Source organism: Chenopodium album, chromosome 6, assembly GCF_948465745.1.
Source record: "Chenopodium album chromosome 6, dcCheAlbu1.1, whole genome shotgun sequence".
Classification (NCBI taxonomy): domain Eukaryota; kingdom Viridiplantae; phylum Streptophyta; class Magnoliopsida; order Caryophyllales; family Amaranthaceae; genus Chenopodium; species Chenopodium album.
In genome coordinates, this window is record NC_137839.1 from 53,068,527 (window position 1) to 53,139,313 (window position 70,787).

At 36.4% G+C, this 70,787-nt stretch overlaps 1 protein-coding gene and 1 long non-coding RNA gene across 4 annotated transcripts; both read left to right on the forward strand.

The window, feature by feature from the left end:
• Window positions 1-21,199: 21,199 nt before the first annotated feature.
• Window positions 21,200-25,713, forward strand: LOC145636088 (uncharacterized). Of its 3 annotated transcripts, none has more exons than XR_014114013.1 (3): window positions 21,200-22,847; window positions 23,361-23,502; window positions 24,198-25,713. It is a non-coding gene; the product is annotated as an uncharacterized LOC145636088 (long non-coding RNA). The 3 variants fall into 3 exon arrangements; XR_014114014.1 differs by having other exon boundaries at window positions 21,200-21,443; window positions 23,344-23,502; XR_014114012.1 differs by having other exon boundaries at window positions 21,200-21,443; window positions 24,198-25,712.
• Window positions 25,714-28,552: 2,839 nt separating this feature from the next.
• On the forward strand, window positions 28,553-47,313 carry LOC145636089 (phosphoglucan phosphatase DSP4, amyloplastic-like). Its single transcript, XM_081687542.1, has 14 exons — window positions 28,553-28,916; window positions 29,023-29,092; window positions 29,193-29,243; window positions 34,366-34,465; window positions 34,644-34,720; window positions 34,796-34,872; window positions 35,018-35,098; window positions 36,008-36,140; window positions 38,175-38,234; window positions 40,326-40,382; window positions 44,120-44,215; window positions 45,875-45,934; window positions 46,212-46,319; window positions 46,939-47,313. The coding sequence occupies exons 1-14, from the start codon at window positions 28,891-28,893 to the stop codon at window positions 47,068-47,070; spliced, it is 1,128 nt and encodes a 375-aa protein (XP_081543668.1). The 5' UTR covers window positions 28,553-28,890; the 3' UTR covers window positions 47,071-47,313.
• The last annotated feature ends 23,474 nt before the right edge of the window (window positions 47,314-70,787 follow it).

Genomic DNA, 70,787 nt, shown 5'->3' on the forward strand with positions numbered 1-70,787 from the left:
CAGCCAACAAACGCGGGTGACTGGGCAGTTTTGCCTGGTTGCGGCTGCGGCTGGGCTCCGGCCTGGCTGCGGTAGGAGTAGCGCGTGGCTGGGCGGAAAGCTCGATCAAGGTGGTCAGGCTTCGGTCTGGCCGCTACAGTGGCAGGGACGTGACTGGCAGCAAGCCAAGTCACGGTGTTTCCTAGTCTTTTCAGAAAAAAAAAAAACAAAAAAAATTTTTAAAATTATTTTATTTTAAAATATTTTCAAAATAAATCTGCTTTTATTTTGGGGATAAAAATCAAATTTCAAAAGTGGTTTTTGATAATGATCCTTAATTAAAGTTGTTAATTTTGAACAAAATTTGTTAAGATAATTTCAAATGTTAAAATTTGTTTTAAATCTTTGAAAATTTTAAGGATTGTTGAGCAAGATTCCAAAAAGATAAAGATTGATTTAAATAATGAGATTATCCCATAATTATTTTTGGATAATAATTGATTTAAAATTATGTGATTGGCTAGCAATTAGGATAGAATCTTCTAAATTAGTTAGGATAATCATGGAAAATAAATATGATTTATCTTCCATAATTAAAATATGATTTGATTCTATCTCTTACCTGAAATAAAATATACGATTTTTTATTGATGGCCATAAATAATATATGATATTATCTAATTGCAGTAGTTAATTAATAAAATATGAGGTATTTTGTGCCATATTTCCTTAATTATGATCATTCGATGTTGTAGTTTAGGAAAACATGATGAGTGATTTATTAAGTGACACTTTATAATATATGATGTTGTTTATTGCTATATAATGACTAGTATGGCCCAGTAGATTGCTAAATACGATCTACGCATCGTGATGTATTTTTGTAATCTAAGTACGGTCTACGTACTGGTAAAGTATTTTTGTAATTTTATTTCATTTTATTTAAGTAGTAGATAGAATAGAGTAAAATTACAGGTTGCAGTTAATCTAAGAAGCCCATGAAGTGAAGGACCAAAGGAGCAAGGTGGATGAGATCCATGATGATTCAAGTGGGAGCATTTACTTTATTAGTTTTCTTAGGATTAGGGGCCATGCTATGTCTTGTTTATGCATTCAGTATTTTATGCATGTTAGATTTTATTGATCTTTTGTGATGATGCGCTAAAGTTCACTAAATAATCCCAACATAATGAATCTAGGTCCCAATAATGTTGAGATTGCTTTTCCAATTAGATACCCAACAATCCTTTAATCGTGAGTGATGGGTCAGCCTCAGCAGAGTGTCACTTGTTATTTTAGGTATTGTGGGGTAGATCACGTTCTACACATTTAATTGGTTATACTCAACAAGGTTACCTAAAGGGTTTAGACACTTGAAGCAAAGGGTAATAATTAAACATGTGATGATTAATTATTCAATAAAGAATTACAAGAGTTGTAATCAGTAAAGAGTTTACTCACCTTGAAAATGTAATGCTTGATGATAGGGCCTCAGTCTGGTCAACTATTACACAAATAAAGGATCTTGGAATCATTTAATTCAATAGGGATCATTTTAATATTGAATAAATTCTTTAAAGTTACCAATTTAAATCGTTTATGGTACTTTAAAAATTATTAAATATAATTGAATTTTGCGTTTACTTACAAGTAACATGTCGTTCTAATTTTATTATTATATATAATCTCCTCGATTGAAAATAAAGTTGAGAAACGTTCTCAAAAGGTTAAAAGATAATCCATAAACCTATATTCCAATTTTGCTAAGATGTTTCTAAAAGGCAAGTTTTAGAAACACATGTCACATGTCTAAGGTTGGCACTACAAGAAAAATATCTTTTCGTAGCGATTGTACATTCACTACAACATGCAAGTATGTTTGTGAAATAATTAAGGAAGTCGTATCACTTTACAATCGCCATGATTTTCCCATATAAAATCGATACGGAAAACAAATTAATACATATCCACTCTATTTTTACACATTTATATAATTTTGAGAAATTGTATCATTTACAATCGCCACGAAATCCTAAAAATCGATACGAAAAGCCTTTTCAACACTAGATATATAAATATTGTTTGACAAATAATACATAAAATATGTCATAGCTTATTGGTGAAACATTTAATGTACGAGTTTGAGGTTGCATGTTCGAATCTTGTAAAGATCATACGCATGTTTTTTTTTTTTTTAAAGAAAATGAGTTAAACATTTATAGCAATTATAATCGCTACAATAATCACCACGATTGGATGTAGTTTTTCATATCAATTATTGAGGCCAACCCCAGCGATATTGAAAAACACTACTAAAGGCTAAGGCAACAAGGGATATTGTATCGAATGACCATTCGTTGGGAAAGCTTTTTGTTGCAATTACAATCGATACTAAAGGCTAAATTAATCGCTACGAAAATGATATTTTCTTGTAGTGTGGTATTATTTAAAATGTTTGAGTAAAATGCCAACGCATCTTCATTTTGAAAATGTTTCAAGGGATATAATGAGATGGGAGGTACAAATCCTCTAAAAGACAAGTATAGAAATCCAATAAAATTTCTTATCTTCAATATGATTGAATATAAGAAAGTGATTGGAAATCTCTATGATCAAAAGTTGATCAAATGACGTTATTCTTCATCCATTTTATATAAGAGTTAAATAGTTGATTAAACATTAATATGAATAATGATTGAATAGACTAAGAAAAATCATTAAATGTGCTTAAAGTAGTCAAGCAAAGCATCATTTTGAATCTAAGAGAAATGTTCTAAGTGGCTCAAATGGGAAAGGTTTAAGAATATACGAGGATTGCATAGGCCAAGAAATGCAAACAAGTTGCTAGTTCTCAAACCTAAACTGCTTACATGCTAAAAGTTGTTATGAACAACAAATGTTTCAAATTAAATGGAACAATTCCAATTGATTAGAAACTACCTCATATAGTTGGAAGGTAAAAGAATGGAAATGTTCCAAATTTAAAAAGTAAATTATAGAAATTGATTTAGCATATTGCTACATCTTGGACATACGATGTCTTGTTTAGTTCACTAATTAAACAATGTGGTTGAACTAAAGGAAGAAGTTATGGCTAAAGGAGAAATAAATCTACAAGTTTAGAAGCAAATGTTGCTACTTCACAAGTAGAATCTACAAGTTTGGAAGCAAAAGTTGCAACTTTACAAGTAGAACCAATATTTCATTCTTGCCATTATCAAAACAACATTCAATATTAATAATGACTAAGCCTCGAAGATTCAAAAAATGTAGAATAAATGTTATTCCATGCTTCATTGAGTCATAATGTGTTTTGAATTGCTAAATAGGTTTAAAGTTCTATATGATAGAAATAATTAAACCATTTATATATATATAAATTGTCTCTAATATGTCAATCAATTCGAATGAAAATGAACATTGCATGCAGAAGATCCAAAGGGATGGACTTTCAATATTTTTAGATTATGAATCTATTTATATATGTAAACATCATTCTAATTTGAAAATTTTAACAAAGTCACCATTTAGAGAAATGATGATGTGAACTCAAGGTCGAATACATATCGATGTAAGAAAACCAAAGGTTCAAAAGGCTAGAGACAAACAATGAAACTTCATTTGTGATACGATCACTACTTGTGCTTAGTTGAAGCATAAGTATGAAAATTTTGAAAAGTTCAAAAGGTTTAGTATGAAGTTCAGAATCAACTTGACAAAATAATGATTTTATTACAATATGATTGTAATTGTGAAAATTAAAGTCAAGACATTTACTTGGAAATATATTCAAAGTATTGTGATATGATCGTAATAAGGAGAATTAAGCCAAGATCTTGATAAACATCCAAGAGTTATGATATCGTTTTACAACAAACTCCGAAAGAAAACCTTATGAAATGTTCATAAAAGGGAGATATCAATCTATATGAGATATATTTTGATAATGGATGTAAATTACCTATCTTCCAACCATTGTTCAAGGGATATACTTTTAAGATAAGCTACAAAACTAAACAAAACTACATACATCAAATCACAAATGTAGCAAAGGCTTCATACGTGATATGGATAAGAAACGTTCTTATAAAGTCTTTCTACAAAGCAAGGAATAAAAGTTGTATTAAATCGTTTAATGCATGATCAATTCCTATACGGAGCACAGGGTACTACTACAAAAACCATACTTAGCACAAAATGTTTGTTGCTCAAGTAGGTGCCCTTAAGGAAATTGTTCCAAAAGGTCAAGTGGGAGTAGTATAAATCTCGAAAGAGTTCGAGAAAAGAAACAAACAAACATGGTTCAAACCATGGTTGGATGTGCCTCCTCAAAAGGCAAGTAGGAATATAAGAATCTCGAAAAGTTTGAGAGCCTTGAAAGAGTTCAAGAAAAGCTAATTCGAAAATCTTGAAGAAATTCGAGAAGTATTTGAATAAAAGCAACAATATGAGCATGATTCACCTCATGTTACAAATGACAACGCGTGGTCTCATTAAGTGTAATGGGAATAATAACCATGTGTCGAAGGTAGAACATTCCAAGTGCACATCCTCAAATTGTCGTTTCTCATTGAAAGCTAAACAAAGTTCTTGTATGAGTTTCAATTGTTGCATAAAAACCCACAATGATGACTAGCATATGTAAAACTTAGTCAAAGAAATATGATTTCATATTGATTAAGAGTTCTAAAATATTCATTTTGGAACATGATGATTATGCAAGTAATAAAGATGATTTGACAAGTTATAACTCCAAGTGGTTTAAAAATCAGGAAATCTGAAATAGATTCTAAGTCTGTAAGCAAAGTGTATGACACTAGAATAATTTGCCTAATTGGGTGAGACCCATTATAAGCAAAACAGACAAGAAAGAAAAATATTTTCTAACTAAAGCAAAGACTTGTTACAGGATTCAACTAATTCATAGTATGACTATGACTACGATGAAAACTTTACATTAGTCATGTTGCAAAGATCTATTAAAGATATTTTAGTGATTTCTACCTTATAAGATTTGGTAGATGGATTTCAAAACGCTTTCTTGAAATTGTTCATGAAATAAGATTTGTATATCATAAAATCAAAAGTTTGAAGATCCAATAATCCTAGGGATGCATAGCATCATGGAGTTAGTGTTCTTAATTTTGTGAGTTAATCAAATCGTTTGATGTTCTCGTAAAATGAAGAAAAGGTCGTGTGTGTACAAGATGTTTAGTGGGAGCTATGCAGTCTTCTTGGTCTAGTATAAAGAGTGATAATTCATTTCTTGAACAGTCAAGTGATGGTTAATGCATTTTGTATGAAAAACTTGGAAGAGGAAGATGAGTACAGTTGGGATTCAAGATCTATAGAGATAGGTTTTGAAGCATGTTTGAGCTTAGTTAAGAAACTTATATTGATAAGATTTTTATAAGGTTCAAAATTATATGGAAAGAGTTTTAATCCCATGTAACATGACACATTGGTTAAAGATTCAATGCTTTGAGAAAGGTTGATGAAATTAATGTTTTGAGTGATGCTCCTTATGCAGTTTGTGAAGGATGCATCATGCATATCATGGACTATACTCATCTATTTTATTCACGTGTTTTAAAGACAAGTGATGATAGATTTCAAATCGAAATCCAAAGTAACGTTGGAATACAAATAAGAAATTCCTAAGTTCCTTGCGAAAGGACGAAGGAGAATTCTTAGAGTATGGAGATGAATATTATTATAAAATTTAGAAGTTGCAAAATTCATGTTTATGAGAATGTCTCATGAACTCTACTTAATAAACCCCTTTCATGATCAAGGTATGAGAGTCATACTAAGGATTCTTGGATTGAAGCAAGTTATGTAATTTAAGTTGTATATGTTTTGAGAAAGCATATTACATAAGTAATACATCAACTTGCAGAATTATGTTTATCAATTGAAACAAAGTTTCAATCTTATTAAATTATGGTTTTCGATATTAAATAAAATGTCCAAAATAATTATGTATTGATGGGCTCATCAGGTTAGTTTATGTAAATAACCTGGTGAATGAAACCCCACAGGTGAACTAAATTTATATATTATTTAAGTTCCTTGTTCAGAATCATTAAACTGGACATAAATGATTTCAATTAATGGACTAGCATGTAAGATTGATTGGAAAGTGCAGTTTCATGGGCTATAGGAGCGTAGTGATGCTCGGTCAATCACATGGATATGCATGAATGATGCATGATCGAACTATAGACCTACTTTTAAGCTCAAGTATAGAGCTTCCGGATATATTAGTGGATTCCTTTGACATGAGTGGAACATTGATTTCATTCAATGATTGAAGTAACTGTGTACATTCAAACGTCTTACCGTAACTGGAGATTATAAAGGGTGTTTCCTGGTTACCTCATGATTTGAGTGGGAGCCTTGATTGCCACAAGATTGGACTGAGTCTACCTATTTAATTAGGAATGTGTCTTGGCCCCTTGAGGAGGGAGAATTCAGAAAATGTATGGTCGTACTCAAATGGATTACAAAGTAATCATTTGTTTTGTAATTCTAACTCAGTTTCTCAAGAAAAGATTTGTAGATTAATATGATCACAACATGAGAGCAATCATATTATCAAATCGACACACATTGACTTAAGGAATTTGAATATTGTGCACTTGTCTCAGACAAGTGGGAGATTGAAGGAGTTCTGTCTTCGATAAGTGCAATTACTAGATATATCACGGATCACTATTATGGAGATAATAAGTTCGTTCTTTTGGGTCGTCATTATCTGTTGCTAGACTATGATCATTGATCTTTTGGCTAGTCAAATAGTCCAAAGCCCACTAGAATGGATCCTATGAGGTCACACAACTAAGGTATTGGGTTAAGCAAGTTAGAGGCCCATTTGTGGGCCTCATGAACAAGTAACCAATTGTGAATTGGATTGGGCTAGTATAGTTAGATTAGAGTAAGGATTTGGGCTTTGTCATGGACTTTTATTTAGAGATGAGATCTATAAATAAAGTCCATGCCTAGGGTTGTAGAAAACAACATAATTAATAGTTAATTGTGCACCAAGAAACCAGTAATCCAAAACCTCTCTCTCTCTCTCTCTCTTAGTACCACACGCCTATCCCCTCCCTTCGTGGTGGTTCGTGATTAGTTCCTTGCTCGTTCTTCTCCATAGAAGGTCAATTAAATTGTTCGATTGTGACTAACTAGCATTAGTGGAGGTATTAATCTATGCCTGTGGACCAAGTAGAGGAATCACGCTTAAGGTTCTTTATCTCCCTTGTTCTTGTTCGATCGCACGTGGAATCACGCTTCAAAGGTATTAGTTCTAAATCTTTATGTGTTATGCATGATCTTAGGATTAGGTGCTATATGAATATGATTCATGTTTTCCGCATTTGTACTTATAAACTCCTACATTTTTGCCTAGGGAAAATTAGTCCAACAACCTAGTCTCCACCCCCTAGTCACCCTTGCGTCCCTCCAACGTCTAGACGACTCAGGTTCTTCCCTTTGAGGTTGTCCGGTCTGCCACCCAGCTGTGGCACCCTAGGAGACCTTCCATGCGGCCGGCGGAAAGGGGTATTCTCAGCATCCACAACATTAGTTTACTTGCTCTGATTCTTCCTTGGAGCGCCTTTTTCCTTCCTTCTAGACAGCTATCTAGAGGTAGATGGCCTTTTACTCTCGAACTCCTTCCGATGTTTGTTCAGAGCGGCCTTTAGGGAAGCAGCAGTAACTAAGGGGTCCTCAGCCTCATGGAATGAGGCGATCAAAGGATCACTAGAATTGATTGTTGCAACTATGTCTTCTACATGGCAGTCCTGACCAGGGCCAGGGCCGGCATTAGGTGTCTGACCATCTATTGCCATTATGGACGAGTATCCCCAAAGACAGCGCCAAATGTTTTGGGGATTTTTTGGAATCCCTCGGGATACTGGTCACGCTTCGTCGGCAATGAGATTTGGACACCTGCAAAACAACGGAGTTCTGATTTATCGGATATCCGCCTCTGACGATCAAGTTAGTGACCGGAAAATGGGGAAAACTAGAGAGAGAAAGTAGAGATAAGTTGGAGCTATTTAGTGCTCTATTTAATGTCAAAATCCAACCCTTCCATCATAAATGATTGGGGTATTTATAAGGGTGGGGAATTGTGCCCTTTAGGGTTATTACCCTAGAATGACATGATTTGATTGGCGGCGCAATCAAGTAGCGACACGTGTCCAGGGGTCAGCGTCGTTTTGCGGCTTTCTCGGGATTTGGGCCTCCTGATGTAAGGAGACCCTTTTCTCTCATTTCAGGTGCTCTTCTTGAGCTTGAAACGCGTCATCTTCCCATAGGGACACTTGTCGCCCTTTGATTGGGTCACGTGTCTCTACGGGATTGGACCGCGTGCAAGGGGCATTTTTACCCTAAACATTTGGAATGATTGATTGTTTATCCATGTCTTATATGTAATCATATGAATATGTTGGAATAAGTATTATGAACTTGATACAAGTTAAAAGTAACTGAATCATGTTATATTATTTATTATTCATTATCAAGAAGGCATGTATTTAATAAGCAAGACTTGTTTTTATTGAAAAGATCGAGCTAAAGTTATATTTATTAAGCATGATTCATGATTTTATTCTCACCCATTTATTATTGGAGTTGAGTCAAGAAAGTTTATTTATTTACTCACCCACATAATTGAGGTCGAGTCAAGGAAGTTAGTTTATTATTCACTCACATAAGTTGGGATTGAGTCAAGGAAGTTATTAGTTAGTAATGGTGCAATTTTGTACACAAAAGTAGGCAATCAACCTTAATTATAATAAATTATATATGCTAACTAATTATTTCAAGAATGAAATGGAATTATGTGTTGATTGTTATTGTGTTGATTCTTGATTGATTGGTTGGAGTCATCACAAGTTAAATTGGTAAATCACATAAAGTGTAAGAGGATACGCACCAAAAATAGTTATGTAGTTTTTTATTTAAACATAGCTTCTACGGGGGTGCAAGACGTTGTACTTTATTTTATTATTATTATTATTATTATTATTATTATTATTATTATTATTATTATTAGGCGCTGGAATTCCGTCACAAGATGACACTAGTTGGTACTCGCTTAGTTAGCTCCCAAGTGAGGGATCCCTTATTATTGAGGGATAGTTAAGGCAAGGAAACTTGTTCAATGCATTATCCAAAGTCATATATTAATAAATTAAAGTAGAGTCATTATGAGTCAAAGTAAGTTGGCTTGTGTTGTATGGTAAACATGTTTTAATTATTTATTTATTTATCTATTGCTGGGATATTCATGCTTGTGTGATTATTCTTATGGGTGCATATGTACTCAGCTTTTGTTAACTCGTATTTTATTGTTTGTGTTTTGCATGATTTTTTTTGTATTAGCCCACTACGACCCATTTTATATGGCGAGTAGTGAGGTCTAAATAAAGAGAAGTACAGGTAGAAGGAGTATATCAAGCATGATGAGATTGAGCGAAGAGGGTTATATGTTTCTTTGTTTATTATTTATTGTATTGAATTAATTATATGATCGTTGACACTAACATTAATTATTATTTTAATATTTTAGTTTGGTTTTTCAAAGGGTCTTTAATAGTTCCAAGTTATTGGTTTAATATAAGTTGGTTTTAAAGTTGAGTTTGTTTTATTAAACTTTATTTTATTTGAGTTTTCGAAAGTTAGTCTTCTGCTGCGTAACTTTAAAAATAGTCTTACCTGTTATTACGGTGGCGGTAATACTTTGGTTATTTCCTAAAAAGACTTTTATTTAGAGTAAAAAGAATATTTTTTTTTAACAAGTAAAAAGAGTATTTTAAAAAGGGGAAATTTCTAGGTTATTACATCAGTAATCTCATTGATTATGAATGGGGCGTAACCTTCATGGATCAAATCATTATTGCCTTTCGGTTTGTTCCTTTTCTTACGAATGTGCATGGTTGCCTTTAATCATACATACGATTTACAAGTTCCTTAAAAGCTTGTTGGCGGCTCCCTACTTTTTGTCTTAGATGTCAAATCCAACTTATTATGATTGCCAAACATATTGACATATGCTGAAGTAGGTGCACTTCATGCGGCGTCTACAGTGACCATGTGGGTCTGGAAATTACAAAGCTAGGAGTTAAAATATAATGGCTAGGAACATCATTGAAGAGATAGTTTTTTCTAATAAAATTCTAATAAATATGTATACCATCAAATTCTTTATCTTTAACGCTAACTATATCTTGATCTTTGTAGTTGAGTCTTAGGGCATGTTCACATTTATTGAACTAAGCTGAGTTGAGTTGAATTGAACTGAACTGAACTGAACTGAGCTGAAATGAATAGTTTATGAGAGAAAGAAATTAGGAGTTGAACTGAACTGAACTGAACTAATTGGAGCTAAACTAAACTGAACTGATTGGAGTTGAACCGAACTGAACTGAACTGAACTGAAATTAAGCTAAAATGAACAGACCTTTAATCATTAATAATTTTGTATTATAATATGAAGTAGTAACAATGGGTACAATAAGCACTAACCATAGTATGTACGGATTATAAATATGAAATAATGTACGTGTTAAAAATATTTCTAGCATTTTTGGTATGGGTATAACTTGTCAAAGAACATGTATGTAACATGATACATGATGCATTATTCAGTCGAACTTTAATCGTCAAAGGGCACTTATTAATCACCATAGTCTTCTTGAAGCCTATGATTTTTCTGATGGAATTACATGTTCGTCGGAACCAATCCGTCGGAATTAGGTTGTTTTCTTGTAGTGTACACTGTAATATATATCAGTCTAGACACGCTATGACACATATTAAGTCAAAAACTTAATTTCTAAACACGGCTAATTTTTTTAGCACCATTTTTAATGAATACGAAGATGATGAACATCCTTCAGGTACGGATGATTTATTTTTATATAGAATTTTAAAATGAATTGATAAAATTTATAGGTTTGGGTTTTCCAAACCTACATACATGAACACTACTTTGAGAAAAATTTTCAACTAAAAATTATTTTAGAATTTTTTTTTTTTTTTTTTTTTTTATAACCAATTTGACAAACTGTTCATATTACATTCCAAATTCAACATGAAATAAAGAATAAAAAAACGATCTAAAAATTCCTAAAATAAAATGGAGAAATAAACAGTAAAATATCATGATGCTCCATCAACATGTGGTCCATATACTACAAAAAAAATTTGTCATATAATTACACTTTTAAACCCCCTTACAATTGGTCATATACTCATTTGGCAAAACTAACAAACTAATATGAGATCATTTACGATGTCGGCAAGAATCTTTGAACCAAATACAATACAAACAAAACAAAACAAAACAAAAATCAATCAATAATCAATATTTTCAGTCCTGCATAAATACTTCAATATGAATATACTAATGCAATCTTAGAAAAATTTGTAAACTGCACTTGTCAACACCACATATAAAATTTTCTTACCTTAAGTTTTCTAAAAACAATGTTAAGTTAGGTCCCGTTCACTTTACTTTATTTTTGCTGAAGTGAAATTATTTTTACTTAACTGAAATTATTTTTACTAAACTGAAATTATTTTTACTAAACTGAAATTATTTTTGTTGAACTAGAATTATTTTTACTGACTTTCTATTATATTTCTTCTTTAAGTTTACTGGTTTTTTGTGTCAAAAAATTGTACTGATTTTTACTGAATTGGAATTATTTTCACTGAACTGAAATTATTTTTGCTGAACTAAACTTATTTTTACTGAACTGAAATTTATTTTACTAAACTGAAATTATTTTTATTGAATAATTTTTTTAAGGTGAAGTGAACAGGACCTTAGTTTTAAAACTTGATGTTTAAAAGCAATGAATAATTAGAAGTTAACTTCCTTAAAAAAACAAAAAACTAGAAATTAATTTTATCATGGTAAAAACTAAGATTGAAAATTTCAATTTTAACATACGGAATAATTTGATCGAATAGGAAGAAAAAAAAAGGTTTGTTAGATAGTAATAATTTCAGTTATTGATCGAATAGGCAAATCATCAGCAAAATTTATACCCCATACATAAAAAGAATCCAATCATGAAAAATCCGAGCATAGCTTTTTTGCCCAAAATACACGTGTCATCATTAAAAAAAATATATTCTGCTAATTATTAATTAATTTTAATGTTTTTTATATAGATTTTTTTTGGATATAAAAATAATATACTACCAAAAAGAAAGAAGTGGGTTAAGATATCTAATTATGAATACTTTTTATGATTATTTATGTATTATTTTGTTAAAAAAAGTTGTAAATGTACTTTCGATAGTTATGTACTATTGATTGTTACTACTTTAACTAATTTTTGCAAAACTAAAATTATTAAGGTGAATAGGGGAATGTCTCAGCCTCTAGTTGCGATCTTCAAATACTAAAGTAAAATGCAAATGTTATTAAAGTGTTCTCATTTAGTACACATATATTACACCAAAATGTGTTTTATTGTACCAAACAAAGCTTAAATTCTACTAGTAGTTGGTTTTAAAATTTTACTCTTACTTGGTAATACAAAGAAGTATTTTGGTGTTGCAACTTACAAGTGCACCAAATAAGAACACTTATATTCCATTTAAAAAATTTCGAGTCTTCTATGATTCTCACAACTAGAGGCTCAGACATACTGGGTGAAAAGAACATGACGTACGTTGATGAAAATATCATATGAGGTTATTAAACTAATCATGTTATTTTTTGCATTTTAGCAATTTTAACGTAATCTCTCTTTATCAATTCATGGGACAATTAAGAATTGCACATATTCTATGTAGAGAGAATAGAGATTGCACAAGGAAGTCCCATTAAATTTGTTTATCAAGTAACAAAATTGTAAATATATCAAGAGGTTGAGTATTTAATCTTGGAGTGCTTAAATCCATATTTCCATTTCATAACCCAACCCAATTCCTATATCATTTCCCCAAACCATAACTTATTTTCCTCTTTTCATGCCTTTAAACCCAAAATAATTCATTTTGTGTCCTTTAAAATCATTCATTTCGTGTCTTTTTTATAAAAACATTTAGTCCAGTTTATTTTGGTCCATAATCTGGGTCCAATGATTGAACAGTTGAATGGGGATTGAAAAAAGCATTCCAACGATATATTATAAGGCCAAATCCGAGTTATAACGAATAAGTTATGACCAAAATATTAGACTGAGCCCAAACTGAACCTAAGCCCACCTTACCTACGACCCAATGATCATGTGGAGGGTCCAAATGATTTAATCCCATTCTTAAACCAATTAGGATTAATTAGAAGCTTCTATAAGTTTCTAAAAGATCTTAATTATCCCTTTTGAAAAGATAAGATTAAAGAGTTTGAAATTGAATAAAATTTCTCTTTTTGAAAGTCCTAATTCTATTCGAATAAAAATATGTTCAAAGTTAGTCAAATATGATTTTCGTGCCTCATAGTTTCTATCAAAATTTTAAATGGTTGGATATCCCTTTCAATTATCTTTCCAATGATATATTATAATATTAATTCCGAGCTATAACGAAAAAGATATGATTGAAATACCAAACTCTATCCAAAAGTGACATCGTCTCTTTATTTTGGCCATATATTATATTCTACGAAGGATTTTAATCTGATTCTAATTGGGTTAAAAATTAGACTTCAACAGCTTTCCAACGACATATTATTCATTTTATTCCAATAGATCAAAAGATATGATAAAAACAAAAACCGTAAAAACTGTTGTCTATCGGGTTTTATTTTGATTAAATTTGGATTTTATCTTAATTCTTCGACCCTTCTTTTTTCATTATAAATAGAGCCATAGAGGTCATATCACCCATTTTTCAATCATCAACAAGCTTGATCACAAATCATTCTCTTCTCCCTCTTTAGCCTAAACACTAGCCTCCCTATTTTCTCATAATACTTCCCCTAAGCACTCCAAGGAGTCCATACTTGACCCGAGGTTCCGTCCTTAAACCAAGGTGTGAAAGGTACAAATAACTGAGGGTTTGGACCAAATCAACTCTACTTTTTATTTAATTTAATTGTTTCAATTTGGTTTATATATATATATTGAAGTTACTAACAGTTTATTCATGACGTAGCAATTCAAGGAAGCGCGGAAAGTGAGTAATTAATCACTTAATTACTCTTATTTTTATTCTTGTTTCTAGTATCATGATTAGGTTTATTATGATTTTGATTTGACTAACAATTTATTATTGAATTGCTTCCAATATTAATGTTGATTTTATTATATTTATGATCACCATATTGCATGTTTAAAGGGAATATGTAATTGAAAATCACGCCTAATAAGATAATTTGGACAACCGGTTTAGGTTTCTTTTTAATCTTGTTATTAAATCAAGTGATCACTAATATCTTAGAATTTTATGGTGCATTAATATTCAACCAATTTAGCATAATAATAGTTTGGAGCAAATTGAATATTTTATTTTCATTCCTTTGAGATCGCAGGAATCACTTTTCACTATAAGAATCGAGTAGAGGCCAATATGGGCGAATGTGACTCCATGACTCACTTCGTACCATCATCCCCGATCCTCCTTTCGTGGTTCCGAACCATATGGAGTTAGTTTTCTCATGGATTATGTAATGCCCCGTATTTTTAAGCCGTTTACTAATTATTAATTATGGATTTTTCCGAAATATTTTATTATACAAAAAAATATCTATTTAAGTCCATATATGATTTTACAAATATATAATTTTATTACGCTTTATAAGTATATGAGTCAACTCAAAGTTGTCGGAATTTCAACCTCCAGTATTTTGCTTCCGAGTCAAACTAGCAAATACCAAATTATTTCTCCTTCCGTAATCAAAATCAACCCTTATATTAATACTACTCATATTCACAACATTTATTAGGTCGGCTGCATTTATTGGGTCAGCAGCATTTATTGGGCCAGCTGCAATTATTAAGCCAACAACATTTATTAGGTTGGCTGCATTAATTGGGTTGGCAACATTTATGAAATCGGTTGGAATAGTGCCTGAATTGGGGCTATAAATAGTCATGGAACATGAGCTATTTTCATCACATCTCCTACTTCTCTTCTTACTTTCCTTCTCCTTTCTCCTGCCTCCCCTATACTCACCTCCTTTTAGCTTTCATTTGTGGTCTTGAGCTCCTCACGAGCACCTCCTCGCTGCCACCATACCGCTGCCATTCGACCACCACCTTGTTGCCATTCGACCACCACCTTGTTGCCATCCCCTTCCTTACGTTGCTCACCGTAAGTAAGCCATATATTTCTCATTTTAGTACTACTACTAAGTACTACTAATATTACTACCACTACTCTCGACTACTATTACTACTACTACTCACATGTTACGTACTACTACTACTACTTCCTATTATTATTATTATTATTATTATTATTATTATTATTATTATTATTATTATTATTATTATTATTATTATTATTATTATTATTATTATTATTATTATTATTATTATTATTACTATTATTATTATTACTATTATTATATTTGTTGTTGTTAGTATTATAGTTGTTGTTGTTGATATGTTTGCTACTACTACTTACAATTTAGTTATCTACTACTACTACTACTACTACTACTACTATTATTATTATTAGCTAGCAACAACTAACTACTTACACATAAAAGTCATATACTACTAGTATATATGATACTACTACTTCTACTTTTATAATTATTATAATTATTGTTATTATAATTATTATTATCGTTATTATTATTTATTTTATAAAAACAAGTGTTAATTTTATAAAAGGGTTATGATGATAAATTGTTCATGCACAACTAGTCAAAGTCGATAGTCTAAGTCCTTGTGTTTATGGGTTGAAAATATTTGATTAGGATTATTGGTTTGTTATAGGAGGAATTTCGGGCTCAAAATTAGGAGTTCCGTACTTGTGTGCAAGGATCAAGGTACGTACACGTGGCTAGATCTTTTAAAAAGTGGCTTATATATGCAACGTGTTTTACATGTTAAGTGATTTCGAACCATGTTTAAATAATTGTGAAATATATTTCGGTGAAGCATGTTTTAATCGTTTAATCTCAAATGTTAAAATATTTTATATGGTTGATTATAAACTTGTATTGATATTCAAGAAGGAAGTTTTATTGTTTTAATTTATCCCGAGTATGGGATATTGAAAAGTTTATTTATCAGGATTTATTCCTTGGATCTTTAGATTTTTAACTCCCACTACGCGGAGTAAGTTGAAGACTATGGACTTTGTATGACCTAGTTTTTCCCCTTGATAGCACTATGTAAAGGAGTTACTAGCTTGGGGGTGTGCACACTTAGATGGGAAAATGATTTATGAAAATATGGACTGATCCATCCTATTCGGAATTATCTTTGGAAAGTTGGTTATTTCGGAAATTGGTTCTTTCGACAAGTTTTTATACATGAATTTCTATTCAGGAATGGTTGGATAAATTATGATTTATTAAAGTTAAATCTCTTTGAAAGCATGTTTAATTAATTAAATTGATTTTACATGTCTAGCATTTGTATGTACTTAGCATTTTGGCTAATACGAATTTGTTTTGTTTTGGCTTGGCCCTACTTATCATTTTGATAAGTAGATAGGTGATGGCGATCGGACAACATGAACTATATGCTGCATTGGGAATGATGGGCGGTGATCACCTAGTTTAATTTAGTATACATAGTATTAGTGGTGTAACTACTTTGAAAGTGTATCAAACTATTATTATTAATGAAAGATAAGTACTATTTTCCGCTGCAAAACTCTGTTAAGCCTTACGTAATCACGTGGCGGTAATACTCCCATGTTACTCGCTAAAGTAGGATTATTATTGTAAATATTAGAGAGTAATTTGGGGGTGTTACAGATTATGAATGGGGTGTAACCTTCACGGGTCAATCGTTGTTGCCTACCGTTGTCCCTTTATCGTGGTTGCCTTTTATGATCCGTGAACGGTTTAAAAGTTCCTTAAAAACTTGTTGGCGGCTTCCTACTTTCCTTGTCCCTAATCGTATTATGCCAATTCCCACTTCCTATGAGTGCCAAGCATATTCACACATGTTTTAACGTAGGTGCACTTCAAACGACGCCTACACTCACCTTTGCTCAGTTTTCTCAAAACAATCCCACCTTTGACATTAATCTATTTTAACAATCTTTTTTACCTTAAATTTGTTAAACGGGTTAAATAATTGTTGATTTATTTACCAACTCATATCTCAATAAAATAAAAATAATTATTTCCCTCAATTTTATTTATTTTTTTGTTAATTAACTAATGCACGGCCTAAATTGCCTTATTATTATTATTATTATTTAAACAAGAGTATAAAACAAAACCCTAGCCGTTTCTTCTCTTTTTTTCTTTAGGGTTCTTACAAAAAAAGTGATTCATAAGCTGGAAATAACCAAATTTCTCCGGAATTTTGGCTATTTTTGACTTATTTCCTTTAGTTTATTTATGATTTTGTTATTGAATTTAATAAAATTATATTCTTTGAAGGTTCTAGGTACCCCTATAGTGGGTTTGGGTATAGTAAGTGCCCCCTATGGTGGGCTTTGTTTTAGTTTTGTTTTTGTATTATGAGTTTAGCATGTTATAAGTTATTTCATGAGTAAAAATGTGTGTGGGATCGAAAAAGAGGTTAGTCCTTCAATTACAACCACATGAATCAGATGAAAATTTTCTTCACGACTGCAACAAATCGATAGACCCCCTCGTCGAAAAAGACGGTAAATCACGGTAGGAAATTAAAGAGGTATGAACAATGTACGATTTGCAACAACGATCGTAGCTTTGAAAGGATTTTTCTATTTGATTCGATTGTCATGTATTTATTAGATTTAAATCTCTTTGTAGATATTGGATGACTTTTTATTTATGAATCAATATTTATTAAAAAAATCTATTTTTTATTTAAATTATTTGTTTTAAAAAAGTTGTCATTATTTTTAATAAAATTACAATGTTTGAACTCATGTGATGCACATTTTAAATAAAACCTATTTTTATAATGTGTACATTTGTTTTTAAAAATGGATAAATATAAATAAGAATTATGCACCTTGTACCAAAATATTTGTAATTTTATAGTTTTTGATTTTCATCAAAATTATGATATAATACCTATTTGATGTCGCCTAATACATATTTCAATGTAGAAGTCCATTTATAAGTGTCCTATTTACAATTGTTTCATTCATTAAAGATAAATTGATATGTTGTAGTTGTAATGTAGAAGCTTTTAATATTCAAATTTTAAAATTGTTAAATATGGTAGCCCCAAAAAAATGACATCATCCTTGCATTTAGGCGAGTAGAAATTTATTATGTGAGTGACATGTGGACACTGATGACGTCACCGACATTTTGTTTTAATTATAGTTGATAGATGTGTTCATAAATCTAATATCATATACGGTATATTTTAATATTTTATTAATATATAAAGTTGATCTCGTAGCTAGGCCACGAGATAACGACACTTAGCATTTAAGTTTTTCGCCAAGTGTTGAGCCACGTAGAAGATAAATATGTATTATTGTGACACATGATAAGCAAGCGATTTTTGGATAGATTTTTTTTTATTGTTGTATAGAGTTGTATTATCAATAGAATTTTAATACTTCATACATACAAAATTAATCATTAACTTTAAATGAAATCCTTTAACTTTCCATCATCAAATTCGATTTAAAAAATTATGTAAAATAAGTTCCATTTATATTATATTTAATCACATACTTTTATACAAGATGGTCAAATCGTGTCACCAACTATTACAAGAGTTACTTCATTAATGCTATAGGGATTACTTAGTCAGTGTTATAGTGATTACTCAATCAGTGTTATAGCTAGATAGGGGATACTTAGTCAGTGTAAGAGGTTACTCAATTAGTATTACAAAGGTTACTCAGTCAATGTTATAGAGGTCTTATTTAATTTATTTTACAAAAATATTAGAGAATCAGTAAAAGTAAAGTTTTAATCAGTAAAAAAAAAATAAAATTAGTTTGGTAACAATACTTTCATTTAAGTGAAAATAATTTAAGTTTAATAATTAATTTTAAATCAATGATAACATAGATATTTATTTACAAACAAAAATACAAAAAGTGCACCATTATGTAAATATAAGCTAAGCTATATGATATCGTATGCCAAAATATCCTGCATTATCCTAAAATTTTATCAACCATCTTAGCAAAGCTCACCACTCGGGAACACAACTAGTATATATACAAAGGGGAGTTTTTTTCCTGAGTTTTTAGAGAGCCACTTAGGATAAAGTTTTCTTAACGTGTCACGTAGGATTATAAATTTTAGTAACATCCAATCAAAGAAGAGATTTGTAAATTTGTTTAGAATTAAATGATTCAATTGCCACATAAGCAAAAGGAAAAATTGATTCTAATAATCCTACCTTTAGCCGGTCCGCTGTTAATAATCCCACCTTTGGATTATTATTTAATAATCCCACCTTTATAGGGGATCTTCATCTATTGGTCCCTTATGACCGGTAACCTGTACATTAGGTAAACTTTTTTTTTTTAAATTTAAGTGAGACGTGGCATTAAATAATTGGTCAAAAAAATTTTTAAAAAAAAAACTAAAAAAAAATTTGGTCAAAAAAAAAAAAAAAAAAAGAAAGAAAACCTAATTTTATCCCCAACGACCACCTAACCCCCCAAACCTCCGGCAGACCCTCGGCTCCTCCCCATCCCCACTGCCGGAACCCCCATTTCTACCGCCGAAACACCTATTTCCACCCCTTCCCAGCAAAAACCGACCTAGCTCCCCTAAAACCACCCCAATTTTTTATATAAAAGTGAAAAAAAAATAACCTTCAATAGCAATTAAGGGGTTTTCGGTGGAGTTTCGGGGGTGTATGGGGGTTTTCGATGGAGTTTTGAGGGTATAAGGCGAGTTTCGGCGGAGTCCGGGGGTATATGGTGAGTTTTGACGGAGTTTTAGGCGTATATGGAGGTTTTTGGCTGTGGTAATTATGGTGGTTTCGAGGGTGGGTTGGGTCAGGGATTGATTTCGGTGGTGGGTTTGGGTCAGGAGTTGATTTCGGAAGTAGGTTAGATTGGTGGGGTGGTTTTTGATTCCGGTCGGCCGGTTTTCAGTGGGGCTGGGGGTTTGTTTCACGGTGGGTGGAGGGGTGGCTGGTGGGTTTGTTTTGTTTTTTTTTTTTTTTTTTTGGAGTATTTACTTTTTTTTTACAATTTTATTATTTTTCAACCAATTACAAAATGACACGTGGCATCTTAACCCTATTAAAAACGGTTACCAACAGGTTATGGACCAATAAAAGAAGATGCCTTATAAAGGTGGGATTATTAAATAATAATTCAAAGGTGGGATTATTAATAGGAACCGGCTAAAGGTGGGATTATTAGAATCAATTTTTCCTAAGTAAAATTGACGAATGAGATTTTAAGTTTAAATTAATTAAATATAATATACTATTTTTTGAAATTAGGAATTTTATCTAAATATATAAAGAATGTGAGGAAGTTCATAATTTATTTTGAAATAAAAATATTAGACAATATACTATGTTCAACGAATAAAATAACAAATTTTATTACATAAAATCGCATAGGTTTCATCTAGTTCATAAATTATACAATTACATATTTTTTAAAAAGTCTTTATTTAGTCTTGAAGTTTTGGAGGAAAAAATAAAGAAAAAAATGGATGATGTAATAAATAATTTAAGCGAGAAAATATGTCATGAAAAGTTGACAAGTGTCCACCAATAATATCAACAAGCAATTGTACTAGATTAGTGCGATGCACGACATAAAAAAATTATTAGAAATAAATATATTTTATATATGTACCTCATATGAGAAATATTATAGAAATATAACCATTGATTGCAATGCTGGTTTGATCTAAAATTTTTTGAACAAGAGTAAAAATTTAAGCGAATTATACAATACGGAGGAGTAATTATATTTGGAAGCCAAATTGTCACTCATAAATCCGTAATACTTTATAAAATGTGGAGTATATAATGTAATAATTATCTTTAAAAAAAATTATGATATAATATTTTAAGGTAAAATAGGGATCTTTCTCTTAAAAAAAAAGGTAAAAATCTTTAACCCTTTCTATAAATATGAGCAATCACCTACTGTAGCTTATGAACAGTACTGTAGCTTATGAATAGTGAATTTTCTTTTTTGCCCTGCTTCTTTCTTTCTCTCTTCTACTTAGTACTTTGTATTATTTTATTTCTCTCTCTTCCATTGAACCGTACACTGCTTTTCTCACCTCCATCAAAACAATTTTCTCCAATTTCCCTTCTTCATCAACATCAATTTAGACCTTAAATCGTAAAACAGATTTGAGATTTTTCAAGATGGAAGAAGATGAAGGTACGACAACAAGTTCGAGGTTAAAGAACTGGAAGGTTTAATTTTCAATTTTTTTTGCCTTTTTTCAGTTCGATTGTTAATTTGAGGGATTTTTCAAATTCGATTTTTTGTGTTTGATCTAAATTCCTGGTACACACTTTCTCCTTTTATAGTTTGCATCAAATTTATAGTTACTTCCAGATTGATAGTTGATTATTATTGTTCAATTTAGTTTCTGATTTGTTTTATTATTTTTCTTGTGGTTTGGACTCAATTTTGGTGCCCTTATTCTTCAGACTGTTTTAAGTTGTTGTTTCTAAGTTTTCGTCCTCATGGGTCTTTGGCATCCAAAACATAAACTTTTTAGAATGCATTATATCATGAGTTGTTCTTGTGGAAAGTTGCCCATCTAAAGTTACAAGTTATAAGAAAATGAAATTTTGATGAAAATTGTGTTGATAATTCAACTTTAAGGTTTGGTTCACAATTTACATATTATATACTGCATTTTCATTATTGCAATCATAGCCTATTCATTTTTAATCGTATATATATGGTGCTCCATGTCTGTCTACATTAATTTTTATTTGTGAGTATATTCTCATTTGCTCAATTCTAGACTAAGCTCCAGTTTTGACCTCTTATAACTTTATAAGTAGTTAATTTATATGAAGGGATCTAGAGAAAATGGGAGGAGAATAAAAGTATATTTTTTATATTTTACTGAACCATTTCTTCTAGGGTTCCTTAGATTCTGTAAAATTTATTTGGGTGGGAATTTTTTGGCATCAAAGATTAGGTGCGACATTGACACTAGGTTTATAACATTTTGATTTCAATTGGAGTCAGTGTATAAGTTGATTCAAGTGAAATTATGGTGGTTGTTGGTACTGTCAAGGCTGCTGAAGCAATTACGGAGGTTTATTTATGTGGATTATACAGGGCACTAAACATGTTTAAAGAAGTTTCTGATGGTAAAGGGATCAATAATTGGTACTTAAGAATTGGGTGGTAAGTGATTCCATCCATCTCTAATTTTGTTCTAATATTCAACCAATTGGTTTGGAATGATTTGAAGATGTTGAGATGGACAAATTTTAGATTCAGGTTGTTTTAGAATTACTGAAAGTTAGATGGCAAAGGTTGATTTTTTATGTTTTAATTTGATGAACAGGACTAGAGAAGACAACTGGTTATGTAAGAGGTGAAAATTTCTTTGAAAGCTAGGATTCGATGAGGATCGTATCACTTATGCTTCTTAAAACATATATTTTGAGGTTGTGTTGATCAAATAGCGTAGATTAAAGCATATATTATGAGGTTGTGTTGATCAAATAGGGGAATGAATATGCTTTGTGCCCTATCTCTGACTCTCCTCCATTGAAGCGTACTCTGAATTCTCTGTTGAAATGGCTTGTGCCTTTGTAAGCTTTCTCTCCTCTATTGAAGGAGGTTCTGAGGTAAGATGTTTTTCTTAATTAGTGAATATCAGTTAATAATCTAGGGTTTAACGTTGATTAATACCAAGAATGAGGCAGGGAGAGGTCATGGGAGTTTCCCAAAGACCGTTTTGCCCCTCTCCTTAGACGACCATTGTTTACGGGGGTTATCTTTTGCTGGTGGTGCTTCTTGATCTTCTAACCACAAAAATCACCAACCATTATAGGATGTGATGAGTGTAGTAGTCAATTTTAATATGGAGAATTATTTGAGGTTTTGGGTGATTTTTTTTTCATTTGGCTTGGCAGAAAGATCTAAGTAGTTCTTTATAGTTTGAATAATAGCTATGGTTCCCTTATTTTTGGACATGTTAGTTTGAAATAATGTCTTGATTCGACTATGAATTTTAGTGCACCATTGAAGGGTATCATTATTTTCTGCAATGTTTACAAATAGAAGACTAATATGTAATTAGAAACGAAAATAGAAATGGATAATCAACTGAAGATACTTTAGTTTCTGAAAAATCACAGTGAACATCCTTCTTGGAACTTTGGTTGCAATATGGCATACTACATCTCTGTCCTCTCACTCTCTCCTCCATTGTGGTGCACTCCGAGTTTCCCATTGAAGCGTTATCTAAGCTTTCTACATTTAAACTTCTTGTGATCTGAGGTAAATTTTTATCCTTCTTTATGACCATTGAGTATGAATTTGACAATCTACGATTTAATTTTACTCATTGTTTCATTTAGTTGTCAGTATAATCAATATAGGGAATTATTGAAATATTTTTTTTTTTCTAATTACTGAAGTTATGAGCTATTATAATGAATGCTTTTGTTGATACTTTTTGCTATGTGTGTGCAATTTAATCTGATTACATGAAGAATTATATGTTATTTTTTAAGTATGAACTAATAAATGAGTCAAATCATGAAATTTGGCCGAAAAATATTTTAAAAGTCTGAACTAATAATTATATGTTATACACTTATACCCTATTTTTTTAATTTTTTTAATAAATATTCTGGGTTAAAAGATTTGAGTTACAAGGATGAAGGATTGAAAATCATCGAAATATTGATCATCGTGTAAAAATGTATACAGTATATGCAAGCTTGACTGTAGGAGCGGATTCAAAATTGCATCCAATGTTCTTTTTGTCTTGAGCTGATTGGAAAACTAAGCGTCTTTGATGTAGGGATGTTCGACTGTAATGCGCTAACTGCTAAGTGTTAGAAACTTAACATACTTGATTCTTTGGTGCAGTATTGCTGCCAGATGGCCTCTTGTACAGATTTGTCAATTATACTATTTACAAAATCAATGCAGTGTTGCCAGTATACTAATAATTTTGTATTTCGCAGTAGAGAAGTAGAAACTTTTGCCTAAGAATGTCGGGGAGAAGACTATTGAGTGGTTAGACAAGTTAGGAAATTCAAATGGTTCTCTTCCAGCATCCCAAATCCGTTTGAATATGCAACAAGTAAATGCAAAATAATGGTATGATTCTTTGTACGCAGAGTACATTGGAGTAAGGTATGCTAATGCTTGTGATTCTTGTATTGGATGTTTCTCGTTTTTAGTAATGTTACTCATCCCAGTATAATTCGCCTTTTTGTAGCCATTGAGGTTGAGATTACAAAGGTAGCCGTCCCAATATTAATGTCCATGCTGATTAATTATGTCTGTCAGACCCGAGATTGATGCTTGTTGGCAATTGTAGGCCTCTATTCATTTATCTAACTCTCTAGAAAGCTATTATAGTAATTGTAAACATCTGTGAATATGGTCATGTCTTTCGGTGGGTATCAATATGGATGCTTTAAATTTTATTGAAATAAATCCGGACCCTAATTCCTAACCCAGGTAAAGTTATTACTAGCTGCTTACTGAATGCAATATTTGATAGATTAGGTAGATGAAGTATATCTTAAGGAAGAAAGTGGCTAATAGATGGTGGGCTGAAAATCAACCAATATTATGTTTCCCTCTTATGCAGCTTATTACTTCTTGAACACCAATTAATCATTGTCGTGTTTTAAGGATTCATGCTCTGTCCATGAATAGTATGTGGAAGATCTGGTACAAGCTAATTGGTGTTACTTGCAGAAGTCAAATAAGCTAAAGGGAAGTATAATAACACAAAATCTAATCCAATTTTATTAGTAAATTTAGGTTGATGATATTTTGCAATTATATGAATAGTTATACATTTTTTTTTGGGTTTCCTTTGTAAAAATATTTGTATTAACCACTTATCTAAAACCAATTATGTTCGTGAAATTTTTGTAAGATTATTTGGCATATTTTTCTTTTCTTTGTGAATACTTATTTCTTATCCTTTTCACCTTGTCAGCAATAGAGAAGGTTTTATTTATTTGATTATTTATTACTCGTAGTTTTATAATAAGTTGTCCAAATTGACATTTTTGTACGTAGTGTCTATGACTTTGATTTACGTTGCCACTATAGCTGCAATGAATAAGGCACCAGCGCTAACGCTTCTGTTCAGAATAAAGACAATGCTTTTGTTGCAGCATCTCAGTAGAAGGGTGTTGATTGTCCGTCACATAGAGAAAGAAATATAAAGTGAAGCTATTGACTTTGTTATTCTATTTGTTATACTATTATTTTTTACTTACACACTTATTGTACGTAATTAAATTCCATACTGTAATTTTAGGTATACAATTTCTTCATCGCGCCCATCTTATAAAAGAAGGAAGCATATGATCCAAGTATTTTAAAAGAAGCAGTTACCATAGGGATTATTAAGAACATGTTTAAAAATAGTTCCTCCTTTAATAGTTTGTGTATGTATAAAATGTGTGGTTCATGTATAAAGAATTGTTCATTGCATTCACTCTTTACTCAGATAATTATTGCTCCAATTCTCAGTTTTGATGGTTGCTTTGTATTTGCAATTTTTATTCATAGACAATTCTCAATTTTGATGGGTGGTTTCTGACTTCATATAGACATGGTAGTATTTATAAGGTGTTGAATAATTTTCTTAAGCACAAGCTGCACTTTTTTAAATGAAAGTTAAAGTTTCAACAATTTTGTATCCGATTTTAGAGTTTTAGTGATTGTGTTAAAACGATTGTTTTCGATTTTTGGTATGCCTATGAATTTATTGCGAAGGACATTTGAGTTAGTTTCTCTAACATACATCCCACGAAATTCAACATGAAACTTTGGACTATTAATGATGTTTGACCTCATATGCCAATGCAATTTAAAAATTCATGGACTAATCCAAAGCCATGCACACTTTTGGTTGCAAACAATTACAGAGTACATAGTACTCGTAATAGAAAGTAGTCAAAATAGTGCTAGGATGTTTAATGTGCGGACCAAATTATCAAAGACTTTTTAAAATGATCTATTATTTAGTTATATACAAAGTACATTATTAAAATCTTTTATATAGGTTGTGTAAGGAGCGAATTGGTTATAAAATTTGCAAATTCATAAAAGGATACGAAAAGATTACTAAATAGGATAAAGTACAATTCAGATGAAAAAAAAAACTTAAAATAGCTTATTAAGAGCAAAGTCATTGGTTGTCCAAACTAATGATGATCATAAAATATTTAATACATACGGAGTTTCTTTTTCTTTCACCTCATTCATGCCCAATTCTTATACCCACTTATGTATGAGGAATTTTAAAAGAAGGAAAGTTAGGCATTTGTAAATGCATAACATTGATTAAAATATTATTAAAACACATGATAGAGAGAGAGAAAAGAGGAGAGAGATAGGAAGATAGAGGCCTGTAGGTGGACCCCACCTATTTTTTGGTCGGATTGTATCACGTGATGGGGGACCACATGTTGATTGTTCCACAGAAAGTTTATATGGTACCATTAAATTCTCAGTGGTACTATTTATGCATTAAATTTGTACAACTGAATGCATATATAATACCATTATGTGCATATATAATGTCACTGTATATTCAGTGGTACCATTTGATCATCCAATGATACCAAAATATGCATTCGTTTGTACATATGTATAATTACATAAATACCCTTGTTATGCATTTGTAAATGCCTAACTTTCCTCCATTTCTAGTTCCTCACTTATGTCTATATACTCTCATTGATTGCCCTGGTCATAAATATTTTTTTAATCATACTTGTATTAAAACACTAAAAAGAATATAAAAAAATCATTATCAGCCAATTATAGTAGGACAAGTGGCGCACTCTAATTTTTTGCCCACCTTTTGCCAAAGGTTGTGGCCATGACCTGGTTATGACGTTTCTCTGTCCAAAAATGCTTAGTTTATATTTTAAAAAAATATTATTCCATCCTCCCTCTCCTCATGCCCACTATAAAATGGCAACCACTGGATATGCTCAATGCTCCATAGGATAAATGGGAGGGTGGAGGTAATTAAAATTTCAAAAATATTCAAATCAAGGGAGGAAGAGGGAACACTAAGGTTGGAGCTGAGCAAGAAAGATATGAATGAGTATGAGATAAGAAATAGGAGAAATATGAGAGAAAGAGAGCATTCATGAATCTATATACCTTTCCAACTACTTTTTTGGGTTAAATGACTACTGCCTTGATTTACTTAAGCCTACTTGTTACAATCAGGTTCACATAGTAGAACATTCACGTAATACTGTGTTAATACTTTGTGACATTCTATCTATAAGGCATACATTAATACAAATAACCCACATAATTCTAAACTCAGAAATTGTGACCTTCTATGTATTGTAACAAACAATACAAATTGTGACCACAACTAAAAACTATATCAAATATAGTCTCTTAATGGTAACAAACAAAATAAATAATCATGACCTATCATTTTACAAACAATACCGATAACTTGCGGTTCAATAACCTATCATTTTACAAACAATACCGGTAACTTGGGGAACCGCGCGCAACGCGAGTGGGTCCACAACTAGTAAGGATAAGGATATGATGTTTGCAATTAATTTAGGCGGAGAGTTTTCAAATTGGAGCTCAAAAAAACCTCTCCTCTCTCCTCCTTCCTCTCTCCAAAATCCTAGCCTCCATTGTTGAATTTTAAAGGAGCTTCCATCGGTTTTAACTGGTGGAAAGCCTCAATCCTAGTTTCTTTAAAGTTTTTAGGGGTTATAATAATGATTCTTCCTTTTGGGAGGAACTTTTCTCTCTCGAAAGAAAGGGTTTCCGATCTTCTTCTAAAGACAGGGTTTATCTCCTCTTTTCGGGGGAGAAATTTATTAGTTTTGAATCCACGATATTAGATCTAATGGATTGTCGTGAAATTATTTCGTTGGTGAAAAAGTTATCAAGTTTTCGAATGTAGACAGATGAATCAGAAGAAAAACATCCTCATGGCTACAAAGGATTGTTAGAGTGTCTCTCCAACAAGGTTGTATTTTCCAGCGATATAAGTGGGAGATGTTCCACAGTGCAAGATCTACTCGACGATCGTAGTTTTTATGAGGAAAAATTTTATTTGATTCAATATCTTATGTATTTGTTAACGTCGAATCTATATTGTAAATGTTGTATGACTTTTAATTAATGAAATATTTTTGCTGTTCAATATATATATATATATATATATATAATTGATTTAGGCGGAAAAGTTTTCTACCACAATTTGACATGAATACAATTTGAAAAGGGATGAAGTCAACAATTGTTATTTTAGTACTCCATATTCATAGATTGAAATAGAGAAAGTTGCATTTTCTCATAATTGCAGCATGATCTAACAATCCAGACTAGAATTTTTATTTTTTATTTTTTTTTTTGGATTTTGATTTGATAAATAATGATCATATTAAACCCAACCCAATCCAACTTCACCAAACTAACAATTTGACACCTCTTCTAATCTAATTTAATTTAATAATGTAATATTCCAAATTCCAAACTTGAAGATCTAACCAAAAAATATCTGTTATACCCAGTGTCCCACCAATTATTTCGTGCATTTTTATAGAGTACTCCCCTTTCAGCTTTACAAACAAAGAAGAAAGATCCCCTCTTTTTGCTGTCGCTTTTATCTTTTGCATTTTTTATAATTTTGCAATGAATTGTCTTCAGAATTTTCCCAGGTAAACGGTTTTAGTCGTTAATCTTACAATTTTAAATTATTGTTCTTGTTTTTGCTTATCATTCAATATTATTTATTTATATGTTGGTATTTTGGGTTATAATCAGGCTTTATGCTTTGCCATCTGAATTCTTCAAACCCCATGAAATTAAACCTTCAAGCTTTGTTCATATGTTGGTATGCTCTTCCCCTCTTTCAAATTTGTGTAATAATTAGTTGATGATTTTAAATTTTCAATATATTTGTGTGTTAATTTGTTTTGGGGTGGAATATGTAGCCTGTGATGAATGCTAATGATCTGGATATTCGCCAGAGTGTGGCTGTAAAGGTTAGTAATGACCTCTTGTTTCGACATTTTGATTTTTGGGTTTCAATTTTCGAGTTGTAATGTGCTATGAGTTTGTCCATTTTATTGCTGAATTTTGTTGTTTGATTTGATTGTGTTGAGAATATATCTGTAAGATAGTGAATATTGTGTAATTCTCCTTAGAGGAGGTTATCTCATTAATCCAATATATATAGGTGAGTGTTACAACCTAAATGATGAGAATGATGAGAATACAAACAGTTGCTAATTACACAAGAATATGAAGAGTATATATATCTAACACACCCCCGCAGTCGAAGCGGGAGGAGGACGAACGCTGAGACTGGAGCGAAAATCAAGAAATAGTTGTCGCGGTAATCCCTTTGTGAAAATATCGGCGTACTGATATGAGGAAGGAACATGGAGAACTTTGACTTGGCCAAGAGCAACCTTGTCGCGAACAAAGTGAATGTCCATCTCTATATGTTTGGTATGCTGGTGCTGGACGGGGTTGCTAGACAAGTACACCGCGGAAATATTATCACAATAAACAAGGGATGCCTTACGCAAAGGAGAATGTAGCTCGAGTAGAAGATTACGAAGCCAACAAACCTCGGCAACAACATTAGCGACGCCTCTATACTCTGCTTCGGCACTAGATTGGGACAAAGTAGCTTGTCGCTTCGCTGACCAAGAAACCAGATTATCACCCAAGTAGACACAATTCCCAGATGTAGAACGGCGCGTATCAGGGCAGCCCCCCCAATCGGCATCCGTGTAGGACACGAGTCTGGTAGGAGCAGAGCGATACAAATGAAGCCCAAGATCCAAAGTGCCTCTGAGATATCTAATAATACGCTTAAGAGCGTTAAAATGCGGTTCCCGTGGGTCATGCATGAACAAACATATTTGCTGAACCGCATATGAAATGTCAGGCCTAGTAAAGGTGAGATACTGAAGAGCACCCGCAAGACTCTTGTAGAGTGAGGGGTCACTCACTGGCGGACCATCAAGAGCCCCAAGCTTGGATTTGGTATCACCTGGAGTGGCCACAGATTTGCAATTATCCATCTTAGCCCTGTGTATGATCTCCTCCGCGTACTTACTCTGATGTAGAAACATACTATGTGCAGTACGGCTAACTGAAATACCCAAAAAGAAACTCAACTGTCCCAGATCAGACATAGAGAACTCGGATTTGAGAAGAGCAATTATGTCAGTTTTGAGTTTCTCAGAGGAGGCAGTGAGAACGATATCATCGACATACAATAAGAGGTAAGCAACCTGTGCACCTTGTCGAAAAATAAATAGGGAGTTCTCACTTGTGCTACACACGAAACCAATCTGTAGAAGATAATTAGCAAAACGCTGGTACCACGCCCTAGGAGCTTGTTTGAGACCATACAAAGATTTGTTAAGACAACAAACATAGTGAGGGGCACTAGGATCCACAAAACCCGGAGGTTGATGCATATAAACAGTCTCTTTCAAATCCCCATGAAGGAAAGCATTTTTAACATCAAGCTGATGAATAGGCCAATCCCTCCCCATAGCAATGCTCAAAACAGTACGGATCGTCGCAGGTTTCACAACAGGACTGAATGTCTCATCACAATCAACCCCAACCTGTTGAGACTTGCCGTTGACAACAAGTCTAGCTTTATGCCTCTCCAAATCACCATTTTCCCTGTATTTGTGTTTAAATAACCACATACATCGAATAATATTCACCCCACCCGGTTTGGGAACAAGATCCCAAGTATGCTGTTCAGTAAGAGCATTAAATTCCTCATGCATGGCGGCATTCCAATTCGGGTCAAGTAAGGCTAATTTGGGATTTTTAGGAAGAGAAGAGATGGCCTGAACCGAGCAATTATACTTGGGGTTCGGCTTGAAAATTCCAGATTTGGCACGAGTATTCATTGAATGGGAAGGCAGTGGGGTGTGCCGAGCTTGTGGACTTTGAATTGGGGTAGGAGGTAACGAACCAAATTGGATAGAGGGAGAATTTGGTGAGGATGGGCTGTTGGACAGAGGAGTCTGCAGGTGGGGTGTGGCGTGTTGGGCCTGTCCGCGGCCCACCTGCGGACTGGGCTGATCTGTTGGGGGAGAGGGAGAGCGAATAGGGGAGTTAGGAGAGGAGGGAGCACGGTTTTGTGTTTGTTGTGGGATTGGGCCAGCTTGTGTTTGTTGGATTGGGCCGGCAGTAGGGTGGGTAAGGAAAGGTGCTACAGTAGGTGAGAATTGAGAATCCAAAAAACTATAGTCACTGTCACGAAATTGGTGAAGGTCGGAAAAAGGGAAAATATTTTCCGCAAAGGTGACGTGACGTGATATGATAGTTTTATTGGAAGAGAGATCGTAGCAAAGATATCCACGATGATTAGAAGGGAAACCCAAAAAGACACACGGCTTAGACCGTGGTGCAAGCTTATGTGGAGCCGTGGCGCTAAGATTAGGGTAGCAAAAACAACCGAAGGTGCGGAGATGATCATAGGTAGGGAGCCTACGATATAAGATTTCGGTTGGGGTCTTGTTTTGGATAGTGGTGGATGGTAGGATATTTAAAATATATGCCACCATGTGAACGGAAAACACCCAAAAGGAAGGAGGGAGAGATGCATGAAAGAGAATGGTGCGGGACATGTTGTTAATTGTGTGAATGATCCTCTCGGCTTTGCCATTTTGGGAGGACGTGTTTGGACAAGAGAATCGAAAAAGCATGCCATGTTTTGCACAAAAGGTTAGAAAAGGTGAATTATCGAATTCACGCCCATTGTCACTTTGAAAGGTTTTAATTTCCCTTTCAAATTGTGTTTTGACAAGGGCTCGAAATTGTAGAAAAATGTCATAGACTTGAGATTTGAATTTTAGAGGGAAAATCCAAACAAAATGAGAGAAGTCATCAAGCAACACCAAATAATATTTATGACCCAATTTGCTAGTAATAGGAGATGTCCATAAATCCGCATGTATTATATCAAAAGGGGAAAACGTTACAGTAGAAGACGACTTAAAAGGGAGTCGTACATGTTTTCCTAAAGGACAAGAATAGCAAAAAGGAGTACTAATTTTCTTATTACAATTGATAAGATTATTTTTCCTAAGAAAATCAAAAATAGGTGCGCCGGGATGTCCAAGTCTATGATGCCAGGTTGAAGGAGATATTGCAGCTAGAGAGAGATTAGTGTTTGAAGCGGAAGTTGAAGAAAGTGGATAGAGATCCCCCACACTATTGCACCTCGCTAGAATGTTCCCCGAATGAAGGTCCTTCACAGAAAAACCAAGAGGGTCAAATTCAATAGAAACAGAATTATCACAAGAGAATTTTCTCACAGAAATTAAGTTCTTAATGATGCTAGGCACATATAGGACATTTTTAAGGTGGAAGGAAGAATTTGGTGGGGGAGTAGTAGTGGACCCGTAGCCAAGAATTGGAATGCGTTTGCCATCACCGACCAAAATATATTGAGGAATGCTCAAATTAAACAGTTTAGAAAAATTACCCGAGTCACGAGTCATATGAGAAGTCGCCCCCGTGTCCATGTACCAACCATTGTCGGAAGTCTGAAAACCCATGGAGCTATAGGCTTGGCCAAATTCGGTTGGGGTCATAGGTGGACCGTACCCATTGGGAGGTGGGCCAGCATACGCTTGTTGCTGGGTTGGGCGCGGGCCCAACAAGGATTGTTGCTGGCTTCTGGGCTGCGGTATCTGACCCGTGGGATAGGGGCAAGGGGGGGAGGCCCAATTGCCTGGCTGTTGCTGCCAGAAGGGCTGGGCTCCCCATTGTGGGCCTTGGTGCTGGGCCGAAAAGGATGGAGGGTAGGGCTGTTGATGTTGCTGATTGTTGGGATTTCGTCCCCTACCTCTGCCTTTTGCATTTTTGTTATTCCCACGCCCACGACCTCGCCCACCACGACCACCACCACCACGGGGGTTGTCGGTCAGCGTCTGGGGCTGTTGTGGTGATGGTGACGCGGCGGCTGCCGGAGATTGCTGCGCAACTAGGGCGGTCTGACCGTGTTCTTCTTGTTTAATTTTCCGGGTTTCTTCCAAAAGAAACATGGAGCGAGCCTTGTTGAAGGAAGGTGTTGGTTCGGTTTGGGAAATCATCGCCGCAACAGTATCATATCTCCCTTCGGGTAGACCAGAAATCAATTGGAGGACCATCTTCCGTTCGGAGACCGGATTGTCGACATTACTCAATTGATCGGCAAGTAGCTTGATCTCCTTGCAATAATCTGCCATATTAGCAAAATTCTCAAGGTGAGTATTGTTGAATTTCTCCTCCAAATACACTGCCCTCGTGTGCTTGTTGTCATGGAAGACCTCTTCAAGTCGAGTCCATAATTCAAGAGCGGTTGCACCTTGCTTCATGATAGTGTGAACAAGGTCCCTGGAAATAGTACTGTAAATCCAGCCTTTCACAATAGCATCTAACCTCGTCCATGTCGCATCATCAATATCTGTCGGTCGAGAAACGGTTGCATCAATATGGTCAAGAACATTGTAGGCACACGCTTGAATGTGGAAAAGCTCAACCCATGTAGCGTATTGTCCATCCTCTTGATCAAGGGTAATGCTAATCAGATTTTTGATGTTGTTTACGGCATAGGCGGGTTGGAAGGTGGTAGAGGGAGGTTTAGGGATTTCTTCGGCGTTAGCCATGGAAGACGGAAGGGGAATTGGCGGCTGGCAGGAGGCTACGGTAAGGCCAAGGGTCGAAGAGGGTTGGAGAAAGAAGATAGAAAGACCCCTTAGGCAACTGATACCATGTAAGATAGTGAATATTGTGTAATTCTCCTTAGAGGAGGTTATCTCATTAATCCAATATATATAGGTGAGTGTTACAACCTAAATGATGAGAATGATGAGAATACAAACAGTTGCTAATTACACAAGAGTATGAAGAGTATATATATCTAACAATATCATGTGGGTCTAGTCATTGTTGAGCTCTCAATTAAGAAAAGATAGTACTAATTTTTGGTGTCTTTGTTAGTGATAAATGGAATGGAAGTTGTGGCTGCATGTTGTTTAATACAATTCATGTAACTAGTTAGTTTTAGGACATTCTACTTGTGTTTAGTGAATCTGTATACATCATGATATAAAGGATAGTGTCAATGTTACTATGCAGGCAGTTTCTGGCTCAAAATCCAGCAGTGAGATGAGCGAGGTTGCGGAGGAGAAGAAATCAGATGTATACAGTGATACCATGACAGAAGCAATGGGTGCTTGTAAGTCCGAACTTTCCTAGGTTTCAATGAATTATAACGATGAGTCGATGAGCTATTACACTGTCTATTTCTGTTGTTCTGTATATGAAGAGCTTTGCTTTTTCGTTTGTTGCCTTTTGGTGTCTGAGGTATCTCCTTTGCCAGTGTTATTTATCTATTCTAACTTTTGAATGCGCAGCTCTGACTTACAGGCATGAATTAGGGATAAATTATAATTTTATTCGGCCAGACTTGATTGTCGGTTCATGCCTACAGGTATGTATCTTCTGCCTGTAGTTGGTTCTATGCCTTGAAAACTTTTTCTTCTATAACGCATTATCTCAAATGCAGAGTCCTGCAGATGTTGACAAACTTCGAAATATTGGTGTTAAAACAATTTTCTGTCTCCAACAAGATCCAGATTTAGAGTATCCTCTATTGGTGTATACGAGTCTTCTGGTGGCTTAAATTTGCAAACATTGAACCAAAAAATATATTGAATCCTTGTATATATGTTTGCTGTTTAATTTTTTCTGACATAAATACTCTTGATGATTTCTTAACTTCTTTTAGATATTTTGGAGTTGATATCAAAGCTATTCAGAAGTATGCAGAAAAATATATTGATATAGAACATATCCGTGCTGAAATAAGGTTGTTGATGAGTTGATCTATCCTTTGTAATTCTTTACTGCCTCTTGAATCTCGAGCATTTGCAAGCCATACCTTCAGTGGCTATAATAGACAAATGTCAAAATTTTCTTTTGCTCCCATGTTCTATACTCAAAACTTCGACATTGGGTATTTATTTGGACAATCTTGTTTAGGCCAAAATCTGGTAGAGTATGCTTTCAAATGGGGTGGTAAGAGTAGGTGGGTTGATGAAGTACAGGATGGGTCAATACGAGGTGGAAAAGCTTATAAATACACCACCTACTTGGTACCCATGACGGTTGTGACTTTTGACAGCCACACCTGTCCACTTCCTGTCAAAGTCATGCCCTTACTTGCTCCATCTGGGCTGGTGGCGCAGAATATACCAAATTGCCATCTTACTTTAAATCCTTGTGCCCAGATCATAAACAAGGAGTTAAAAGGAAGGATGTCTTTGCCTTGCAATGGCTTAAAACATTTGATTTTCTCTCAAGACTTTGGCTTCAAATTTTGTTCATAAATTTAAGTTTGTTTATATAGATCAAGGAAAAGTTCATTTAAAGTGGAGGTGTCGGTTTATGGTAACAGCAGTGTTTCAGTTTAATTCTGTATGGTATAAAACGCTTGTGTTAAAAATTGACATGAACGGTGTAATAATGCCATATTATTAAAACTTAGCTTGTTGGTGATGCATGTTGAGTGCTTCTTGTTTAGATAGGAAAGGTGTGTTGCACTGTACATATTAACCTCTCTACACAATCCATGCAGCGAGTTTCACACTTGGTGGTAGTGTTCTTTCGTTAAGGCTGTTCTATCTAAAGATTAAGGCATTACCATTAAGTTCCACATGCCCTGTCGTGTTGGTTAGCCCTTTTGAAGAATTTTGGATTAAAAATTTTAATATGACAGGGACTTTGACGGGTTTGATTTACGGATGAGGCTTCCAGCTGTGGTGAGCAAGTTATATAAGGCTATGAACCGAAATGGAGGCATTGCCTACATACATTGTACTGCTGGAATGGGTAGAGCTCCTGCTGTTGCGGTATGCTCTATATCACTTTTGTTCTCTATCGTCTACTTGTGTTTGTCATTTTGTTTTTTCATGTCTACTTTTGTTCAACTGTTTCATTTTCCTATTCAAACCCCTGTTTCTTCATTTGGATTTACTGCTGAAATTTTTTGCTAATAATGGATGGTCAAAGTATAAAAATGTTTATGAAGTTCTATTAGTTGGTCTACCAATTTATCCTGTCCTTATTGTAAGTGATGTATATTATTTCTTATTAGGTTTTTTTTCATGAAACATAGTCAATGTTTAATCAAATGGGGGATACTTTCTAGATATTTGTAATGAACTGACTTTGCAACACAAGAGATAAGAACAAATAAAACAGGAAATAGCTGAAAGATTCAAGTTTTCATTAATCCCAGCCAAAAGGTTGTCTTGATAACTTGAGGTTATCACTCTCAAGAGGTAACTTCAGGCTACCAAACTCTCATTAAGGTCTCAATACTCAACATAACATCAAAGCTAAACCTTTTTCATTATATATACAAAACATACTACCAAAAGTACTACAATCCATAATTGCTAATTAGTCTTCACTAGCTGACCACGGTCACAGCAGAGCAGAGCAGTCCCTCCTCCTACCATGTTGCTCGCCCCCTTAGTGGAATATTAATGACTGTTGTTTGCTTGTTGCTGGTCCCCTGTTGCCAAGTCTCGGTTCTTCTCCATCCTAGTGTACACCTTCAGTGGTGGCTGTACGGTCTGCTGCTGATTCATCACAATATTTTCTTTCTGATTTTTTTTTTCCTTGTATAATTTAGCTTACAAAAAAGGTAACAAATCATGACAATCAAAATACAATAGGGCGATACTGTGGCTTTTTTTTTTTTTTTTTTTTTTTCCCTACTATGGTTGATATTAATACTTCTTTAGTTAAGATAGAACAATCTGACAATACAAGAAGTTCACACAATTAGAATTGGACTGTTTTGATGAAGCCCAAATATAATGATATTTTAATTCTACTGTATGAGGTTAGATTTGATTTGGTGACCTGAAGTTTCTGTATGATTACTTAAAATTTTGGTAAACTGTTGGAATCTTTTGACTATATTACTAAACAAGATATAGGCAGCCTTTACTATATATTACATTATTTTCATCTCGTAGCCACGCAATATTGTTGAGGAACTGCCTTTACTTTTTTTTTTCGCCACAAAATCAGCCTCTGAGTTTGTTTATCTTAATTCGTAAAATAGATGTCAATTGTGTTAGCAAGGTAAACTGTGTCTGCCGGAGGATGTCTGAGCTTATAGTGCTCGCTGACATTGTGGATATGTGCTTGTGTGCACGCGCGTCATGGAACTTCATTGAAACTGAAGTTATGGCTTCAAAATTTTTTGGTCTACAGTTATATTCCACTGCTCAAGATCACATAAAAGTGGATTTTGGCATCCCAAACTTAATCTCATTGTAGATTATCTGGCAATTTTTTCTTAGACCTTGAAATTGATGTAATGATGGCAAAAATGAGAAAGGGGAAAGAAGACTCAGTAATGGTGATAATGATAGGGGGTAAAAAAGACTCCTCATTTGAAGTGAAATATTTATATACAACTTTTGGACCCAGAGCAGAGAAAAGGGAGGGTGGGGAGAGGGTGGAAGGAGAATGAGGTTTTAGGGGGAAAATTATACTGCATACAGAACGTGATATTATTGGCATTAACATTTCCAAGCCCAAAACCAATATCATGGTATTCAAAGATTATGGAGTCTGTAAACTAAAAAGTGCTTTATACCTACACATTTTGCCAATAGATCACTATCAACACAATAAACATACATGTATTATATTTGTGTGAATTTATTTTATTTATTATTATTTTTTTTTAACTTTAATCGGTACCGCACCTTGAAACTAGAGATGCATTTATTTGGTCTATTTATTGTCTTAATTTCTGGCAGATAAACAGGAAAAAGATGAAACACTTTGCATTACTTTATTTGCTGCATTTTTGCCTATTGCACTTATCGTGCTATAATCTAACATTCATGACTGAATTGCAGTTAGCCTACATGTATTGGGTTCAAGGATATAGGCTAAATGAAGCCCACAGGTTACTGCTGGTACGTGTGCATTCTTTCAATTATTCATTTGTGCTGCATGGATCGATCTATTATTTGTCAATGTTGTTTGATTTGGCACCATTCATTTACCAAGGGAGTAAGGCATTTGATGTTTTGATCTAAACTCTTACTAATTTTTTTTTTAAAGTCGAAAAAAAAGGATTTCATGCCCTTGAGTGCTGCCGCCTTACCAATTTTATGTGATATACTTTTAAATGATAAAAGAAGACTGATATTGCTAAATTTGTATAGACATACAAGGTATTTCCAATCCTTTTTCCAGTACTGTAACTGGTCCTGGGATTTTTTTTTTTTTTTTTTTTTTTTTTTTTTTTTCCCACGACACAGCATGTTGGTATTTGGCAAATACAAATATGCCATAGAAGCCAAGACAACAAATTGTTTATGCCTTTAGGGTCCAAAGTCTCCAGACTTAATGTGCTAACCAAGTCTCAGAGAAATTCAATGTACATGGTGCCTGTGCAAGAGCTTCAGTACTTTGTATTTTCTATAGCAGTTTTGGAATATTACTATCATACAAGCAAAGTTTATGATTTAAAGGAAGCTCATATTTCCTCCTGGTTCTTGGGATAATATGTCCCAGTCTGCAGTCTTAATAAGCCAAAAAGAAGTGAAGATGGTGTATCTCTGAACTCTAGTGAGAACAGCATCATTGTGTTTTTGCTAATCTTCCTATCTGTGAAGTGAGGAAGCAGTAACAACAATGTAGATAGATGTAGGAAGGTTGAAACAGGCAGTAGTCGAGCTACTATAAAAGCTGTTAATCCATCTCTCGCTGATGCTTTCTGTAGATTACATATTGATAACATGTGTTATTTGGTGGGAAACTTTCCTTTAGCTCTCCTAGGCATTTGCAACTTACGTTAGAGTTGCATCTTTTGACTTCTGGTATACATTGACTAGAGTCAAACTCACAACTCCATGGTTTAATACTTTAATGCAAAATTTTATGTACTAGCAATCAATTTCACATAATTATAACATGTTAAACTAATTTGTTTTTTGTCAGCAACTTCAAAAGATTCTATACTTCCAATGGTTTTACCTGTCAATTATCCAACCATTTGGTGTAATGTAAATATGGGTTATGGTTATGCCTGTTCTCTTATCTTTTGGTAAATTTATATGTTCTGCTGGATGCACAGATACAAGGTTCCCTACTGATAACCTTTTCATATAAAGAATCAACATTCATTTTGTTTACCCATTTCCTAACTAGAGTAATCTGTGAATCTGAGACAGCTATATTTCTAATTTTTGATTGAAACTGGCCAACATTATTTAGATAAAGGTGTGTGTATGTGTTTTATTTATTTTATTTTTTGTTATAAATTACATTTAAAGATAATGAAATATTTACTTACAAAATACAACCTGTAAAGCATAAGTAAACCGATATCTTACCCTCCTCCATCCCCCCCAACCCCCAATTGCTCATTTTGGATGTCCCGTTGAGTTCCTTCCATATTATAAGTGGGTATAAGGGACAAATACATTTCTCTCAGTCTCTCACAAACTTCATTTTTGGTCCCACCAACCAACCTGCCTTGCTTTTCTCTTTAACAAAGTGAACTTGGTGCTATCTTTGTGGGACAGAGAGTACATTAATATGGTGTTCTAGGGAAATCTTTCGGGACAGAGTGAGTGTATCAGTTGTGTGTGTGTGTGTGTATGGGTTAGCCCATACTTTGCAAAGGGGAGATTGATTTATATACCCAGTAGGTATTCTACCCTTGTTAAATACTTCCTCCGTTTCTATTTAGTTGACGCGTTTGATTTAGGCACATATATTAAGGAGAGGAGAGAGAGTGAGAGAGAATGAAAAAGTAAGTGGGGTACCTTGTAAATGCAAGGTAAAAAATTTACCCCAAAAAGAAACGTGTCAACTAAAAAAAAACTTCCTAAAAACGAATACGTGTCAACTAAAAAGAATCAGAGGTAGTATATGCTAAAATTAGTTTGTGTTTTGGGTTGGACTACTCTATCAGCTACAAGTATATATTTATTAGTTATCACCTTTTTTTAATGCTGTCTAAGATGGTAAATCTTATTGCTGATCTTTTCTTGCAGAGCAAACGTTCTTGTTGCCCTAAATTGGATGCTATTAAAAGTGCAACAGCTGACATTGTGAGTTGTTTATTTGCAGACTTCATCTTTACAGTTCCTTTTGTATATTCTCATTTAGCCTCCAATTGATTTGGCAAAATCATTTTTTTTTTTGTTTTTATCTCCTTGAAGGTTGCATTTAGTGTTTATATATGCCCTTTAGGGAGGAGAGAGTTCATAGTGTATTTGGATGGTATGTATAGTACGTAGTGTTTTTTCTGCTTAATAATATATTACTAGTTATCCTCCAAATTATAAATAAATGAAAAATTTTATTGTATTCTAGTAAAACATATACATAAAATTGTAGTCTTCAATCAGCAATATTCTATTTGCTCACTTATTATTATTTTTATCATTTATAATTTTATCCGGCCGCAAATTCATTTCAGTAACTTTCTAGTATTTCACTCTTATTGTTGAGGTCGAGGCCATAAGATAGCAACTTGCATGTTGTAGTAGCCCTAGTAGATTAAACCAAATAACTAATTACACGTGTTAACTGTTTTTTTATGATCCAATAAGTTCCAAAATTTCTCTTGTTCATAGTCACCATCATTATATCAGACCTTGTGCTCTAATACCAGTTTGTAGAGGAAATTTGTGTGACCCTAACCCCCTTTCTAGTGGCAGATAATGCTGCTCGTAACTGAGGACCTTGAGTATTCCTTAAAGGACAACTTCACACCAAACATGAGTATGTTAGTGTATGAATCCCTTAAGAGGAAGGTTTACTTTGTTGGTATCTGTAGTGTAGTCAAATTTCTATAAACAAAAATTAATGTTTGTTATTCTTGGTTGGTTCTTACATATAATCTTGACATGCAATGGAGGTCCAAATCTTCCTTGTTAAGAGGCTAGTTTGACTTTCAAGCAAAGTCTCTTGTGCCATTTTGTAGTACTTGTAGCCACCTTGTGAGTCATGGATATTTATGAAATGGTACTTTTTAATCTGAAAACTAGTCCTATACACCAATATATGTCCTAAGGTCACCCAACTCAAGACTACTCTCATCCAATCACTCTTAACTATGAAGTATCTTAGCATGTCATAGTATATGACCCGTAAAACACATCTTTTTTGTTGATACATATGCATAAAACCTTAAACCTATCAAAGTGCGAATAGAAGCCAAGCTTCAATAATGCAGAGCAGAGTAACTCCTCGAGATTCAACATATCCACCCTGCAACATAACCTCAAATATTGACAAAAATGAAACAATTGGAAAGTAAAAACACTAATTATTGTCTCAGATTCTCTTTGAGCCAATATATGATTTTAAACTTGTACCCCTTCTTACAAGCACACAGTCCTTGTCACAACCCTATTTTGTACATGCAAAGTAGGTAAACCTTTTTCCACCAAAGCTCACATATTTTGCTTCTCATATCTCACCCCCTCATTAAGGCTTGGTGGTGTGAGGGGCTCACACACTTCTGCACATGACAGTCCTCCATGATATAGCCACTCAGAATATATACCTTGTTCAACCGGATCAAAGAAACTTCCACAACTTGGTATACAAGAATTGAATCTCCCAACTAAAATATAATTTGTGTGCCACCCAATTCTAAAACTAATATATACTTCCTCCGTTCTATTAATGTTGCAACAAGGAGGAAATTACGCATCCCAAAACACATTTTATATGCTAAATATCTACAATTATGTAAGAGTAAAAATTATAAAAAGTTGATATTGTGAAGGTATTATATGTGACGAATCCATCAAGATCCTACTTGACTATATTTTGCTTAACGTATAACTCATATTATATGGTCAAACAAGAGTGATGAATAGTGCAAAAAGTCCATTGTTGCAATATTAATAGAACGGAGGAAGTATATTTTTATGGTATATATTCTTACAAAGTTATTTTTCCATGCACTTTTTTACATACCATTTTTTTTAGCTGACACTTGATAAGGAAAGATAGTTTGGAATTTTATCTCTCATTATCTAATAAATTCCAAACTAATCACTAACCGAAGTGGAGTGATAACCAAGGTCATATTGCCACAAGGATTCAAAATGCAATCACCTTAATTCATTTACTATTCAAGCCTACGCATTCTGTTTTTGTTTTTGATGATTAAGAAAGTTGAATAACTAACAAATAAGGCAGTTAAATAAATCTGAAGAATTAAAATACAATCCGCAGTAAGAAAAAAAACAAACCTAGGGAAGGTGGATTAAGCTATTCACGAGAAAATTAACAATTAACGATGATTTAGTTGATCAAAGAGGTATTAAAGGGGTAACTTGTCACACAAGGTCACTCCCGCAGTCCTCACACACTAGATGTTCAAGCACCTAATTTCTATGGTCGGCATTAGCCATTAGCATTGTTATTAAAATCATAATTTAAATCTTAGAATCTTATGATTTTACTATACATGTATGTGATACGATTCAATTACGATTCTACCTAATTTTATATTTTTCTTAAGTAGCGAAATCCTTACAAGTTTAAAACATGCCTATTGCCTACAAAGTTATTTATAGATATATATTGTCAATTATCAGTTGTTTAATGAGTAAAAAACTATTTTCTATTCATAATTAGGTCTCATAATTCAAATATATTTAATTAAAATTGGATATGATGTCTTGATTACGATTCAATTATGAGAGCCCCTTTTAATTCAACGTAGAATTCTGATTTTTATAATTTTGGCTATTAGTTTAAGCAAACACACTAAACTAGCTCACGTTGTATAACTATTTTAATAACAGTAACTGTCAAGAAGTTATTTGGTCAAAAAGACCCCAAGCAACAAGGACATCACCAAATAGCTCGAGGTACAAAAATATTTCAACTTAATCATATAAGATCATCATCAAGCATCACAAACAACCCATCACCCCCTATCCTAGCTAGAAATCTAGCTGAAAGTAGGGATATTTACATCAAAACCATTGAAATCAAGTTACAATATAACCAACCAAGATAAACTAAACATGATTAATATAAGGTTAAAACACTAATCTTTGATTAACAACTATCAACTAACATCAACTAAGTAATAACGAATTGGAAAGCAAGAAAATACTCCCTCCGTCCATGATTTTTTGTCCCATTGTTACCATTGATCACGTGGGATCGTGTTGGACTCATTGCATATTTTATTAATATAATTTTTTACATTTTTACGTGCATGAAAATAGAGATATATTTATTTTAAGACGCGTCTTGGAGACCATGAAAAGTATAATGGGGTAAAAAAAAAATAGGGACAGAGAGAGTAAGAATTATGATGAAGAAATTACTGAAATTTGAAGCTTTGTTGAATGCTGAAGATTTAACAATTTAGTTCCACTTTCTCACTCTAAAATACACCCTTAATCTAAGAAATTAATGTTAATAATCTGAATATCCCTTAATTGCATGACTTAAAGGTATATATACTCCCCTTTAATCCCCTATTCAGTGGCCCAAAATGGCAATTAAAGTCCCGATAGAGACCTAGTATAGCGGACACTCTGTGATACCTTTTTGATTTATCATTTTTTTTTTCTTCTGCTTTGTCTTTGATTGAATTATTCTTTTTTGCGTCAAACCTAGTTAAGTAAAAGCCTTAATAAATACGAAATATACAACATTCCCCTTGACCAAGAAACATAGTGTTCACTCAACCAGTAGAGTTTGATGTCTTCATGATGTTGTGAAAACAATAAAGTACCTAAATTAGTCTCTGAAAATTATCTCCTGTCTGTTTGCTCACAATTGTGCATGTCTTGCTGTTTTTCTAAAGCTTACAGGCCTCAAAAAGAAGTCAACCATATGCAAATGGGATGATCCAAATTGTACCCTTGTTGAAATTTCTGGGCTTGATGTTGGTTGGGGCCAGGTAACAATATTATAATCTGTATTCTGTTTTTTCTGATATTTTTCTTACATATAGGCTAGTTAACTGCTCTTCTGCTTAACTAATGTTTATTATTATTTGGAAAGATAGTGGGTTACCTCATCAATTGACAATGGTGCATTTTTGTTTTGTTTTGTTTAAGATGTGAGGTTTAGGACTAAGTATCTTGGAAAACCTTAGATAAATGGTGAATCAGGAAGAGGTATTTTCTAAGTGGCTGAGTCCAACTGCTTTTTGAATTCTGAAATACACATTTCAGATTCTTACAAACATTGGAACTCTATGGACGGAGGAAGAACAAAATTGACTTGTTAAGACACATCTTGGGCACATGGGCAAGGAAAGACTATATACATGACCAGTGCTATTAGTCAAAGATCCAGTCCAATTTCATCTCTCAATTTTGAAGTTTGAGTTGGACTATTTCATTTCCTGGCATTAAAGATGGATCCCAAGTGAACGTTATTTAGGTGTACACGTGTCATGTACTAGTGGAGTTTCCATTTCTGTGTATGTGGTGTAATTATGTGCCTAGGTAAATTGTGTTCATTTGCTAGGTGTACAAGTGTTTCATGGCAGATCATCTATTTACTATATGTACCCCATCCTTCGGTGGTTGGTTTGAGGTTTTGGTGGGTGCTAGGCGTTTCTGTGGGTGGCTGGTGGTGTTGGTGTGGCTTATGGGTGGGTTGGTTTAGATAGGAGGTATGGGTGATTGGGTGCTTGGGGGTGGAGTAGGGTGTTTGGGAGAGTAGGGATTCCGATTGGTTGATTCAATTTGAAGGGTAGGTTAGTAAATTTAGTTATTTAAGCTAAGAGTTAACATTATAACACCAAGGGTTAGCTAGAAAATACTAATAAGAGCACACTAATTGGTTATGCAATACCATGAGGTCACTCGAAAAACTAAAAAAAAAAGTTTTTTAACATATAGAATTTGCAATATCACGAGGCCACCGTGTAGAAATTCTCAATAACAATTGATAACCAAACACCATTTATCTCCCAAAACTTTGTGCAAAGGTAGACACCTTTATAGGATAAAGGGAGTAGGCTTCTTTATAGGTAAGTGGCATCACTGTTTGGGTCGTGGATCATGCCCCTTTCGAAATATGCACATCCAAACCACCTATTACTATTTAATTAATTTAAGCGCTGACAATCTATTTATTAAGGTTGGACCAGCATCTTATTCTTATGATTTTAGGCCTTCTTTCATTTCTCCCTCATAGAATTAGTTTTCAAGAAAAGTAATTGCATGATATGTTTGGATTAGTAAAAAGAAGTCCATGCTTCTATTTTTTTTTCTTTTCTTTCATGTTATCTTATAAATGGAACTAATATCTCATATATTCTTTTGAAAGCAAGGCCTTTGTCCATCCACCTTAAAAAAAAAATTGAAGAAATTTAAGTTTATAAGCTCTTACAAGTTTGGATGAGGAAATCAGCTGGAAAAAAAAAAAAAAAAAAAAAAAAAAAAAACCTCTTAATCTTTAGATAAGTGACTCCCACTCCTGAATCCTGATTAATTTGGCATGTGTTATACACTGAACTGTTTTCCTGCTATTTCTTTTTGCTACTTCATTGCGTATCTTGTATTCTGTACAAAGCATCATTAACTCAATAGTTTTTTAATTATAGAAAGTTCCACTGAAATTTGACAAGGAGCAGAATGCTTGGATTTTGCAGAGAGAATTGCTGGTAAGTTATGCGTAGATATACCTTATTGCCAGCCTATGCCACAAGTTTGTTTTCTAATTTATATTTTGTCTTTCTTTCTTTTTGGAGCATCATTTTCCTTTCATATTGTTCTCTGTAAAAATTTCGATTTAATTACCTATCCTAATAATGGATATGGAAATAACTTGGATGATTATATTATTATCATTTCAATGAAAAAAGCTAGTTGCTACTGAAGTTTAACTACTAAATACGCGATCAAACGGATCTCCATGACATTCACTATCCCTTTTAACAGGAAGGACATTACGAGTACAAGTATATTGTTGATGGTGAATGGACCTGCAACAAGAATGAACTTGTCACTCCTACAAATAAGGATGGTCATACCAATAACTATGTTGTGGTGAGTGTCAAAAATGATAAGAGTTTGATATTCTTGCTGCACACTCTTAAGATTCTTTTATATACTCCGTAATTAGTATAATGCATTTCATCATGACCAATGAGAGGTTGGTAAACTAAGTAATTTAACATTAGAAGCTAGATTATGTTTACTACCTCCGTTGCAAAATTGTTGCGTCATTTCTCATTATTTTGGGGGTTTGGGTGAGGGGTGATAAGCACAAAAATTAAGAAAGTAGGTAAAAGGTGAGAGGGAACCACAAAAATTTTTATTTGAATTACCCTCAAAATCCAAGTGCAAAAGAAACTAGGGAAAAGTTAGCTAGGGTAAATTGGATATCCGCAATGTGAAAAGCAATATTTGTGGAACTTTCAAAAAAGACAAGGTTGCAATGTGATTTGTAACAAATGAAATATTGTTTTAACCAATGCACAATTAAAATACTTATAGTTAAACTAGTGTATCAGAGAAGGTAGAGAAGTAAATAGTAAAATCATTTCGTAATGGAGAAAGTGTTTCAAGTGTCATTGAGGTGCCTAATGGCTGATGCCATTGTATTGAATAAACACCTTTGTTGCGCATTTAATTCGTTTTTTTGCACTCAAATCTCTATCTGCAGGTTTCCGCTGATGATCCAGATAGTGATAGAGCACAGGTGAGGAAGAGGTTAACTGGGGAAGATCCAGATCTTACCACAAATGAACGAATCAAAATACGACAATTTCTCGAGGAAGTCTCAGATCATGAATGATGTAAAAGGATGCAAATTAAAGTCAATGTGATAGTGACTTTAAGGCACACACTATATACAATCGCAGCAATACTAGTAGTTTATACCAAATACTGAAATACTCCGCACTAGCTATTCAATATTTATGTTAATAATGTGGTTGATATATGTAAAGAACCTCTCGATGTAAAGTTGACTAATAAAATAATTTTTAAGTTATATGTGTGGGTTTTATGAAGCTTGGAGGATTGGAGGTTTGAGTTACATTGCAAGGAAAACTTGTAACATATTTAACATTATTGTCGATTATATCCTCTGTAGACATGACTAACTAAATTAAAAACCATTGACATCATAATTGAACACATCACACGTGTCACTTAGTTGACAAACAAGAAACTCACACGAGTGACCTAAAATTCTAAGCTGACAAGCTTAGTTGATTGACAAGAAACTTGTTTCCTCTGGCTAGGATAATATACTTTGTATACTTTTGTGATCATTAGGGGTGTAAATAAACCAAGCTGATCAATAAACTACTCGTGTTTGGGCTCGGTTGAAGCTCGTTCATGTACGTTTATATAATAAATGAGCCGAGCTTGAACAAATTTTGAAGTTCGTTTAATAATAAGTTTGAACACATACATAGATATGCTCGTTTAGATAAGTTCATGAACAACTCGTTTATTTATGTTCATGAACTACTCATTTATATATGTTCATGAATTATTGATTATTTACAATTGTTAATTTAGTTATTAAATTTATAATTAAGATTCAATTATAATGCTTATTCTAAAATTTTCAAATATCAAAAGTGATTTGGGGTATTTAATACCCCCAAACGGACCAATGAGAGAGCGACACGTGTCGCCCTGGGAGGTGTCCAAATGGACCCTCCAGATGCGTGACACGTGTCACTCAGATATCCCTCCCTTGAAATGGCGGCCTTCAAGGCCCAAACTTCGAGGGCGCCGCAAAACGGCGCTGCCCTAATCCCCAGGTAATCAAACCCTAGGGTAGGGCACACTTTCTAAGGTCCCTATAAATAGGGACATTCCCCTCATTTATGGGGGGACGTTACCTTTTCCAATCATTACCGAGCTGTCGAAACAAACAGCACCTGACAGGGTAAAGTCGTATCCCCTAATAAAAAATAAATACCTAAATCACTAACTAAGGTAGATAGGGAAGTAGGGTCGATCTCCACAGGGAAACAAGTCTTTTTACTTCTAATTAATTATTATAATCTAAATTATTTAAGTAACCAATATTTATAATTAAGTATGAAACTAAACTACAAAGAATAAGAGTAGGGAGAAAACGGTATATAAAGGGATCTAGGGCATAGGTTCACCAATAAATAATACTCCAGGGTAAAACATAGTAATCAATTATTGACATGGCATAGATAACATGATTAACAGGCTCTCGCAATTTATTAATCAACACAGATCTAACAGGCTCTCGCAATTTACTAGATCTAAGTTCTTATTGAAAATAGCCTTTAATATCAAATTAACATCTGCTCGATTCATCAATTTAATATTGCTATACTTTTACAAGTCGCAATTGTAAAACATTAAAACAATCCAATAAGAAATTATCATGCAATACCAACAATCAATAATAGTCAATCATCAATGCATCAATTAACCAGATTGTAAAGGGCTCTCGCTACTTATTACAATCACACAATTAATTTATCGGTATTAAATCTTATCTCTCGAATCTTGACTTAACCATTTATAAATTAACTTGCCTATTGAAACTAGACCTAAACATTAATTCTCATCTCTCGATTCTTGAATCAATATTGTCAAACTCATGCATAAAAGATAGGCCTAATCTAGTCACAGAGCATTAAATCAATCAATAGGAAATTAATCTAGCATTGATAATCAACAACAATAATTTACCCCTTCATATTATTTATTAGATCCCCATATACCCTAGAAATTAAACTACTCACACATAATAAAAACTAAACTAATCAAAGTAATAAAATAAATCATGATCAAAGGAATAAAATAAATAACTAAGATTAAGGGAGAAGAAATCGTTACCAAAATAATATGGAATTAATGAAAGAATTAAGAACAAAAGTTTAGAGAGAGATTAAGAGAGAGAAAACTAAGTAGAGAGAGAAAGTCTAAGAGAGAAGATAAGTCTAAGAGAAGAAGATGATAAGAGAAGAGGTGCTAAAATCGTATTACGGAGGAGTATTTATACTCCGTACAAAAATCCTAAACTAAAGCAAATTAAAACGACACTAATCGTCTCCTAAAAATACACGCGCCCGATCGGGCGAGGCACCGCCCGATCGGGCGCGCCTTTTTGACTCTAACACTAATCTCGCGCCCGGCCGGGCGCGTCACCGGGCGCCAGACCAAGCTTCTCCCGCCCGGCCGGGCGCCAGCCTTTTTGGCCGGGCGGCTCATTTGGGCCAATACTTGAACTTCGATTGGGCTCCAATTCTTCGGGCCAATCTGGGTTTCCACTTTGGGTCTTGAATACTCGGTCCAAATGCCCCGGTATCACCTATACCGAGCCCTTAATCACCTGTTCGATGGCTCTAACCGGCCCTGGGCCATAAAATCTGGTTGTGTTTCTCCAATGCTCGTGATTGCTCCAAAATATCTCGGGAAAATACTCCAAAAGCATAAATCCCTGCAAAAGTCAACCAAATCTACGAAAACACTAGAAAACACCAATTAGTAATAAAAGTGGCTCTAAAGAGCCAAAAACACTACTAATTATGACCAAGGGACGGGGGTAAAATACTATATAAAATAGACACATCAGCACCTGAGCTTAGAATCCGAGCAGATAAACTTAAATTCCACGTTTTATTCCGAATCCATACTAACTTAATCTTCGGAGGCGGACCACCAACCATTCGGTGCTCTGTTTGTTTTGTAGGTACAAACGTTCTTGTTGAATCTAGTCTTGAGATGTAACTCTCCCAAGGGACACAAAAAATTCCGAAACATTTGGCGTCGTCTGTGGGGAGAGTACCTCTAAGATGGCTTCACAAGAACAACCTGTGCCGCCTTTAGAGACCAACCGACTTCTGGAAGAAATAGTGGTCCACATGGACCATGACTCAGGTGACGATGGAGACATCGAAACCTATGTGGCCCCAGACGGGTCACTCATCTCTAAGCGCCTCCGTCACAAAGACAAGCGGGAGCGCAATGTTAACCAGGCGGGTCCTAGCAGGTCCCCTGGACCATCTAGTAAGCCTTCAGGGTAGCCGGCTGATCCCTCCTAGGCGGCAGGATCAGCGAGCCCCAATCACCCGCGACGAGCTCATGAAGTTCATGGGCATCCTCAAGGGTGAAACTAAAGGTCTAATCAACAAGCGGACGATTGCTCTTAGAAAGGAACAATCGGCCACCAAGCCTGCTCAATCTGGAAAGCAAAAGTCGGTCCGGGACCGAAAACCGACTTCTCATCCTGCTCCAAAGGAGAAGGCTTGGCCCCAGTTTGACCTTTCAAGACTCCGTTTCCCTGAAACAGTGACAAGAAAAGCCATCCGACATGTAAAGCCGGATGGTAGCAAAAAATTATTTCCTAATGCTTGTTAATACATCGACCAGCTAAGGAATCAGCAGCTGTCAGAGTCGGCTTCCACGTCGACTTATCACGATAGCTTTCAAAATACCTCTGTGAGGAATTCTCCTTGGACTCCATCAAGCGGCCCCCTCGTACAGTCAGAGCCCCATGTAATCAACTCGGCGCAGTATATGGCACAACCATTATACCGACCGCCTGCTTTGCCCTATATCTAGCCTGCCTTCTTCGGAGGACAGGCAGCATATAGCTATCAGCATTTGGACTGGCAACTTCGACTACAAAACCTTAGGGAACAACCCTCTGCATTCTCCATGGAAATAGCCGTGGCCGAACAACCAACCAAGGTGAAAAATATAACGGTTGGAACCTATGATGGTACCTCCAACCCAGAAGACCACCTCTTGGCATACAACCACCTTCTGTACTTACAGGGGTTGGATGATGCCGCCTGATGTCGATGCTTTCCAGCCATCCTGAAGGGCATAGCCCAGCAGTGGTTCGACAATTTGCCGAATGGTTGCATTAACAGCTTCAAGACCCTTACGTTCTTATTTGCTTCTAACTTCTCTATGACCATCCTTGCAAAGAAAATGAGCTTTGATCTAGGCCATGTGCAGCAGGGAGATAGAGAGGGGCTGCGATCATACGTCAGGCGGTTCAATCTGGTGAGAATCCATATCTAAGGACTATTTGACGAAGTGGATTACACAGACTTTTTCAAGGGTCTGAAGGACGGGTCGACTTTCAAGTTCAAACTCGTCCACAAGAAAATCTTCACCCTCCAAGGAGCACTGATGGAGGTGGACGCCTACATACAGGCGATCGAGCTATGCTCTTCTAATAAACAGTCGGACTCCAAGAAGTCTTACCGACAGAAGGAGAGTCGGCCTGCTCAGCCGTCTCTAAAACCAGAAGAGAACAAAAAGAAAAAACAGATTTGGGCAGTTGATAACTCTGATCAGCCATCCCAGAAGAAAAAGAAAGAGTGGAAGCCATATGTTCCAAGGTACGAGTTCCACAAGGATAGCTACTCCATCCTCATGGAGATTAAGGATCGTTTGACTCTTGAGAAGCCGACTCCTATGAAAGGTTCCACTGAAAATCGGAAGAAGAACAAGCACTGTCACTATCATGAGGATGTCGGCCATGACACAAATGACTGCTTCAGCCTCAAGCGGATGCTTGATCGTCTGGCCGACAAAGGGGCGCTGAAATCCTATGTGAAGTCCAAAGTGGCTTCAAAATCGAATCCGGGATAGTCAAGCAAATAAACTCCCCATCCTGCTATCAGCTCTGAAACGGATGAGGAACTGATTTATACGATGGCAGGCGAATTCGTCGGTGGTGGCCCAACCATCCGGGGCAACAAGGACCATTTAAGAAAGATGGTCCATTCTGTTGATGAGGGACAGGCGGCCAGCACATCCGCCTTCCCTGAAGTCATCATTACCGAAAAGGACAGAGGCAAAGTCCGACGGCCGCATGATGACCCTGTGGTCATAGAATGTAAAGTGGCCAACCAGTTGGTTGGTCGCATCTTGATTGACACAGGAAGCTCCTCAGACATTATCAGCCACAAATGTCTATCCAACCTTAAGTACAGGCCGGATAGCATGATGGATGTCTCCCATCTCCTTGTGGGTTTTGGGGGAGGAGTTTTGCATCCAGTCGGACGCATTGATTTGCCCATCCGGCTGGGGGAAAAAGGTAGCGGTTGGCACATGACCATTCGATTCCTGGTGGTCGAAGAACTGACTGCCTACAATCTTATCCTTGGCCGACCCACTCTTAACGAGTGCAAGACTTTCATCATTCATGGTCTCATGCTTGTCAAGTATGAGAAGGATGATGAAACTGTTGGCTCCCTAAACGGGGACCAGAAGACGACTCAAGAATGTTATCCCTCTGACGTCAAGCCTGCAGCAGCCGTAGCCGGTCAGGGCAAAGAGCCAATAGACCTTGATGATATCAAGGATGATCATCCGACCCCACCAGCCGCCAAGAAAAGAAAGCATAACGCGCTGGTGGTGGTCAAAAAAGAAAAGCAATAGCAATCACTGACCGGGGAGCGGTCAGACGACCGGCTGGTGAAAACATTGATATTCCTCTAGACGACAGTCGGCTAGAGCGAATTTTTGAGGTGGGGATGACTGCTTTTGCTAAGTTAGGTGCAAGTTTGCACCAACTGCTGAAGGAATTAAAAGACATCTTTGCCTTTGAAGTGGAAGAGATACCAGGCATAAGCCCGGATCTTGCTGTCCACAAACTCGCTGTGGATCCTAAAAAGAAGCCCATTCGGCAAAAGAAAAGAAACCATGGCAAGGAGAGAAGTCAGGCAGTAGTCGCCAAAGTTAAAAAGCTGTTAGACGTTGGTTCATTAGGCCATGTGACTTCCCTGATTGGGTTGCAAATGTTGTGGTTGTAAAGAAGCAAATGGTACTTGACGCATGTGTGTGGATTACACTGACTTAAATAGAGCATGTCCGAAGGGTAGCTATCCACTTCCAAAGATCGACAGTCTAGTCGACTCTACAACCGGACATACCCTGATGAGCTTCATGGATGCCTATTCAGGCTTTCATCAGATTCCCCTGTGGAAAAAAGATCAAGAAAAAAGGGCATTCGTCACTGATTAGGGGCTATTCTGTTATAATGTGATGCCGTTTGGTTTGAAGAATGCACTTTCTACTTACCAACGCATGATTAATACAGTCTTCATTAATCAAATTGGGAGGAATGTAGAGGCATACATTGATGACATGTTAGTCAAATCCAAACAGCAGGCGGATCACCTTGCTGACCTCCGAGAAACATTCGCCACAATCAGGCGACACAAGGTTATGCTTAATCCAAAAAAGTGTGTCTTTGGTGTTAAGTTTGGGAAGTTTCTTGGATTCCTGATTGACCAAAGGGGGATAGAGGCCAACCCTGAAAAAATACAGGCGGTAATCGACATGTAGTCGCCCCGTATTGTGAAGGAAGTCCAAAAATTAACTGGATGTCTGGCAGCTCTGGGAAGATTTCTCAGTCGGTTAAGCGACAAGTGCCTTCTTCTAGGTGATCAGGAAGAAGACTAGATTTGAATGGGGGGATAATGCTGAGGCGGCCTTCCGAAAGCTGAAAACACATTTGCACTATTTGCTAAGGTTGGTCAGCCCCTTGCCCAAAGAGGCGCTCTATATGTATCTGGCTGTTTCATATCATGCCCTTAGTACTGTTCTCTTAGCTGAAAGAGACGGCGTCCAGCTCTCGGTCTACTTTATTAGCCACTTTCTTAGAAACGCAGAACTTCGGTACCCCATGGTCGAAAAATTTGGTCTAGCCATTTACACGGCTGTCAAGAAGTTGAAACCTTAATTCTTGGCACATCCGATCACGGTCTACACTGACCAACCAATCAAGCGGCCAATGACGACCCTCGAGTCTTCTGGTCGAATGCTCAAATGGGCTATTGAGTTGCAGGGACTGAGAATCACTTTCGAACCAAGGAAAGCAATAAAGGGGCAAGCATTCACCGACTTTATTGTTGAAATGAGAAGGCCGAATGAGCCGAACAATATCAATTAGGTTTGGAAAGTGTATGTGGACTGAAATTCCACGATGAACGGCTGTGGTGCAGGCGTAATTTGTCAGTCTCCTAAGGGTGACAAATATGAATATGCACTACGGTTCATGTTCCAGGCCTCAAACAATGAGGCCGAGTATGAATCCCTGCTAGCCGGCATCCAGATGTGCAAGGCGGCAAGGGCCACAAAAATTGACGCATGCTCTGACTCACAATTGGTCGTTAGCCAGCACAATGGTTTCTATGAGGCCACCCATCCGGTTATGATCATATACTTACAGGCGGTCAAAGATGAAGCTGGGACACTTGAAGACTTCAATTTAAGTCAAGTGCCTAGATCAGCAAACAATCAGGCGGATGCTCTATCAAACTGGCGTAATCCGCCTCTTGTGAAACGCCTCGGTCAGTCTTCTTGGAAGTCATGGAAAAAAGAAGTATATCTGATGAAGACCCCATTGGAGTACTTGACCAAAGCTCTACCTAGATGGATAGCATCCGGGCATATCTAACAGACGACACCCTCCCAGATTCACCTTAGGAGGCGTCCATGCTAAAAAAACGGACTGTAAGCTTTGAGATAAGACAAGGAGATCTCTTCAAATCCGGCTTTCTGAAGCCTCTTTTGAAGTGTGTGACCCCAAAAAAGGGGCAAGAAGTTCTTGAAGAATTGCATGCTGGATACTGTGCCTCTCATGTAGGCGGCAGATCCTTAGCTGTCAGGGCCAGGCGGCATTACTTTTGGCCTACCCTTGAGGCGGATGCTATGGAGATGGTTAAAAAATGCGACAAGTGTCAAAAATTTGGCAAGCTAATCCATCGTCTGGCCACCGACCCGACTGTAATCCACAGTTTTGTACCGTTTGCTAAATGGGGCATGGGCATCCTGGGCCCATATACGACTGCTCCAAGCGGCAAGCGCTACATCTTAATGGCTGTGGACTACTTTACCAAATGGGTAGAGGCGGAGGCGGTCAAAAACATCAAGACAAAGGACGTCATTTCCTTCTTCTTGAAGAATATCATCACCCGTTTTGGGGTGCCTATGTCTATAGTTTTTTACAATGGTCCTCAGTTTGAGACTCCTCAACTAAAGACTTGGCTGGGGGATCAGGGGATCTCCAATTATTTTGCATCAGTCAACCGACCCCAAGAAAATGGCCAAGTCGAAGCCTTCAACAAGTTAATCTCAGATGACATCCCTACCTTATAAAAAGTTGGAAGTTGTTCTTATGAATAGTGCACGGATCTTTTTGCCCTTCAAAATGTTTATTTACCTTCTTACCCCTTTATAATCCTTACCCATTAATGAGTTTTGCGCTTTAATTTCTATCTCCTCAATCTTTATTCACCATCCCTGAGTAGAAGAAAACCCAGAGAAGATGAAGCACAACCCAAAATTAATAATTGACCAGCAATAAAGATGATGAATGTGAAAAAGATTTTCTTTAGCTCAATGGAGGCTATATTTTTAATTTATTGCACAACATTTTACGTTATCAATCTGTCATAGGAAGATTAAAATAGCACTCCGTAATTAAAAATAATTTGCAATAATTATTCCCATAAACAATAATTGTAACTCTTTTCAAATTCCGTGCATTCATTTCCTATTATCAATTCAATTCTAATTAAATTCTAATTAAAACCAAGCTCAAGAATTGCTAGAGTTTGTAACTTTTTTTTTTTTTTAGGAAACTGATAGTTCTTTTATAATTCCAACAATTTATATACTTGGCTTTCCTATTTCTCCTTCATCTTAATGTCTCCTTCACCTTTAAAAAAAAGGTTAGTATTGTTCAATGCATTATTTCACAGGGCGACTAACAAGAATTTGAAATAATAACTACCACCTTGGAAACCAAGCTACTGTACATTTAGATTGCATCAACAACATCCCTAACTAGACTTCGGGTTCTAAAGTGGGCTATCAAAGGCATTTCTTTTTCCTAGACTCTACTAGAACAACTTAGCAACAACATGAATAAGTACACAGTGTTTCTTCATACAAGAACACTACCACATACAACATATTATGCTCAATGTTTGGTTGTAATTGTTGCTTTTGAACCTTTTATTTGTAACATTTTCAAGGTTATGGTTTAAGAATATTATGCGTTAGGTTAGATGCTTTAGTTTTTCCAATAAACCTTAAAACTATGGCCTAAATTCGTAAGGCTTTATTAAAAAAAAACACTTATTTTAAACACATTATGTAAAACAGTAATGGTCCACAACTAAAGTAATCGTTGTTCTACCCAAACACTGCCAAGTTTTAGCTACACTTGTGATAATTACGTACACATGTGATAAATGGATATTGCCATTCCTAAACACAAGCTGAAAAAAGCTAACTCGAAATGGCTAGCCATTCTGTGCGCAACGCGCGCGTTAGCTGCCCTAGTAAAAAAGAAAACTGAAAGAGCTAGCAGCCTATGGGCGGATGAATTGCCACACGTCCTATGGGCCATCAGAACAACAGTGAAAGGGGCAACTAGAGAAACCCCATTTCTCATGGTGTATGGGGCAGAAGTTGTCTTGCCCATTGAACACTATAAGCCGACTCTTCGGATTATGCTATATGATGAAGATGCAAACTAGGAGGCCATGCGCCTGGCATTGGACTCACTCCCGGAGCGCAGGGGCAATGCCGCCTTGCGCCATGAGATCTACCACCTGAGAATGACTCGGGCCTACTACAAAAGAGTACACAAGCGCCCTTTAAAAGTAGGGGACTTTGTGTTACGGAAAATGGAGGCAGTCGGTAGGGCGAATGAGCAAGGGAAGCTAACCCCAAATTGGGAAGGCCCCCACCGAATCTATGAAGAAGTAAGAGGCGGCACCTACCGCCTGGAAACACCAGACGACAGGAAGCTACCTAGAACCTGTAATGTAGATAACTTAAAGAAGTATTACTTCTGAAATTTTGTAAAGTTTTTGACCTTTTTATGAAATTTTTCCTTCATTTCATACCTGTCTTTATTTACTTTATTTTGAGTACCGACTGCACAAAGTGCAGAAGGATCATGCTCACAACAACAAAGGAGGCTGCCTGCACGATGTGCCGACGGATCCCACTTACCCTTTATAGCTCTGGCTGCACAACCTGCAGATGAACCAATTTATAACTAATGACGATGCTTGAACACCGCCTGTACAATGTGCAGACTGACAACGTTGAGATTTTACGAGCTACCGCCTGCACAATGTGCAGACGGCTAAGTATGCTTTAAAAATTAAAATTGTTAAGGGATCGTATGCCCCAACAGCAGACATCTAAGATCTTTAAGAAAGGACACGATTGCACCAAAGCAGTCGCCCTAAAACTTACTAAATCCTTAAGCTAAGTTAATAACTTAGCACCTATTTATTCTTTATTTTAAAGCTAAGTCAATGACTTAGTGGCTATCTATTCGATAAATGAGGCCAATGGCCGGATGAACATTATTTAAAATACCGTCTGCTCCAACATGAGTACGACTGTCTGCTCCAACATGAGTAAGACAACCGGCGACGTCCATTAGGGCGAATTCGTCGAGGAGAAGCATCTCCCATTTGGGTGGCACATTACTCTAAGAATACAACAAGCGGCCCTACCGAATGCGCTAAGGCAGCGGTCGTAGTCATTTGATTCAATCTAACTTGAAATTTAAAAAGCGTGGAGTTTTTCTATTGTTCTAGCACAGGTGAAAAACGGCTACTGTTTCATATTAGAGGCTACCTTTCCGCCTGCTTTTGCTCTGGGGCAAGGCAGGCGGACAATCCCTTTTTCAATAAACATGCTAAGTCAAAAAACTTAGTAGTTTTTCTATATTTCACGAGGCCTTTGGTCGGATGCATTCAAGAGACTGTCTGCTCTATATGACCGTCTGTCGCTTGGTTTGGGGCAATCACCATAGTGATTGATTGACTTAGAAACCGTTCATACTCTTTAAGTATAAAAATTTCTACGACAATAAATCCACTCAATCGAAACCAATTGACAACCGGCCAGGGGCAAGAACATTCGCATACTATACAGGTTAAAATACTTAGCCAAAAATTCTATGCATAAAAATTGAAGGCCTTAAAAATCTTTAAAGCACAAACACCAATATGAATAAAGTCGGTCAAACGACCAGATGCTTCATAAATAAATAAAACAGCCGTCAAAATAAAGGACTGTGAATGTTAGCTAGCCCTGCCAGAAATTGTATAATCACCCGACCCCTCGGTTGGTAAAATACACGATTACTCGGCACGCAGGCCGGAAAAGCAAAATACTTGGCCATTCGGCCGCAGAAAAACAACTTAAGGCTTAAAGATCAGGGGAGTTTCTCAGCATTGGCATCCACCTTGTCCTCCGGCGCCTGCTTCTTTATCTCTTCATCCTCCCCCTGTTCATCCTCCTTGTCCTCAGAAGACGAGTCATCTGATGAGTCGGATCCCTCCTCGGCGTCTTTGGCAGCTGCCTCCCTCGCAGCTGCCTCCTCAGCTTCCCTCAGGAGTCGGGCATTGAACTCGTCATTTGCCTTATCAAGCTGAACCTTCCAAGCTTGATAATCTGCTGACTGCTGCACATCTGCCTAGGCCGCAAGCATAATGGCTTCCTTGTCATCCATCATTTGTTTAAACAGGGCCTGTTTTTCCTCCTCCATTAGGGACCTATACTTGGTCTGGAGTTGGGTTTCTTGGTTTTGCAGCCGCCCTCTAAGTCTCTTGACCGTCTCTCCAAGGTTAGTTGCCTTTGTTTGCGCCTCCTTGAGGGGCTCCAGCTTCTCTTTGAGGACCTTGACCTCATCCTAGAGTTCCTTGACCCGCTGCCTCGCTACGTCCAAGTTTTGCTGGACTTGCAGATTTGCCGACGCCTAGGAATACAACATATCAAGTGTCAGAATCTTATTTTGAGCAATCTCAAACTGAGTTTTGTCCAAAGAAGAGGCGGCCCGAGCATTCACTGCCTTTATCTCTTTGGTCTTGTCGTTGAGCGGCCTTTTAAGACCACTCACGCGCAGCATAGCTTGCAGTCGGCCCAAAACAAAAGAACACATCAGAAATCATTCGGTAAAGACATCAATCAAGTCATAAGACAAAGTCTTACCTCGCAGAGAAGTGCCAGTATGGCATCAAGGTCAAGGGTGCCGACTCCTTTGACAGCCGCCTTATCATCAGGATCAAGCGTCCTGAGCATCTGCTTGGCAATATGAAGGACAGACGAGCTCGCTGGAGCATCTGTCAATACAAGCATAATAAATTAAGAACTTTGAAAAGACAGTTGCATTTTTTGACATTGAAGAGTATGGCCGGATGGCCAGATGAGTTACCTTCCTCTCCCCCTACGGCTTCACTACCGCCTGCTACGCTAACAGTAGTGGTGAGTGGCTGCTTGCCACTCTTCGACACTCTTGGTTGAGCGTCCGGCTTGGATGGAGTGTGATTAGGGGAAGAGGTTCCCGTTCCCTTTTTCGACTTGGTTGCAACGTGTTTCCTGCGGCTCTGGGAAACATCGCCAGACGATTGCTTACGTAGCTTGGGATTCGGTTGTGAGGAGGGGGCAGGCTTTGATGAGCCACCCGGCAAAGAGTTCACACGTAAGATCTTGTGAAAAATTTCATTAAGTGGAAATTCATTGGAGAAATTTCAAGATTGAACAACTTGTTCCCTGAGGAGTGTCTCCTGGCGGCTGCTCATCCGAGCGTTTGAGGTTCGCACGGGGTAGAAGGCAGCAGAGACAACCGGCTTCTTGTGTCCAGGAAGCTTTGCCATTGCTATGTCTGCACAAAACAGCAATAAGAGTTAGAAACATAGAAGAATAAAATCAATATGGGTAGCAAAGCTAATAAATTCAAGCGGCCAGCTACCTCTCGGATTTTCAGTACTAAGGCCACAGGCGGCCAAGTACGTCCCATTCAAGAGCCACTCGAATCGAGGAATGTAACTTTGGGGGGTAACCTCCTTGACCCCCGTCTCTTAGTTTGTTCAAACGTCCACATTAAAAAGGCCCCGATCAAAAATTTCTTCCTGCGCCTGCCTGGGTACAAGCGGTAGAGCTCTCTTCCCAACAAGAAAGGGCGGCTCCTTTGTCCAGCGGTTGTATCGCTCGTTCCTTTGGAAGTCTAGGGAGGAGACTATGTAAAATTTTGACTTCCAGTCCTTCCATTTTTTCACCTTCCCCAGAGTCATCATATAACGTTTGTGGCTGGTTAGAGTGAACCAGCCGGCCCCACTTGCTTGTAGAGTCTTGTTCAGGTAGTGCATATGAGCGAATGCCTCAAAGCTGGGCTCCATCTTCTTGCGCCTGCTTGGGTACAGGCGGCAACGTAGCCCAGTATGTTTACCCAAGAATTTGGGGCTAGTTGCCAGATACCCAGTTGGTATCTGTCCAATATCCTCTCCACAGCCGGATGGAGAGGGAAGCGTAGTTCTGCTTGGATGGCTGCTTCGTAGCATCCGAAGCATTAGTCACCATATTTGGCCATTTCCGGCCAGGTGACCGTGTCCTTAGCATCCGGCCGGACAACAAAAAGCCATGTCCCATGACATGGTCGGAAATAAACTTTCCAAAATCTTCAGTCATTTTATCCCGCCTGCTTTTGGCGACGTGCAAAAAATAAGGCGCACTGTCACGACTCATGTCCCTGACCCTTGATAGCGTCAATGCGGTCATATGGGCAGTAGGCAGCAACCTGGGCCAAGGGAGATTCCCATGGGTGCTAGTAAGCACCTTCCCCCTGAAGAGCTTTATTTAGCACCCCTGCTGAAATACTAGTGAACACCGCATTGACAGTAACACAATAATGGGTCATTTGGAGACCAAATGAAACCCAAATGTGCCCGAACTTGGTGGTCCACCATTTTTGGACCCATGGAACACGATGGTGCAGGCAGATTTTCAAGGAGAGGTACGGAACATTCCAGAATGCGCTAGGAGTCTCGGGATGCGTCCGGAAGCTTCTAGAAGTTTCTAGGTTGCTCTTGTACATACTTGTAACTTTAGAGTAGTGTAGAATACTCCGCAATGATGTACATATGAGTAGGAACTCATAATTGTATAGAAGTCCCTAGAAAAGTAAGCTTCTAGGACCCTCCATTTGAGGAGATTAGAAGGATTTAGAGTAGAACTCTCTAGTTACTTGGGAGGCCTATAAATAGGACCTTTCCCTCATTTTGCAATGTATCCAAGCATTTTGTAAACACTCACTCTCAAGCAATACAAAGTTCTTTAACTTACTCTCTTGTGTCTTACTTACTTTCTCACTTACTTAGCTTTTGTTGCCATACTTGCTAGAAGCAATACTTGGGTTTAGCCTTGACTAGCAGCCTTTGGGAAGGAAGTTAGTTCAGTAATTTGGCCATAACTTCCTCAATATTCATCGAAATTGGGCTTATAATATATCGTTGGAAAGCTCTTTTCAAGCCCCATCCAACTACACTATTATTGGACCCATATCATGGACCAACCAAACTGGATTGGCTGTTTTCTGTAAATAGGTTTTCAAAAACAGAGAGAAGAGAAAAGAAATTAAAACTGTCCGCAACACTAAACTTTCCACATTTTCACTTCATTCGATTATGATTCAACATGAAAGGTACTCATCACTGGTTTTGGTTTTGGGGAGACACAAATGGGTGTCTACAATACTCAAACTCCCCTTTTACAAAACCAAACTCCCCCATCCATATTCGAGCATCAATTGCCCACTAGGCAACCTAAAATCATATGACCAAAAGATTTTTCATTTAACACATATACACCTGCAATTGACTAGTCAAAATTCCTACTACCCTAGACGGGCACAAGAAAGGTCATTCGTCAAGTTCAATCGGATGGCAGCAAAAAATCATTCTCTGATGCTTGGCACATCATAGAGTAGAAGAAAAACCAGCAGCTGTCTAAGTCGTCCTCTACATCGAGCTTCCCAAATAGCTTTAAAAACAGCTTACCAAGGAATACTCAATCCTTTCATGAGAGTCATACAGGCGGCAAGTCCATCCACTAATGCCCCAAGAGGATTGGGTTGGCCTCGTATGCGCCTCATATGCCATATGGGCAGTATGCCCCACCTTACATTAAGTTGTCCCTCTTCGGAGGTCAGGCGGCATACAATGTCCAGCCCTTGGACTGGCAGCTCTGGCTGCTTAAACTTAGTGAACAACCTTCTGCGTTCACCAGGGAGATAACCGAGGCGGCACAACTTGCCAAGGTTAAGAATGTCTTGGTTGGTGCCTATGATGGTACCACCAACCCTGAAGATCACCTCATGGCTTACACCAACCTCATGTACCTACAGGGGTTGGATGATGCCATATGGTGCAGATGTTTCTTGGCTATGTTGAAGGGAATAGCCCAATAATGGTTTGGCAACTTGCCAGCCGAATGTATTGATAGCTTCAAGAAGCTTGCCTTCTTATTTGCTTCAAACTTCTTGATGAACATCCTTCCCAAGGAAAAAAGCCTCAACTTGAGCACCATCTGGCAGGAAGAGAGAAGGACTTTGCTCCTACGTCAGGCAGTTCAATCTGGTGAGAATCCAAATTCAAGGACATTCTAACGAGTTTTCTTACATAGACGTCTCTAAGAGTCTGAAGAACCGGTCAACCTTTAAGTTTGACCTCGTTAGAAAGAGGGATTTTACCTTCGAAGAGGCACTAATAGAGGCGGAAAGCTTTATACAAGCAACCGACTTATGCTCGCCCAACAGTCAGTCACACTCTAAGAGGGTGAAAAACAAAAAAAGAGTCGGTCTGCTTAGCTGAATCCGAAATCTTAACAGAGCAAAAAGAAAAAAGAGATATGGGCGATCGACGACTCTAATCAGTCGTCCCAGAAGAAAAAGAAGGAATTTAAACCGTACGTCCCTAAGTACGAGTTTAATAAAGACTGCTACTCCATCCTCATGGAGATAAAGGACCGAGTGACTATTGACAAACCCGCGGCTATGAAGGGTTCCGCCAAAAAATCGAAACAAAAATAAATACAACCATTTCCATGAGGACATTGGCCATGACACCAATGATTGCTATAGCCTCAAGTAGCTATTGGATAGTCTGGCTTATCAGGGGGTGTTAAAGTCCTACATTCTCAAGTCCAAGGTTACCTTGAAGACAAACCCTGGGAAATCGTCTAAAAAGACTGCTCAGCCTACTACTAGCTCGGACACTAACAAAGATTCGATCTACACCATAGTAGGCGGTTTTGCAGGAGGGGCCCTACTATCCGGGGCACCAAGGACCATTTGAGGAAAATGGATGTCAATTGTGCTGAGGAAGGTCAGGAGTCTACCAGCACATTCCCGGAGGTCGTCATCACTGAAAGGAACCGGGGCAATGTCCACCGGCCGCATGTTGACCCCATGGTTATTGAATGTAAAATTGCCAACCACTTGGTTGGTTGCATTCTAATTGACACAGGTAACTCATTTGACATCATCAGCTATAAGTGCATGTCCAAGCTGAGGTACAAGGTAGACAGCATGCGTGACGTCTCTCACCCTCTTGTTGGCTTTGGGGGAGGAGTCGTGCACGCAGTAGGACGAGTAGACCTGCCCATCCGGCTGGGAGAGAAGGGAAAAGGACGCCATATGGTCATTCGATTTTTGGTGGTAGTAGAGTTGACCGCCTACAACCTTAATCTGGGTCGCCCCACTCTGAAGGAGTGTAAGATCGTCATCATCCAAGCTCTCAAGCTGCTGAAATATGAAAGGGATGATGGCTCTGTTGGCTCCCTAAACAGGGAATCAAAAGATGGCTAGGGAGTGTACCTATCAGACTTCAAACCCACAGTTGTAGCAGCCAGATAGGGGAAGGAGCCAATAGACATTGATGATGTCAAGGATCCTAACCCAGCCCCACCAGTTGCCAAGAAAAGGATTTTCGGTTTTAAAATTTTGGCTTGTTATTGGTTCGGTTCTGTTCTCTTTTGGGTTAGTTGGTTTCGGGCAGTGAAACGGTTTCGGTTTGAAATTTGACAGCACTACTTATACATCACCCACAACCTTAGTTGTAGACACCTAAAAATATCTCCCCAAAACCAAACCCGATGATAAAAAACCTTTCACCGCCATTATAGGTCGGTTTGAGTATTTAAACTTTGGAGTGCTTAATCCATATTTCCATTCAATACATTTCATAAACCAATCCAATTCCTAGCTCATTTCCCTAAACCATAACTTACTCTTCACTTTTCGTGTCCACATCACAAAACCGAAAAAAAATGATTTTGTGTCCTTATAATTTTGGTCCAATTATTATTTGGTTGGATAGGCCTTTCAATAAGCTTTCCAACAATATATCATAAGCCCAATCCCGATTTAAAAGGAAGAAGATATGAGCAAAATACTAAACTCGGCCCAAAACCGACACCCTTTCACTAAAACGACCATATCTTAAATCTACAAATGATTTTGACTTGATTCTAATTGGGTTGGAAAGTATACTTGATAAGATTTCCAATTATATATTATATGCCTTATTCTGAGTTACAAATAAATAGTTATAGTAGTTTTAAAAACGCATAAAAAACTGGATTACTGCGCAGCAGCTAAAATGCCGAGACGCGGCAAAGGCTGACGTGGCACGGTGCATATTGTCGTGACACGGTACTCTACACCGTGTCATGGTGCCTTTTCTGTATTTTCAGCATTTCCTCACACATTTCAAATAAAAAAGTACACCGTGACACGGCGCTACCTGCCGCGCCACGGTGGACTTTGTCGCGTCATGGCATTTTCTGCCGTGTAACGGTACATGTGCCGTGTCACGAAATTTTTTCCCGTGTTTTCTCCGCGTAAAACCTGCACGTGTTAGGGCAGTTAATTTTCCGCATCACGAAATATTTTGCCGTGTCACGACAGACTTTGTTGTGTCACGGCGCCCCAAAACTAGGGTTTTATCTTTTTAGAGTTCTGTGTGTTCCCTCTACTCATTTTTCCTATAAATAATTAAATAATTTCCTCCTTTTTACAGTTTGGGGCACCAAATCATTCTCTCTTCCTCTCTTCTACACCAAAAAATCATTCTCTTATCTCCCACTTATAATCTAAGCTTTAAACCTATATTTCTAATTACATCATTCTTCCCTTAAGCACTCCAAGGAGTGTATAAAACACCCGAGGTTCCGTCCTTAAACTAAGGCGTGAAAGGTGTAGACACCCATTTGTGTCTCCCCAAAACCAAACCCAGTGATGAGTGCCTTTCACGTCGAGTCATAATCGAATGAAACGAAGTGTGGAAAGGTCTAGTGTAGCGGAAAGTTTTATTTCTTTTCTCTTCCCCCTGTTTTGGAAAACTTTATTTTAAGAAAACAGCTAATCCAGTTTGGTTGGTCCATGATATGGGTCCAATAGTGGTGTAGTTGGATAGGGCTTGCAAAGACCTTTCCAACGATATATTGTAAACCCAATTCCGATGAATATTGAGGAAGTTATGGCCAATTTACTAAACAGGGCCCGGTTTGAGCTTTATGTACGGCCCAATGATCTAGGGGAGGGCCTAATATGATTTATCATTCCTAAAGCAATTAGGAATGGTTTTAGTCTTCTAGAATCTTCTAGAAGGTTCTTTTCATTCCTAATTCAATTAGGACTTTTCAGAGTTTTAATCAAGATCAAATAGCATTTTCGAAGAAATTATATTATTTTATCTTCCAGTACGGTAAACTTATCAGATTTTCGAAAACGCGTTGGAATTAAGACTGGCGTCCAACCCCAGGCCTTGGCGCCAGGCGCTAGCCATTGGCGCCTGGCGCCAGCTAGCCAAGGTTGGCGTCAATCCTGTTTTGCAATTTTCAGACTCTGTTTTGTTAAATTATCTTTTTTGGCTGATTTTCTCTATAAATATCGTATCAAAAACTCCGTTTTCATTCACCAATTCTCCTCATTCTTAAGTATTCATCTACAATCATCATTCATCGTCTTTCATTCACGAATTCTCATCAACAATCAAGTATTCTTTAGCATTCTATTCTTTCTTGTTTTTCATACAAAATTCCGCATTCACAAGATCTAGAAACACCTAGCCATATTCGAAGTTGCCTTCGCCCTAGACGTGAAAGAAAGAGGTACGAGGCATCCAAGTAAGTACTTTAATTGATGTTATGATGTAGAAATCATGTTTATATTAATATTTATGATATTCCTAGTATCATGTCTAGGGTATTTTTAATATTAAATATGATTGTTACGATGCTTCCTACGTTCTTCCTAATATTTATGATTGTTAGTATCATGTTAGGGTTAAAGATTTGATTTTTATTGCTTAGTGACATGCTAGGGTTTGTTATTAATCTTGTTAGTATCATGCCTAGGATCTTGCTATTTTTATTATGCTTTAATATTAACATGAATATGATCATGATTATAATTGTTGGAATGATTATGATTGATATTATTATTATTAATGATGTTGATTATTTATTATGTTGCTTGATATGCATTATATTTATTATTTATTGCTTGATCACCTTTATTGCATGTTAAAGGGAATTTGGTACTTGTAATCACGCTTAATAAGATAATTAATAATCTTGTTAGGGTTAATTTTGATTATAAATTCAAGTGATCGCCAATAATAGTTTATTAGTGCATTAATATTCAACCAACATAGATTAAACATGTTTAGGGTTAATCTTATTGATTGCATGTTAGTCAGAAAGCGCATATGAATACGAGCAGAATAAAGTAGAGGCCTATTATTAGGGCAGGTTCAATCTCTTTTAGGTTGGATTTGTACCTTCATCCCCGGACCCTTATTTGGTTCATGACCTTATGGAGTTGACGATCTCTTGGATCGTTAAGGGGTGTAACCTTCACCTCGTGAACGGTTTACAAGTTCCTTAAAAACTTGTTGGCGACTCTTTTGCTCTATCTTCTTCCCTTTTGGACGCCACCGTACTTTAGTGTATGATCACAGTGGGGTTCAAGCTAGTGGGATTTTAAAGGCTTGAAATTATTCCCTACAAAAGGTATAATTGACTGAGGGTTTGGACTAAATCAACTCTACATTAAGTTATTTTAATTTCAATTTGATTTATGTTTTTATTGAAGTTACTTACAATTTTATTCATGATGTAGCAATTTAAAGGAGCCCGTGAAATGTGAGTAATTAATTAATTTAATTACTTATTTTTATTCCTGTTGCTAGTATCATGATTAGGTTAATTTATATTTGATTTGACTAACAATTAATTGTTGAATTGCTTCCAATATTAATGTTTATTCTATTATATTTATTGATCACCATATTGCATGTTTAAAGGGAATATTTAATTGAAAATCACACCTAATAAGATAATTTGGACAACCGGTTTAGGTTCCTTTTTAATCATGTTTTAAAATCAAGTGATCACAATATTTTAGAATTAGGTGTTGCATTAATATTGAATCAATTTAGCATATTAATAGTTTGGAGCGAATTGAATCTTTGTTTGCATGCCTTTGAGATCGCGGGAATCACTTTTCATTATAAGAATCGTGTAGAGGCCAATACGGGCGAATGTGACTCCATGACTCACTTCGTACCATCATCCCCGATCCTCCTTTTGTAGTTCCAAATCATATGGAGTTAGTAATCTCATGGATTATGAATGGGCTGTAACTTTCACGGGTCAATCGTTGTTGCCAATCATGGTTGTCTTAAATGATCCGTGAACGGTTTACAAGTTCCTTGAAAACATGTTGGCGGCTCCCTACTTTCCTTGTCCCTAATCGTATGTTATTTCCCACTTCCTATGAGTTCCAAGCATATTCACACATCCTTGTCCCCGATCCTCCTTTTGTAGTTCCAAATCATATCCACCCGATTGAACGCTCCTGACAACAAAGGGTACATCCGAGATGTTGAATTCACCAAACCATGGAAGTGAGTTTTTTCTAAAACTCGCGGTGTCTCATCCACACGCGCCAACCCTTCACGGTTAGGCTTCCGCGCGGTGCATCCGGACAATTAACCATGGACCCTCTATTGACTAAACCATATCCCGAACTTTAGAGAACTAGAGCCATGGTTAGGTTGCGAACTCATTGCATCATATTGTGCCTACTTGACTAATTGTGCATTATTTGTTGTGCATATATATTCTATGTTTCTCTTAACCGTTTGTTGATTTGTGTTGAGACTAAAATTAATGACTTAAAGAACTTTGCCTAATTAATCAATTAATTAATTAATTAATTAATTTGAGTCAATAAAGTCTTTTTTTTAATCGAAATTGACCTAGTACGACTTTAGGCATACCCCAGTTGACTAATAATACCGAAAACAGTCCCAGACCAAAGCTCCAATATTGGCGCCAAAGTCTGAGCTATAGCGCCACGTTATAGTGTGTAGCGCCAGACATTTACTAAATTGTCTGGCGCCAATCACCATAATGCGACGCCAGTCCTGTCGCTTGGCCGACAGTTCGGATTATTTGTCGAGTCATCACCTAATGTCTAATTAATCAGTTTTCTGTTTAATTCGGTTAATTTTGCTGACAATAATGCTTAATTGAATCAATGTTCGAATTTAGGCATAATTAAGAGAGTCTTGTGTGCGCGCTTTTTTTTCGTCATTTTTTTAAGGGGGGTAAGTCGGATATTAATCCTCCAATAAATAATAATACTTAGTTTCCTAAAAATATGTACATTTTTTAATTTTTTGTTTTTTTTTTAAAAATAAAAAATAAAAACCATAAAGTCAAGTTGATTCGAGTCAAGTAATTAAAACGCAAATTGGCTTAATTTACAGCGCGTGGTCGAGAAAGGAAGGACGATTAATCAAAGATAACCTCTTCGTACAAGTCCAACTTTTCGACAAACCTATAGCCCGCAAGAGGAAAGCAAGAGTTATAATGGCAACTCAAGAAGAAGTCAACGATCTCAAGAACCAACTGGCTACTGTAACTGAGACACTGAAGCTTCTCGCACTTAAGATCGATGATCCCGTGAAACAACAACAAATGGACCTCATGCAAGAGAGCCTAAGCAAGTTTTCCAGCGACTACAAGTTTCAAGAACTCACATCCCAAGGGATCTCGGTGGATAAAGATCTTCTTCCACAGAAGTTCAGTGCCAACGACATCCCAAAATTTAGGGCAATTGACAACCCTTACTTCCATTTAAGAGCATTTGAAACAATAATGAGTATCAAGGGTATCGATAAGAAAGTTTTCCCTTCTCTGTTCTCACTATCTCTTGAGACCGTTTGCCAACAATGGTTCTTTTCTCTCGAAAAAAGAAAAGACCTCTACCTGGGAACCCATAGCAAACGCTTTCGTTGATAGGTACAAATGCAACATTCAAGTCGAAACTAACCATAGAGAACTTGAAATCCTCAAACAGAAAGAGAATGAAGGCTTCACTGCTTTCTTTAGCAAGTGGAGAGAAACCTCAGCTAAAATGATCGAGGTACCAAGTGAAAAAGAGTCCGTAAGAATGTTCATTAAAAACCTCCAAGAAAAATATTCCAAGCATCTCAAATATCAAAATAACCTTCATACTTTTAAGACCGTTTATGATATTGGGATCAATATTGAAGATGACTTGGTTAAATCTAAAGCTGCCAACAATAGCTCCAACAGTGGTTGGAAAGGAAAGAAGAACGACAATCCTTCTTCTTCCAAAACCGCCCACTCAAATAATGTTAGCACCTTTAATCTAGGAGAAGTCCTCACCATGAACGACCAAGGACAAAAGAAACCATTTAGGAGGAACTTCACTCCTATTGGCATGAGTTATGACACCGCATTTGATCGATTAAATGCAAAAGGTCTTATAACTCCCATTGGACCATTTGGAGATCCACCAGTTGAGAAGAGGTCGGCTAACTGGAACCCCAACGCACATTGCAAATATCACCAAGGTAGGGGCCATTCTACTGAAAGTTGTTGGAAGCTTAAGGAAGCTATCCAAGACCTAATTAACAGTAACAAGCTGCCGTTGCCCCCTGCCAGTAAGAAGCCAAGTATTGACAATGCACCTCTAGCTCATACTTTGGCTATCTCCGATAAAGAAAGCGATGTTGACCCCTCATCTCTCATTAAGCCTGTCAAAGCAACCAATGTCGAAGAAGGAGAAGAAGAGATCTTTTTCGATGTCGGAGATAACCTTCCAGAACCAGCAAACAAGGAAGACATACAATTGCTCACACTGTTTATGAGGGAGACATCGCAACTATTACGTGAAACTCTCAAAGTTGTAAACGAACTTCACAAGAAATATGATGAACTTCCATGTCCAAAGGAAGAACCTAAAAGAGAATTCACACCAGTGAAAACGACTTATGAGGCAAAGTATTTTCCCTTACAAGTCACCGAAAAACCCAAGAAGAGCAATAGAGTCTACACTTCAATTGGGATCCCATATGCACAAATGTTCGAAATGCTCTCTGAGAGTGGCAAGGTCAAACCTCTCAAACCGAGACCATTTGAATCATTAAAAAGGACAGATAGATATTACTGTCAGTACCATCAGTCAGGGGGGCACACCATAGAAAATTGCTTCAAATTCAAGGATCTGGTGCAGAAAATGATTGATGAAAAGGAATTAATCCAAGCTCAACAAGATGAGGACATAACTGTTAATGGAGTATGGGACAGTGACGAAGAAGATGTCTACCTAAAGGACATAGTGGGACCTTCACC

Coding starts and splice junctions, on each gene's coding strand:
- LOC145636089 (XM_081687542.1), top strand. CDS start 28,891: ATGAATTGTCTTCAGAATTTTCCCAG. Junction 34,466..34,643: donor GACAGAAGCAATGGGTGCTT/GTAAGTCCGAAC, acceptor TTGAATGCGCAG/CTCTGACTTACAGGCATGAA. Junction 36,141..38,174: donor GTAGAGCTCCTGCTGTTGCG/GTATGCTCTATA, acceptor ACTGAATTGCAG/TTAGCCTACATGTATTGGGT.